Source organism: Pezoporus flaviventris, unplaced genomic scaffold, assembly GCF_033815535.1.
Source record: "Pezoporus flaviventris isolate CSIRO_AGI_PZ_B2104156 unplaced genomic scaffold, CSIRO_AGI_Pfla_v1 ptg000002l, whole genome shotgun sequence".
Lineage (NCBI taxonomy): Eukaryota > Metazoa > Chordata > Aves > Psittaciformes > Psittacidae > Pezoporus > Pezoporus flaviventris.
Genome location: NW_026892550.1, coordinates 69243135 through 69312461, shown reverse-complemented (window position 1 = coordinate 69312461; position 69327 = coordinate 69243135). Strand labels below are relative to the sequence as shown.

Sequence of the window (69327 nt, the reverse complement as noted above, 5' to 3'; positions counted from 1 at the left end):
AAGGGGAGAGCAGCTGATGCTCTTGTCCTTTTATGTTAGGAGTAACTCTGGGCTGGGCTTGCTTGGTTTGAGGGGTCAGGAGGCACTGGAAGAGTTTTGGCCCCACCAGCAGTGTCCTCCGTGGGTCACGGAGCTGTTGACAGCTGGGGGATGCTTGGAAGACGTCTGCTCAGCTCCAGGGTTTCTGAGGAAGCACTGCTGTCCTGTCCAGCCAGATAGGCTTCTTCTCCCCTTTTCTGGACAGTGACAGTGGAGGGCAGGATCTGTCCCCTGGGACTCCTGGAGAAGCCAGTGTCAAGTGCTTTCCTTCTGTGTACCTTCAGGTTACGGGCATGAACCAGATGTCTCTGTCGGAATGCCAAAATGTTTTAGACAAGCTTCCACAGAAGGAGAAGTGCTGCTTCACGGAAAACGAATGTGAGTGCCAGATTCACCTTGTTTTGGTTTTGCTTGGAAACATGGGGCCTGGCTGCTGCAGGGGTCAGGGATGAACTACCGCTCCCCTCTTCCCCTCTCAGTTAGCAGTCATGCTTTTGGCCCTCTTGTGCATCAGCTGGGGCAGTTGCTGCTGCTGCCATCTCCTTCCAGGGGACAGCTCTGCCCTAAGCACCTGCAGGTGGCAACACAAGCAAACGCAGGAGTCTCTCCCCTGTTGCCAGTGCTAGCCCCTGCTTTCCAACAGCTCGTAGTCCCATCTTCCCACAGCAACCATGTGTGTTTCCTCTCCGCAGATGCTGTCAGGCCTGCTCTTTTCTTGAACCCTGATACTGATGTGGGAGACATACTTAGTTACATCCCAAAAGCTGTTCTCAGGAAGGTACGCCTGGGCCGTTGCTGCTGGGGCTGCTTTTTTTGCAGGGCAGAAGAAGTGGTGCATTCAGAGAGGGAGTTTCCATGAGAGCAAGCCAAACAAAGAAAATGCATCCCGAGATGACAATGTGGGCAAATTAGGCCAAGGGGCACAGGTGCTGCACCACTGGATGAGTTGTCCTCAGAGAGATGGGTGGTGGGGCAGACATTTGCATCTCTTGTCTTTTCTGTGGGTATGGCTCTTCATGTTCTGTGGACGTGATGGCAGGATAGAGGGGAGAATCCACTGAAGCCCCATGAGCATCGCTCAGTGTCACCACTCATGTCCGTAACTGTCCCAAGATGGGGTGTTACCGGAGCGCCCTTCTCGCCTTTGTCATTTGTGTTCTGATTTGGTATCTGACTGCTGCAAGCTGGGCAGCCTGCCGACCATTTAAACCGAGAGGAGGATCTTCTCTTCCCCTACTAGTACCTGCTATTGCCAGGACACCAGCTCTCCCTTTGTACCTGGCGTGGGCAGCCCCTGGGAGAGCAGGCTTGTGAAGCCGTCATGCTCTTGTCTTCCAGCTTGAAGACAGAGTGCCGCAGGACTTCCTCTGTGAGCTACGGCCAGTCACCATCCTCTTCCTCCACCTGAATTTTGATACAAAGGACATAGTATCTTTCCGCAGTGTCCTCAGTGAAGTCAGCAGCCTGATGCAGGAAATCGTCTGTCCTCACAAGGGTGAAGTGAACAAAGTCTTCCTGTTTGACAAAGTGAGTGTGAGGTGGAATCATCTCCCCCCAACCCAAGAGGGTGGATACTGAGCAAGAGGGGAAGATTCCTTCTTAGGCATTGTGGCAAGATGTGCTGCATCTGTCCTTGGCAGGGCTGTACATTCCTTTGTGTGTTCGGACTCCCTGGAGTAAAGCTGGCCCATGAGAGCATTCATGCCTTGCAGAGTGCTTTTCAGATCTTCAACTCGTGCTCCAAGATCATTGCAAAAACAGGGTGAGTGTCTGGTGGGGCTGAGGGAGCGCATGCTGCCTGGGCCAGCGTAAAGCAGAGGAAGAAAGAGTGTTGCGTCTAGCTTACCCTCCCCTGTCCTCCCTTCCTTGGCAGGAAGGAAACAGTGCCCTGAGAGGTGGCAGGCAACCCCTGGGCTTATCCCTGGGCAGCCAGGCAGAGTGTCTCCAAGCACACCCTGCTAGCCACCATGCTGGAATGAGCCCTAGTGAAGGCGAGAGGCTCCTTGGTGCCAGAAGCAGCACCTTCTGGGTGACTGGCCTGTGAACAGTGATGGGGCCTAGACACCTGATCTTACATTGCTGTCATCACAGGCAGTGACGCTGTGGCACCTTCTTCCCTCCCTCTTTTCCCACTGGTCACAGGTCACAGCTCAGGGAAGGGGGTCTCAGGAGAAGTGCCCAAAAGTTCCTGCCTGTGCTCTAAGCCCTGTTCCTTGTCCTTGCCGCCTGGGTCCTTTACAGCCCTGAGCTCTCTGTACCCCGAACCCCAGGCTGGCAGGGCAGGATGGCCAGTGGCCCAGGCTAGTGCTGAGGGGAGATGCGGGAAGAGATGAAGCTGGGTGGGCAGGACTGCACCTGGAGCGCTTCTGAAGCCGTGTTGTTTCCCTGTGTGCCAGGACAGTGTCTGTGTCTGTTACCAGTGGGATGGCGTTCTGTGGCCTCATTGGCCACCCTCTGAGGCACGAGTACACAGGTACAAGCACGTGTGTGCGGTGTGGGAAACTGGCGTGAGCTGTTGGGAAGAGGAAGACAGGCTGGGGAGAGTGCCTGTCCAACAACCAGCCAGGAATGGCCCAGGCAGCACCAGTCCTGGGCTGGGGTGGGACACTGGGCTCCACAGCTGGTTGTTCCCCTGGGATCTGCTTAACCCACTGTGGGGCTGCGGGTGTCGGATGTAGGGCAGCCGTTGGTCTGGAAGGGCACTGTGGAGCTGGTGGCACAGGTACATCACTGTGTGCTCTTTCTTCATCTCTCTGGCAGTCATTGGCCAGAAGGTGAACTTGGCAGCCCGGATGATGATGAGCTACTCTGGGCTGGTGACCTGTGATACCACAACCTGTGCCAGCTCTGGGCTGCCCTCTTGCTACTTCAAGGAGCTGCCGGAGAGAAAGATGAAAGGCTTCAAACATCCTGTCACTGTCTATCAATATGTGGGGATCACCACCAACAGGTGAGTGTCCTCTTGAGAAGTCTGGATGAGGGGATGGTGGCATCAAGGGTCCAGCTTGGCCAGCATAGAGGAGTTCTGCAGAGAGAGCAGAAGCCGCTCTCCATTCACTGTGGATGAGACGGTCAGAAGCCCTGGTGTAGGAGGCTTTTTACCTCTCTTCCCTGCTGTTTCCTCTTGCTGGGAGAGTGGGAGTGAAACCACAGGAATGGGGAAGGTTTTGTTTTGGTAGACACAACCTGGCTTTCAGGCTCTGTCCAAATGGCTTTCAAACTGTGCTTTCCGTGCTGTGCTCGCTCTACCACATGCCCTGGTAATGCTGACCCAAGAAGGTTTTGTCCTAGCTGCTCTTGAGTGGGAAGCTTTGGGCCAGTCTGGTTCCCATGGATAAAGGTGGACCCTCAGGACATTCTTCATCATGTCTTCCTCCTCAAACCTGGGCTCTTCCTCTGGGCCAGGATTTGACCTTCTTTTTGGATGATGGTTTGAATGTTAGTCTCTGAAAATACAGGAAGACTTAAGCCAGAGGTGCCAGGTGCTTGGAATCCCAGCCCATTGGGTCCTTGTTTCCAAGACTCTCGGTTTTTCCTGGCCAACGCAGTAAAGATATCTGCTAACCAGCAGCTCACTCTTGCTTCTTTCACATGTCTCTGGGTCTGGCCTCTGTTGACGGACTCTCAATATATTCTCTTGTCCTGGTGTGGCTGTTGGGTTTCTTAATGCTTAAAGCTCTCTCAGCATGCCAGCTTGAACTTTGGTGGGGGGGAGCATGCAGGGGATAACATGCTGCTCGAAAGAAAAACAGGTACCCTGAGGAGCACATCCAGCCCCTCCATGCCAGGCTGCTTCTTGATGTCCCTTGGCTTCTAACCAGCTAACTGACTTGTACTTTCTTTTTCCCCTGCTCCTAGCATATTTGGCATGGCTCTTGCCATGAAGATGCCAGAGAACGCCTCCTTGCTGGGTATGTGGAGAATGCCTTGCTCTTCTGAACCCCAGTTTCTTCCCCTCAGTAACATGTATTGGGAACGGAAAAGGTTTTGCTGGGGATAATGTTGCCTGCAGAGGCCCTGAGGAAGTGCTGGCTCTCTCAGTGCCTACTTAGTTGATATCTTTGGGGTGGGAAGCAGGGTGAGGCGCTCGGTGATCCCAGGCAGGCTCCAGACCTGATAGGAAGGTTTGTTTCAAGCTGCTCACACCCTGGGGGCTAAACCAGTCCCACATCCTTGGGATCAGGAAAGAGATTTCCTTCTGCTAGACTGATGGGGAGTTTTGGTGGTTGGTTCTCCCCCTTGTACTCCTCAGAGGTGCTTTCTTGGCAGCATCTGCTTGTAAACATGGAAAAGTCAAGCATCACGGACGCCTTTAATCACTCAGTGTCTTGCTGGATGTTTTGGGCCCTGTCATGGGTTAACCCCGGTAGGGAACTCAGCCCCACACGGCTGCTCACTCCCCACAGTGGGATGGGGAAGAGAATTGGAAGGGTAAAAGTGAGCACACTGGATACGGACAGCTTAATAGGTAAAGCAGCTGCTGTGCATCCATGACAGGCAAAATCAGGCATTCTTTCACTGCCTCCTGGTGGCAGGCAGGTGTCCAGCCATTCCCAGGAAAGCAGAGCTTCAACATGTGTATCAAGGACTTGGGAAGACAAACACAGGAACTCGTAATGTGCCCCCTTCCTCCTCCTTTTCCCCAGCTTTTCTTGCGAAGCACAGCATCATATGCAATGAAATAAGCCAGCTGGGGTCTGCTGTTGCAGCTGTGCCCCATCCCAACTTCTTGTGCACCCCCAGCCTGCTTTTGCTGGCAGGGTGGCATGAGAAATAGAAAATGCCTTGATGCTGTGCAAGCCCTCTTCAGCAAGAACTAAAACACGGTTGTGTATCAACACTGATGTGCTCTGTGGCCAGTCGTACAGCCAGGAGAAGATGTTCTAAGTCTGTTTGGGACACAGCTGCCTGAAGCAACTCAGATCATCCCTTCCAGCCTTGTACTGGATCCCTGAGGGGGGATTTGCATGGGGCTGTCTGAATCTCTGTGGGACAGGGCATCCGCTACCACTCTGAGGAAGGCAGAGGTGCAAAAGCTGGGACAAGAGGGTTGGAAGGCAGCAGGGGTATCGTAGGCTGCCAGATGTGGTAGTGGGAGGGAAGCTGTGGTGGAGGGTACCAGCCAAAGGGATGGCTCTTTGCTTTCTAGCATGCCCCAGCAGCTCATTTTCTTGTTTGTCTTCACAGGTCGGAAGAAGGAGATTGACCTCTTTGTCAACTGCTTGGAAGCCTCTAACCGTTTTGGACAAAGACACATACTGGCATTTGAGGGCGCAAGGGGCGCTGGGAAGAGCCAATTACTTAATCACCTGTCCCAGTTAGGCCAGTCTGCTGGCTGCAGGTACAGGGTTTTGTCCTGTAGTTTTGGGACACTGCTTCTTTCCATCCCTGAGAGCCATGGAACGCTCCAGCCCCTTGGCCAGTGTGCCTTGGCCTTGGACTGAAGCCTCCTCAAAAAGCCTCATGGAGGCATTCCATAGTTATCTCCTGCGTGCTCTGCTCCTACCCCTGTCTCTTTGGGGTGTTGGAGGTGCTTCTTGACCTGTGGTGTTTCCTCCTTCACAAATAGAAGGAAAAAGCCCAAACTCGGTGCTTTGCATTGGATTCCAGATGCAACATATAGCAGGGTGGCCTGTCTCAGAAGCCCTGCTTGCCCCCTGACTGTTTCCCAGAAGGAATACTGGGCCAGAAAAGCCTCTCTGTGGCTGAGAGGCAGACTGCTAAGGTCTGGAGCCCAAAGGCAAACTCCACTTGCTCCATGATCACCTCTTAGCTCTGCAAGTCCCTCTGCAGTAGGGAGGTAGGGAGACATGGACCAGCGCTGCAGAAACCAGAAGGGGTCTGGACCTAGCTCTCCCAGTGGCTTGGCAGCAACTGCCTCTCTGTGCCCTTTCTCTTACAAGGAGTGAAACTCCCGGTACCACTTTGAAGTGGGAGGCTGAAGAGTTCCCCCTAAAGGCAACTCCAGCTCTTTTGTCTTAGAAGACTTGGGCCGTTGGGGATCTCAGTGCCTTTTGCTTTTGCATGGCAGGGTATTTGGCATGGAACTGCTAGAGGTCAACGTGAGGCAGTCCTTCTCTGCCATGCGTATTCTGATGGCCAGGGTGATGGGCCTCCATGAGTGTGAATCGTGCAGTGCCAGGGAGCACGTGCTACGGACAAATCTCAACGGGATAATCGAAGAGAGCAACTACTGCCTCCTCAATGACATCTTCCTTGTCAAGGTGAGAGCGAGAGGCCTCTCTGACCCTGGAGAAGGCTTTCTCCTGAGCCCTTCTGGTTCTTCAGCAGTCTTCTAAGGCTGCTGGAGTGCCTTAGCTCAGGGGGAGGGATTGCAGGGGGTCACAGCACATGTTTCCCATTCCTGGCCCCGGGGGCTGCCTGTATGTGGTGACTTAATGTCCCGCGCTGCATCTGGCAGTGCCTGGTGCCTTGTTCGGCATTCTGGAAGCAGCACTGGAATGAGGCTGGGTCTGACCTTGTGCTGAGGTCATTGCTGTGTGAGTGGTCTGCTCCAGCCAGCCCAAGATCCCACAGTCAGAGAACCAGCTCTTCAGCCCACCGCCAAGATGCAGCTCTGCCTGAGCCTCTGCTTTAGGCTCTAGTTGAAGTCCCACTGTGGCCTCTTGCACCCGTGCTGGGGAGAGGGAAGGTGCTGAGGCAGAGCAGGGAGGGTTTGCTCTGCCATCTTGCTTGGTGGGTAGGTGTAGCGAGCCCTGGAGACATGTTTCTCCCTGACTTTGCTTTTCTGTCTAGTTTCCCATTTCAGACAAGGTTCGCCAAATGCATGAAATGCAAAGGAAAGAGGAATTGCATTCAACCTGGGCAAAAGTGCTAGAGAAGGTGAGCATTTCTCCTTTTCTCCTTCTGGGTCAGAGGAGGAAAACAACCCTGCTGGCTCTGGGCTCTGCGCCACAGCAGTGTGAGTGGGTGGGAGGACCTGGTCCTTGCCCTCTAGGGCCTGAGAAACCCCCCATGTTCTCTCCATAGCCCGACAAGCATACTAGTAACTTTCCTCCCTTAAAGCGTTCCCTGGAGGAGAGAGAATTCTGCGTTCCCTTGCCCAAGCTCCCTCCTTCTGCAGGGCAGGTGATGTTAAGCATGACCTGAAAATCTCAAAGAAATTAGGCATTGGGAAGCTTCCAAGCACGGAGTTGGTTGGGGTGAGACTTGAGAGCATCCTCTCAAGAGACAGAGGCAAAATCTCCTTCCCTGTAAGACACTTGAGAATCCACTGGATTCCCCTCAGAACAACTCTTTTTTTTCCAGACCATTGACAGAAATGCCATATTTGTCATCGACAATGCCCATTTCATTGACCCCGCCTCCTGGAGTATCATGGCACCTCTGCTCTGGAACATCTCTGTCTTCATGGTCATGAGCTTATGTCCCGGCTTTGCAAGAACCGAGAGCTTTCACAAAGCCACAGCAAACAACCTGATGTCCCATAAAATCATCTGCTTTCAACTAGAGAAGCTGAAACCTTCAGCTGTGGTGCAGAAGCTCTGCCAGGACCTTGGAGTGGTCAGCATCCCTAGGGCTTTAGTGAGGTAAGTTGGAGCAGGGGAGCTCCCTGGACACGAAGCATAGGAGCTGCCAACCCTTTGCTGTTTCACAAGGAGGAAGGGAGGAAGACCCCCAAGGCCAAGCATATCTGGGGTGTGAAAAGGGCTTGGTCTAAGTGGCCAGGCTGTGTGGCAGATTCCCTGGGGCAGAGGTCTGCCCTGCTGCCAGAGAGCACCTAAGCTCCTGAGGAGAGGAAAGGCAGGGCTTGCTGCTCTGTGCTTTGGGCACTGTCTGCAAGTCTTTCCCCAGGGACTTCAGCAAAGGCTGGAGGTTCAGGGGGGCCAAAAACCACATGCCAGCAGGAGGACCTCCCTTTCAGAAGTGAGGTGTAGCTGTGACAAAGATGCTGGCTCCCCAGCTATGCCTGAGTGGCTTGCTACCCACCTCAACTGTTTTTCCTTTTAGGGTGGCGAGTCACTGGAACATGTTGTCCAAAGATGTGGTGAATGCTCCACCCCTGGGAGGGTTCAAGGTCGGGTTGGACAGAGCCTTGGGCGACATGGTCTAGTGTGAGGTGTCCTTGCCCATGGGAGGGGGTTGGAACTAGATGATCCTAAGGTCCTTTCCAAACCAACCCATTCTATGATTCTACTTCTCTTGTGCTGATCACTGCTGGATCTGTTCCTGCCCAGGTTCCTGGTCCAAAGAAGCTTGGGGATCCCGTATTACTTGGAGGAGCTGGTGCACTTCCTTCGTTGCAACGACATGCTCTTGTTCCGCACCAAGAAGTGGGGTGAAAAAGCAGAGGACAGCTGGGAGAACCTGAACAGTAAGAACCTTTGCCACTGACTAATGAGTTGCTGTGTTGCATTCCCTACAGCACAAACTTGCCCCTTCATTGCCCCATGGATTAGGGGCAGAGTAAGATCTTGCAGCAGATCATGCAGAACTTGGCCTGGCAGAGGCACGGGCTTCTGTGTGCCTTGTTGTCAGGACAGCCAAAGCAGTGGCTCACAAGTTGTGGCTTGGAGGGGCCTCAGTTCTTGGGGCTAAACCTCAGGGGAAATGGTTCTGGACCACGTAGGTTGTGGTCGTGAGACGTTCTCATGAGCACAGAACTTATGTTGGCCAAATGCTAGCTTAACTGAGAACAAACTCCAGCTTGAGGTGAGGGCCAGGAGCGGGAAACTTCCAGTGAAAACTATTTTGCTCTGCTTAGAGAGCATGTTCAGCACCCGCAGGTCAGTGCACCTGTACTGTGTGGTGTGAAGGGGCCTTGGACTATTTCAGGTGAACTTGGAAACATTTTCAGGCTGCAGGTCACTTTGCAAATTGCCTCATTCCTTCTCTCTTGCTCCACCTAGCTTTTGCAGTCTTGGAGTCATCCCTCACAGCAAGCTCAAGGTCCAGAGCAGGGGCTGCGGCCATGATCTGCATTGTAAGGCCAGGCGTGAACCTGGACAGCACCATGCTGCCCAGTAACTTGAAAGGTGAGGGGCAGAGAGCCACTCTGCTGGCTCTTGGCTGTGCCGCAGGGGCTGGAGGGAGGCTGGGCATCACTGTGCTGCAGAGTCACCCTCTCAGCTTTGGGGCTGTCCTTGGAAAAGGTGGCTCTGCTCCAACCAGCAACAGTCCTGGCATTGTGGGCAACCATTTTTCCTTCCTGTGTGTGGAGCAGCTTGAGCCTGCTGGTTGCTTTCCAGCAGCAGGTAGAAGAGGAAAAGTTGTTGATGCAACACTAAAATGACTCCCTTTTCTCACAGAAGCAAATCTTCTAATGGGACAAAAATTTGACTTGCCTCTGACTCACCTTTGAACACAGCTTCTATCTTGCTACTTTCTTTTTGAGTTCCCCAGCTAACAGTGGTTTCATGGCATGTTGTGGTGGTTTAAGCCCAGCCACGCATCTCACACTGTCACTCCCCCCCACCCCCCCACCCCCCCTCCCGGAGGGATGGGGAGGAGAATGGAAAGAATGTAACTCCAATGGGTTGAGATAAGAACAGTTCAGTAACTAAGGTATAACACAAACCACTACTGCTACCACCAATAATAATAATGATAAGGGAAATAACAAGGGAAGAGAATACAACCGCTCACCACCTGCCAACCGATACCCAGTCCGACCAAGCAGTGATCTAACCCTTCCTGGTAACTGCCCCCAGTTTACATCCTGGGCATGATGTGCTGTGGTATGGAATACCTCTTTGGCTAGTCTGGGTCAGCTGTCCTGTCTCTGCTTCCTCCTGGCTTCCCCTCCTCCCTGGCAGAGCATGAGACTCAGAAGATCCTTGGTCAGACTAAACATTACTTAGCAACAACTAAAAACATCGGTGTTACAAGCGTTGTTCCGAGGCTAAAGTCAAAAACACAGCAGTGCACCAGCTACTAAGAAGGAGAAAAATGACTGCTACTGCTGAACCCAAGACACACGTAATTAAAAAAAATAAACCACTTTCCTGTGGATTTTCATGGAAGTTCACCTGTAGCCAGGGGAACTGTCAATGACTGTTGAATGTCCCTCCTGTCTGTCAGTAGCCATTTGTATGAACCTTGAAGAAACATTCCTGCTCTTAAGTTGTTTTGCCCAAAGCAACCCAAGAAGAAAAGTCAAAGAAAAGAAGAGTAAGGTCTGGCTGAGTTGAGACAACCTTTCTCGGGAGCTCTGAGTTCACCTCTGAGGTGGTGAAAGTTGTCTGTTCCCTGCTTGCAGGGCTGGCAAAAACCTAGTCCAGGTTTGGCAGGGCACATTGTGGGACGCATGTACCTGCTGGATCCTGCCCTATCCCAGTGGGGGAGTGTGTCTGTTGAGTGTCTCACTTTTTCCCAGGCCCTGTGAACTGCAAATCCAGTAGGAGCGGAGCCATTGTGCAGACACCTGTCCTGGGCTGCAATTGCCCAGAAGTGGCCAGTGTAGGGCCAAAGCCTATCCTGTTCATGCGTCGAATCTTTGCAGTGCCTCCAGCCTCAGTGTGGGGAAGAGGTAGGACTGAGACGTGTGGCTTCTCCTTGACAGAGATTGTGCTGGCTCAGCTGGACGAGATCACCCCACTGGAGCAGACTGTTTTGAAGTTTGCAGCCATCATCGGGCCGGTGTTCACTACCCAGCTGCTGTCATACATTCTTCCGATTAGAATGAGGCACAAGATGACTACCTTGTTGGACAGTCTAGTGAGTGACAACATCCTCAAGTGGACGGAGAGCACTGAGGAGCCAGAAGACGTCCAAGATCCTAGCAAGGAGCCAGCCACCCCTCCGCAGGCAGAGATTGGTAAGTGGTAGCAGTGGGGTGGACAAGGAGCTCCCAGATGGGCTCCTAAGGGCGTGGCGTGATTCCCTTCCTGTGAGGGCTGGCATGGCTGTTGGGGATGGGTTTGTCAAAGCTGTTACAAGTCAGTCTGAAAGCACACTAGGTTTGCACTGGAGGGAAGTTCCCACCAGCTGTCCCAAATGCCTCTGCTCCCCTGAATCCAAGTGCTGCTCGTAGCGCAGGCATGGGACGAGTGGAATCCCTGACATCCTCTCCCAGCCACCTGCAGCATCCAGACAAAAGATGCCCTCCAGAATGGCCCAGGGTCTTCAGCAAGCTTTTATTGGGCTTTGATTACCCTGTGATGCAGGGTTCCTGCTCAGGAGGCTGGTGGCTGCCATGCCAAGAGCGGGGAGAAAGTGCTGGCTGGGGCTTGCTTTGGCTGGCAACAACATCCCCAGCTCCTGCCTGGACCAGTGCAGCTGAGAACTGCATCCCCAAGGCTGTGCTAGCATCAGCCCTTTCACCCCATGCTGCAGGGCTTGGCGTGCAGCAGCACTGTTGCTATTCAGGATGTGCACCGAGGCATGACTGGCTCCCCATCTGGCCACAGCTTGGGCTCATACAAAGGCCCTTTGCCTTGCAGGTGTGGAGATCTCCCCCCCAAGCAAGCAGAGTGTGGGGTGTCCATTTGGTGTGCTGATGTTCCATAAGCCGCTGCTGCGGGAGGCTGCCTACGAGCTGTGGGTCCAGAAACAGCGGGTCACCCTGCACTCCAAGTGTGCTGCCTTCCTGGAGCGGTATGCACACAAATGCCAGAGCTGCGGCCAAGGGGACTTTATTGTCTTCCACCGCTTCGCTGTCAGCAGCACCCAGGACAAAGGGAGCTGTAAGGACTTTGATGATGGGGATGACCCACACACCTGGAAGGCCTTGGTGCTGGCTGGAAAACAGCTGAAGAAGGAGAGGTTTTACATCTCTGCAGGTATGCTGTGCACCATGCTCTGTAATTTGGGCCCTCCGGGAGCCCAGGGATTGGTGCTGGGGGTCGAGTGGGAGTAGATCTGCTAGGAACGAGCCCAGCAGGAGTGGACACCCACTGCAGACTTTCCTCAGTGTGTTAGCACCTTGCAAGGATCCTTGCAGGCCTACTGGGAGAGGGAGAGCAACTCTTATCCCAGGATACATGTGGGAGGTGTCCCTGGTTTTCTTTCAAGGTATTACAGATACTCAGGAGGAGCAGGAGCAGCAGCAGCAGCAAGCTTTTGTGGAAGAGGATTTTGGGTGAGCAGACAAGGTTCTGATTCTTTTTGAAGCGAGTGAGTTCAGGGTGTGCAGAGGAGACAAAGAAAATGCTGGCTTTTGGCTGTCAGCCGTGACTCTAGCTTAGCGAAGAGGCTTTCCGTGGGGTGGGAGCTGAGAGGAGATGGCTGTGGAGATGAGTGAGTGCTTAAGGACGCCCACGGCTCAGTGTCAAAGAAGCCCTCGCTTTCCAGTTCCTGCAGAGTAGTACTGCAAAATCTACAGGGAAAAAGCCACCACAAGGGCTCAGGTGGTTTGCCTGTGGGAGGTGACAGAAAGCCTAGCTTCTTCCTTACTCCCTCCTCCCAAAGGACTTGTATGACTAGTACCTGTCTGTGGCTTCCTGCTCTGCTTTGCACAAAGGGCTTTTGATGTTGTCTCTGGGAAGGAAGACCACTCTAGATGATACCCTTGTATTCTTTGCTCTCTTCTTCCCCTGGGCACTGTCCTCTGGGTAGTGCGACTGACAGAGAGGACAACAATGCGCTCTCATGTGACTGCAAAGGCATCGTGGAGTCAGTGCTTGTGCCATTGGTTCACCACTACACAACACTGGGCAATGCTGCCAGAGCCTTTTACTATCTTCTGGAGACTGCAGCTGCCTACCTGCATGTCTCCAACTACTACATGGTGAGTCGCCCTGCTTGCAGTGTGTCCTGCCTGGCTCTGGGAAGGACAAGTTTGCGTTGCACTAGGACACGACTTTGTGGGTCCTTGGAAGGAAGATGTTGAGCTCTGAGCCTCACTTCTTCCTTTGGTTTGCCTCTTGTGTGGGAAGAGGCATTGGGTGCTGTGCCCTTAGCATGAGGGGCATTAGCAGGGAGGAGGCCTGAACGATCAGTGGTGCCTGTGCTCTGAGGCACACAGTCAAAAACATGACTGTTTGTGCAGGTATCACCAGGGGAAGAAACAGACCCTCTGAAGACAGATGCCAGAGGCAATGGGGGAGGACAAGGGTAGCCATGGGCTCTGCACTAATCTCACCTGCTCTCCGTGTGCTTTCACAAAGGCCCTCAGGAAGCTGAGCGAAGCAGATATCCTGAGGAACTCTCTAAAGAGTAAAGCGAATGTGATATCCCGCTTTGAAGATGCCACCTTCTTCAGCCTCAAAGGGGAGGTAAAGGCGCGGTCTGGAGGGATCTCCTGAGTGATGGAGCTGGATGCCTTCCCCAGATGCAGTGGACAGGAGAGCTCTGGCTTCTCTGGCCACTGGCAGATCCCTGCAGTCTCTTGGGCATCTAGTCCACATTGCGATGTTTCCCTTTTCCTGTGCAGGTCTGCTATGGTGTGGGACGCACAGAGCTGGCAAAGAAAATGATCAGAAAGGCTTTGAGCCTGCTTGGAAGGCCATTTCCCCGGAACCGCGCTGAAGACTTTGTCAGGTCGCAGGTTGAAAAATTGCAGTGTGCCGCTTATGTTGCCAGAAGAGCATCTTCCCTTCCACAGAAGGCCCAGTAAGAAACACGACCAAGAACCCGGGGGAGAAAGAGTTATTTCCTACCTGGTCACAGGCATATGGGCACAGACCTGACGAGGCTTGAGGCCACACAGAGCAATGTGAGGGTAGAACAGGGAACGATAAAGTTCCTCTCTCCCTCCCTCCCTCTGAGGCCCTTGGAACAAAGCATACCTTAGGGTATCAAAGCAGCTTGCAGCCAGGGATGTGTCTGCTGGCACGAGTTGTGGCAGTGGATTGGTGCTGGCTGGGAAGAGAGAGCTGTACTGAAAAGGGGTGGGGGGGCTGGAGGCAGGACCAGGGCATGGAGAAGGAGCAGTAAGAGGAGCTTGGCCCCCCTGGTGCTGTCAGGCCAACATCCTCTCTAGCGGCCAGCTTCCCACTGTGGTACTTGTTGTTTGCCCCTTTCCCTTCTGGCAGCTCCCCCTCCATCAGCTCTATTTCCTCCAAGGAAGTGTAACGGTCTTGTCTGGCACCCGTTTTGCCCCCTGGCCCTGTCTGACCCAGCTCATAGGCTCTAGCCTGTAGAGCTAAAGCCTCTGGGCCTAGCAGTTTCTCTTGCTTGGCAGGAAGAAGAAGCTCGCCTGGCTGCTGCGGCAGAGCCGCTGTCTTTCCTTACTGGAGCACCTCTTCAGGCTGGAGGGCACTTCTGCTGGATGGAGGCTGTCCTGCCTGGCAGCGCGCATGAGGGCCAGCACAGACAGGGCAGTGGACTTGTATCTGTCAGCAGCCTGCACGAGCTATGATGCTGGCTTGGAAATGATCATATAGTTCATTACCACCATCTATCTTACATTTGGAGAAAGACGGTACTCTCCAAATATTTGTAGTACCGTAAGAAGCAATACATACAAATTATTAAATATTCATGTGTCCCTTCGCATTCAGATTAAATCCTTTTATTGTTACAGGATCTGTAAATATCTCCCAGGACACAGAAGGGAAAGGACAGGAGAAGCAGGCAGTTACTTGGGAGTATTTGCTGGGCTTGGTTGGTTTTTGTTGCGTCCCTAATGAAGAGTCCATCCCCAGCATCCCTATAGCCCCCGTTCAGATACTGGAAGGCTGCTATGAGGTCTCCACGCAGCCTTCTCTTCTCCAGGCTGAACAGCCCCAACTTTCTCAGCCTGTCTTCATACGGGAGGTGCTCCAGTCCCCTGATCATCCTCGTGGCCCTCCTCTGGACTTGTTCCAACAGTTCCATGTCCTTTTTATGTTGAGGACAATGGAACTGCACACAATACTCCAAGTGAGGTCTCATGAGAGCAGAGTAGAGGGGCAGGATCCCCTCCTTTGACCTGCTGGTCATGTTCCTTTTGAGCATTTGGTCAATGAGAAACTGAACCTGAGCCGGCTTCAGTGTGCGCTCACAGCCCAGAAAGCAAACCATATCCTGGGCTGCATCAAAAGGAGCAGGACAGAGAAGGGAAAGGACAGGAGAAGTAGGCATTTATTTGGGAGTATTTGCTGGGCTTGGTTGGTTTTTGTTGGGTTTTTGTTGTTTTTTTTTCATTTTACTTATTGTTTAAATTGATTTTAAAATTATCTACCTCTTTTCGCAAGGATTTTCCAGCCAAGTGCAGTCATTTTAAAAGAGCTTTTAAAATCCTGTTGCATTATAGAAGTCTATTATATAAAAGCATGTATTAGTTTTCACGTAATACTATGAATACTATCTTCAGCCCAGTGGTCTCATCTAAACAAATCCAGTGGCTCCCTGGATTAAATCCTTTGCAAGCATTCAATATCATCCAAGTCTTAACAAGTTAGAAGAGCCATGAGGTGGAAGTTCACACCTGGAGGCAGGGAAATGAGCAACTTCCAGTACTTTTTACCAGCAGTGGTAGTCACCTGATGGTAAAAAGGGTCCTCAGACTGACAGGTACAGCTTCACTGACATGTCCATCTGGTGTATACACTGTACATTTCCCATCCTCAGTCCAAGTGAAGTGTCTCACCTCACCCACGTGTTACTGGTACAGCCCAGATGCCCTACGGCCTTCCTTGGAACTTCTTGAACGTGTGCATTTGTTGATCTCCTTCGCTCCAGAGTCAGTGGAGCACTGCTAGTGCTGCCGCTGTGCGGCCTCTTGCAGGGCTGGGAGAGTCCTGGGGGCCGGGGCCTTCTCTTTGGGGTCAGCAGGACCCTGCGGAGGGCGGCTGCAGCGGGATCTGCCGGTTCCAGGGCACAGGGTGCACTGACCCCCCCTTGTGACGTCGCGTGTGGCGAGGCCAGCCTGGCTCGTGCCTGGGGTCCTGCTGCGCACGCTGCGAGGTCTGCAGGGTCGAGCGAGGCTTCTCCTGTTGCTCTGGGTGCTCTGGGGCTGCTGTCAGCAGCACTCGCTGCCCATCCCAGAGCCATCACCAGTGTTTGCCTGGCCCTGCCCGGCTCAGGTAGACGCAGCGCATGACATGTGGAGAAACATTAAAAAAGCAGCAGAAAATCAAGGTGATGTAAACCTGCCCCAAAATCTGAATGCTACATATCCCGTCCGTCACGAGGCGAAGCGACGGGAAGGAAAATGGCGCTCCCGCGAGAACCGGGCGGAGGCAGCGGCGGCGGCTTTCCTCCGGCGAGGGGCTGCGCCTGGTGGCGGCGGGACAAGAAGCTGCAGAGCACGGGCGTGCCGCCTCCACCTCCGCGTTGCGGGAAGGAACAAGGATGTCAGAACTGGAAAGAGGATGTTGATAAGAAAGATCAGGTACACCTTTTGCCCGATGTCGTAAACGTAACCGCAAGGCAGACACAGAGGTGCTTGGCTAATTGCTTGGAAGCGTATAAATGTCGTGTAATCCTTGTAATAAGCAATCCAGCTTGTACTCTACCTCTGGGTCCGTGCCTTCCATCCTCACAGTCAGGAGCACAGGCAAGCTGTTTGGTGCATTTAGACTGCTGCGAGGGGCCAGCTCCACCGCCTTGAGCACTGAACCTCGCCTGGAGCCCCAGCCACTTGCGGCTTTCCGCCCCGCTGCGGATGGGCTGGGGTGCGAGGGCCATGAGACTCCAACCGAGCACTTGGCTGGCCCCAGCAGCACCTGTACAAGTTACCGGCTGAGCCAGGCCTTGGGCGATGTGGCCTTTTCCCTGGCCATGAGCTGAGGTCCTTTCTTCTGGAGAAGCTGTGGCTCCCCTATCGCTGGCAGTGCTCAAGGCCAGGCTCGTCAGGGCTTGGAGCAACCTGCTCTAGTGGAAGGTGACCCTGCCCGTGGCAGGGGGTTGGGACTGGATGAGCTTTAAGGTCGCTTGTAACCCAAACCAGTCTGGGATACTATGATTCTGTGACATGAAGAGCAAAAGCTGCGTGCTCACTGTGCTCAGGGCTGTGGTTTCAGCTCCTGGAGGAGCTTACCAGAGCCACCTTCCTTTGCCAGGTACAGTGGGAGCACGTGTCAGTGGCTGAGGGTGGGAGTCCCAGTGTGATATCCAGCCCAGCCACATCCAGTCCTCTGCAGCTGGGCAGGGATCCTGGTAAGAGAGCCACGCTCATACCAGCCTTGGGCTCTGGGGCGTCGAGAGAGCTGCCTCTCCAAAGGACGGGTAGTCTCGTTGCCGGAAGGGTGCTGGTCCATGCCGCTGGCAGCTTTATGGCCACTTACAGGTGGTTTCATTTCCAGCCGCAGCAAAACTTGAGGGTAACTTCAGGACAACAAGCCTCCTGAGCGAGATGTAAAATGGAAAAGTTGAATCTGAGATGGTATTTCCGCCCCCTGGAGTGGTCTGAGGGGATGCCCCGGGGCTGAGGTGCAGAAAGAAGGTGGAAACAACGGAAAGGCTGTCCCGGACGAGAGAGGGGTTGAGGTGATGGGGGCTCCTGAGGGAAACACTGCTCCCAGATTTCCAGGAGCCTGCAGGTCTACATTAGCTCCAAATGAGAGGGGTTTCCCGTAACGAAAATGCTGCTCCCAGCCCTGTAGGTGGCTGCAGAGGTTCAGAGCTGCGGTGTGGGGAGGGTGCCTCTCCCTGAGGAGAGTGTGTGGGGCTGTGGAAGTGGGTGGAAAGGGCTGTGTGTGAAATAAAGGTTTTGGGAACCTGTGGAACAGTGGAAGGGGAAGGTTTGAGTGGGAGACGGTGGCGTGGGGTGGTTTTGGGGGTAACTGGGGAAGGGGCTTGAAACCTGGGTTTGAGGGAAAGACAAAGCGGATGGAAGAGCTGACCTGAACAAACAGCTTCAGGGAAGCTTCAAGCACAGCATGACTGGCCTTGCCTCTTCCCTGTGCATTTTGCAGGCTGCAGTTACCTTGATTATTGATAGAGTTCCATTTTTCCCACATGAAGGGTGAATATTGCTTCCCCAGACAGCTGTTACCTCGCAGTAGCCGGTAAAACACCAAGAAAGTATGTTCAGAGGAAGGAATGGGTGGGTCTTGTGGCTCAGCAGGATCCCCTTTAGCACCCAAGCTATTTTCATACCTTTGGGGTTCCCCCCCCCCCCCCCCCCCCTCCCCCCCGCCTTGCTCTCTCCCCCTTCAACTTCCCCAGTTTGTTTCTTTATGATTTTTAAGGAAATTACTTAGGTTCGGTTTAGGGCATTCCTCCATCCCGGTTTGAGTGTTAGCCCGTTCCATCATCCTTCACTGTAATAACCGTATTTCGTGGTTTAAGCTGAGCCTGTAACCCAGAACCACACAGCCGCTCGCTCTTTCCTCTCCCTTCTTCCTCCCCCTGCTTCCCCTGAGCTCACCTGGTTTTGTCAAAGTTCATTCCTTGTTGGGATGATGGTCGGAGGGAAGTCAGGGTCAGTTGATGGTGACGTGAGGAGAGTTCTGCTGCTGCTGCTGGCTTTTCCCATGACTTTATTCTCCACTGATGATCATGACAGCACATTTCTTCTTTTCAAAGCCCAGAGTGGTGGGGATGGGCATCCAGCTGATGGGCTATAAAAGTGTTATATACCAGGCAACAGCATATAATTGAGTTCATTGGCTGTTTTCCCCCCAGACTGAATCTCCTTGAGGTACACACGGGAATTCCCCATCTTCCCCCATCACCCACCAAGTATATCCGGGTCCCTGAGCAAAAGCAGTCCCACGAGTGGGTCTGCCTTTACCTGAAGCAGGAATAACCCAGACCGTCTTCTCCAGCAAATTCTTCATGTGCACCACAGGAACTTTATCCCCTTCTACAGTATGTGAAAGTTCTGACTGGGCTGGGCCAGCCCTGTTGGCAGATCCTCTGGTGTTGACCAACCAGGTGGCCTTTGGTAAGTGTGTATCCCAATGCTTGAAAGTCCCACCACCCATTCCTCTCAGTGTAGTTTTTAACATCGTACCGTTCGATTTCCCAGAGGCTGGTGCATGGTAGGGGATGTGATATACCCACTCAATGCCATGCTCTTTGGCCCAAGCGTCTATAAGGTTATTCCAGAAATGAGTCCCATTGTCTGACTCAGTTCTCTGTGGGGTGCTGTGTCACCACAAAATCTGTTTCTCAAGGCCCAGGATAGTGTTCCGGGCAGTGGCGTGGGGCACGGCGTGTGTCTCCAGCCATCCGGTGGTTGCTTCCACCACGGTAAGCACATGGTGCTTGCCTTGGCGGGTTGGTGGGAGTGTGATACAATCAATCTGCCAGGCCTCCCCATATTTGTACTTCAGCCATCGCCCTCCATACCAAAGAGGCTTTAACCGCTTGGCTTGCTTAACTGCAGCACGTTTCACACTCATGAGTAACCTTGGCAATAGTGTCCATTGTTAAGTTCACCCCTTGATCACGAGCCCATCTGTATGTTACATCTCTGCCTTGATGGCATGAGGTGTCTTAGCAACAGCTAAAAACACCGGTGTGTTACCGCATTATTCTCAGACTAAAGTCAAAAACACAGCACTGCACCAGCTAGTAAGAAGGATGAAAATGACTGCTACTGCTGAACCCAGCACACCATACTGATGAAGAGTCTCATTTGTCGGTTTTATGTGCGTGGTCTGGCTGTTGGGTGCCACTGGGATCCTGGCAAAGTGATCTGGGAGAAGCGGGAAGGAAAATATCCATGTCTGTGTGGTCTTAATAGTAATCAATCAGTGCACTGCGTGATATGCCTGCACTTTCTTGCTTCAGCAGGCGGCTTTAACCTCATTTAGGTCAGTGTGAATGTATCCTGGAGGGGTCATTTCCCAGATTTTCCCCCTCTGAAAGCTGGAAGATTTTGTCTTAGGGGGGATTTTTAACCTGAGAAGCAGTGAGACTAAACTGGATTGATTTAAGTGCTCTGGGACAGAGCAAAACAGAAAATAGTGCAAGGCATCGCTGCAGAGTTGATTACTTCTTGTGTAAGAGCCACTGCTTGGGGTTCATCTCCTTCTCCCCTCTGCATTAAACAGCTCTGAGCCCTGATGTTTTTTCGGCACTGGACCAGCTCGACCTTGGTGGGGTTCCAGCAGTGAAGATGAGTGGCATTGGTTGGTGTTGGCTGTGGTTGGAGAGAGAAACGCCCCCAAATGGACCCCAGTAACGTCCCCCCAGGTACAAAGGGCATGTGCCAGCCACTCTGTGGCTCTCAACAAGGTCCCGGCCTGGCCTCTCACGCAGGAATGACTCTTCCTGGTCAATCCTATGAAACATGCCTAATGATTGCATTTGATCCTGGCAGCATCAGACCTGCAGCAGAACAGACCCTCAATGCAGGGAACGTGTAGCACAGGCAAGCCTGCTCCTCCACTCCTGGGGTTATCCCAGCTTTACTACGTTATTTTTCATGAGGATTCAAGAATTAACTGGGGAAATGAACTGGTGGCACCTTGTAAGCGGCGAGGAGAATCAGACAGGCCAACCCAATATGGGTGATAAGCAACTTCTACCTTATTTGTGACGCAGTTCACACATATATAGGAGTGGTATTCAGCCACTCCTTCTTGGCGCAACAGTATTGGTTAGCCCCCCCACAGCTTCCTCCACATTGTCCTCCCAGGTCCGGTCTCCGACCACCTGTGGGGGCCACCCCCTGCCTTGCTTGCACAGTCCTCCAGAACTCTATGGTCCTGCTCTTAGAGTCATTCTGCAACAATTCCCCCCTTTTTCTTTGTGCAAGCAAGGCATTATGGGTTATTCTGTTCACCTGTTTTATCACACAACTATAAACAAGTCTAATAGCTACGATGATTAACCTAATCATGATACATAAGTGCAATACTTTTAAACAGCAGTGTCTGACTCAACCTGTAATGCCCCGTGAAGACAACCATCTAGTTATTCTTAGGATATTGCTCATTTACTATTGCTGGGTAAGCTGAGCCAGGGTTCTCAGCTGTGCGTGCATCGAATTAACATAATCAGAGAGACTCATACAAGACATTCCATCAGACTCTTCACATCTATGTCCCTGTTCCAACAACAAAAGGTTCTGCAGTGTTGCATGTCTTACAGAGTCAACATTAAAACAAATCGGGAATTGCCTTCGATGTAGAATTGTCTGCTTAGCAACTCAGCAACCCAGTCTGCTTAGTTGAGCTGAAGCACTTACAGTGATTTGGCATATTATGATTGGATACATGTTTTGAAGACCCTTAGTGACTAACATATAATTGCTTAAACACAGCTGTGAGAACTCAACCTTGAAAGCTTGCCAACAGTCCACAGTTCTCATTAACTTGGTGAATTCCAGCCTCTTATCTTGCTTGCTTAAGCTTCTTCGGGCCTCCCATGGCCTTGCTGTATCTTTCAGGACTATTCAAAGTTTATGTACCACTTATGCATTCTCCTGTGAGAACACCGTCTCCACATCTTCCCCCTTTATGTTTTATATATGGTTTGGGTGGCTCTACTTGAGCAGGGGATCCGGGCTAGATTATATTTCCAACATACGCCAACTAGAGGCTGTCTGGGCCTGCCCCTTTTTTCTGCTGTATGGCTCTCTGATAACAGGCTGTATAGCTCTCTGATCCTTCTGGCATGGCATGTGTCCCCACCGCTCCACGCCTGCTGGGTTGCAGCCAACAGCGGAGCTAAAGGTTCTTCTTGGTGGCAAACACAGAAGCCAACCCAGTCTTGCCCTTGATTGTGGTAGCAGGCATTTGGTCAGCCTCAGTCCTTGCACCTTGTTGTCAATGCACAGTTTCACCTGCTTCATCCAGTAACAAGTTGCTACTACAGCAAGGCACACACACATTTACATTAGCAGAGTAACTGTTACAGGGTGCAGCAGCATGTTGAAGATGCTGATGGCAGTGAGGGACTAGCCAAAGAAATTTCTTACCAGTGGAATTCTCCCCCCCTCTTAAATTTGTTCCATCACCTGCTTTATAACACTACCATTGTATTAAAATTTTTCTAGCTTTTGCCTTAGCATTTTCTAGCAGCTACTGCAAATTTCCATACTCTAACATCTCTTTTACAAGTGACAAATCTATACAGTACAAGGTGCAGTTTCTTATTAGCAACTAGCTAGTAAATACAGGTGGTTTTATACACAAAATCACAACCTCTAATAATAGCTATTTTACAAGCACACATATTCAGGATGTTACTTTTCAGTTGCCCCCAAGTGATGTTTTGCAGTTATTTGTTCTTTCTCTTCCTCTATCTCATTCTGCTTGGGGTAATCACGGTCAGCTCCTGTAGCTGAGGCATCAGGTTTATCCATTCGTCTGTCCAGCTCATGGCAAGGCTTGACAAACTTTGCAGGCAGTCACCATGGACCTGTAGGCAGGAGGACACCAATATACCCCCTCCCCCAGGTTATCAGTTCTTCAGTTCTTGAGAAGTAGACGGGTTAAACAGGTTAAGTGCAGCATCATTACTCTCTCTCCCTCCCCCCCTCTTTTTAAGTCCCTGCAAAAGCCATCATTACTCCCACTACAGTCCCACGTACAGAACGTGGCACAAGGACCCTGTGGAGACTAACAGCAAACCAGCTCCGAGAAGCATCACTGCAGTGCGAGGTGGCAGGCTCAACCTTAGCGGGCGTCCCCGCAGAGGCTCTGCCTCCCCCACATCGTATGAGGCTTGGGCTTTTATACTGACCAAAATGCACACTCATTCCGACACAGGTGGCCAGCCTGTGCTGGAAGAAGTGGCCAGCAGTATCTACAGAGGTCTCCAAGGGTTGATAGAAACCTGGACATACTTATATTTACCAACTTCTAGTACATGAGTATCACAGAGAAACTGTATGGGCTCCCCCTGTCAGTTGCAAGAAAAAATCATAACATACACAGCTTGAGTATAAGAGGATTGTAACGCATACGTGGTCACTGTTTGTCAGGCCTCCTTAACTATTTTGAGATCAAGAGCTTCCCACTCTTTAGCCCCCTGCTGTGTAGTAAACACAGGATATGCAAAGATGCCCATTGCAGAAAATTCCCCGGTAATGTTCACCTCTTTGATTATCCATTGTTACAACTGAGCGTCTCCAGGGCCAGTAAGTCTGAGCAGACCGACCCGGGAGACGAAGAGTCAGGGTCTGGAAGCAGAGGATATAAATCTGGCTCGGATTCAGGGGATTCGGGGGCTGATCCTGCGCCGAACTCGGGGTCTCCGTTGCTCGCAGCTGTGTCTTTCTTATCAGATGTATCTCGTTCGGTATGTAGCCATCTGCAGACCTGGCTCCTCCGTGACTGAGTTAAAAATTTTTTCACTCTAGGGCATAGTGGGTTGGAGAGGCTCGCGGTTCCTTTAAATCTCCCGCTCGCGCATGATCCCTATTTTCTACTGCGTGCTTCAAAGTGGCGCCGCAATCGATCCGGCGCCGAGGCACCGCCCTCTTTCTTTCGGATTCCTCGGCATTTATCATACGTATACCTTCTAATATACTTTCTCTGTCCTTTTCAAAGTCCCTACTTTCGGAACTGGGGTGGTGGGGGAGCAGGGGGTTGCACCTCCTCCGCGGCACCTTCTGATGGAAGGGGAGAAAAGGAAGGGGGTGGGGGTGGGGGGTGGGGGGAAACCCTGTGCTCCCGCGAGTTGGGGGGGGGGAACGAGTTGTAATCTTCCCCCGGTTTCAACCGACCGGGGACGTCTGTTCCTAGTTTCTCCGTTGCTACCGCGGCAGTTTTCTTTTCTGCCTTGTATCTTTTTATACAGTTCATTACTTCCCTCCGTGGTTTACCGAGTTTCTTTGCCTTTTTATAATCATTAAGCACTGAGTCATATAGTTCATCACCAAACTTTCGCCACTCACTCTCCTCAAATATTGTATTAGGATCTGCAAAAAAAATCCCTTAGCCTTCCCTAGCCGCTAGACCTGCTAGCTGCTTTAGAGTCTCAGGCTCAATTCCCCGCTTTATAAAAAGCACTGTAAAAAGTTCAGGGCTCAGTTCCCCGCTCTTATAAAAAGCACTGTAATAAGTCCAGGGCTACCTCTCGGTCCATTTTCATGGCCAGCCTTTTCCGGATCATCTTCTTCTGGGTCGTCCTGTAACCTCGGTCTCCGGATCGGCCTCCCGACGCAGCAGTGTCTGGTTCGCCCCAGCGGCGGATTCCTTTCGGTTAGTCCGAGCACCCGGGTCCGTCACGCCACCGCAGCAGCATTGCCCGCGCTTCCCGGCCACTGCCGCCGGCGCCGCTCACTCGCCGTTCCGGGTCCCCGTCGAGCGGGGCCGTGTATCCGGGTCCCCGTTAAACCGGGGCCCTGTATCCGGGTCCCCGCTAGTCGGGGCCCTGTATCCGGGTCCCCGTCGACCGGGGCCCTGTATCTGGGTCCCTGCTAGTCGGGGCCCTGTATCCCGGGTCCCCGCTAGTCGGGGCCCTGTATCTGGGTCCCCGTCGACCGGGGCCCTGTATCCGGGTCCCCGTCGACCGGGGCCCTGTATCCCGGGTCCCTGCTAGTCGGGGCCCTGTATTCCGGGTCCCCGCTAGTCGGAGCCCTGTAATCCGGGTCCCCAGCGACCAGGGCCCTGTAGTCTGCGTCCCTGTTCGGGCGCCATTTGTAAGCGGTGAGGAAAAGCAGACACGCTAACCCAATATGGGTGATAAGCAGCTTCTGCTTTATTTGTGACGCAGTTCACATATATATAGGAGTGGTATTCAGCCACTCCTTCTTGGCACAACAGTATTGGTTAGCCCCCCCACAGCTTCCTCCACATTCTCCTCCCAGGTCCGATCTCCGGCCACCTGTGGGGGCCACCCCCTGCCTTGCTTGCACAGTCCTCCAGAACTCTATGGTCCTGCTCTTAGAGTCATTCTGCAACAGCACCTAAAGACTAGATTTTATGGGGAGGAAAAAAAATATTAACGTAGGGACAGCATCTGCAACCAATGGGATTCACCTTCTTCTACCCCATAAATATTAATTTTGGCATTTTGAGCCTGTGTCGTGGAGCCAACATCATGGAGCCCCTTGAGAGGCAGGAGGGAAGTCTGCACTGGAGATGTGTCATGGTTTCAACCCAGCCGGCAGCTAAGGACCACGGGGCCACTTGCTCACCCCTGTTCTGTTCCCCTGGGTCAGCTGTCCTGTCTCTGCTTCCTCCTGGCTTCCCCTCCTCCCTGGCAGAGCATGAGACTCAGAAAGTCCTTGGTCAGACTAAACATTACTTAGCAACAACTAAAAACATCGGTGTTATCAGCGTCGTTCCGAGGCTAAAGTCAAAAACACAGCACTGCACCAGCTACTAAGAAGGAGAAAAATGACGGCTACTGCTGGACCCAGGACAGTAAGGAAACATTTTTCCTTGCTACCTGCAAGTGTAAACTCAACATCCCCAAGCTTTCATACACATAGCCCTTTACAAAATCTTAACTACTTCCATTGCCAGATAACATGCCCACCATTTTGGAGTCTGTCCTGGACTTCTGGGTGGCCCACTGCATGCTGCCTGGTGCTCTTCAGATACAGCCCAGCAAGGGTTCCCAGTCCCTCTCCCCCTCCTGTCTCCAGACCAGAGAGCACTGTCCCTTCCCTTTGCTGCAGCAGCAAGGGAGCACTGGAAAAAGAAGCGGGCAAGACTACTGGGAAAACGGTGACAAGCTATTCCGCTGTCGGGAAGGAGCAGTGCTCTCAAACAGCTGTGTGTGCAAGGCACTGCAGCAGGTCTGCATGTGCCTCCCTTGGGTGCTGTCCCCAAGCAATGGGGTGGTGCTGGCCACCTCCAGCCAGTGGCCCAGTGTCAAGGAGGAAGCCTCGGCCACGGGGCAGCAGTTCCAAAGGTGATGACCCGCAGAGAATGTCACTGTCAGCTCATTGTGATGTGTGCGGAGAGCTGACAGGGAAGCAAAGACCTACTGAGGAGGCCACTGCCAGTGACTGTGGCCACCCTGTGGGCAGAGGGACAGTTGCCCCACATGCAGGCACCTCACATGGCGCACTGGGGTCATATTTCTTCTCCCAGCTGGGCACAGCAGATGATCCTGAGGTACCCCGGACACCACAGGGTGCAGATGGCGTCTTCTTCCTGGGAGAGGAAACGTTGCAGCTCAGAGCTGGACAAAGCAGCAGCTTTTCTCCCCAGCCTTGTTTCTAGCGACTACCTCGGGACCAGCTTTCAGGCAGTCCACGGAGTGCTGCTCTTTGCAGATATTTCAGGTAGGGTGCGCAGGGAGGAGCAACTGTGACATCGAGGAACGTGAGCCATTCTGGCACACACCAGGCCCTTTGGAGCCCTGCCCCTGCTGCTGATAGTGAGTGGCCATAATGAATGCTGAGGTCTTCTGCTGGGATTCCCAAAAAGGATGGGCTATCATGGGTGGTTAAGCACTGCTGCAACCCACACTGTGTTGGGGCATGGGAAGGTGCCGGGCTGGGCACCCCGGCTGGCCAGTGTGGAACTGGCTGCCAGGTCCTTTGGTCCCCAGGGCATTCATTTCCTGATTTCTGGGTGTCTCTGTTACAGATTTCACCTCTTTGACAGAGCACTGTATCTGGAAGGGTGGTTCACAGAGAGGCACTGATGAGTTGGCGGAAGACCTCAATCACTACCTGTGTGACGTTTTGGAGGGTAAGAGCCATGCTGCAGGACTGCCTGGCGGCAGGCCATAGGGCTGCTCATGGAATGGGGAGGCTGGTATCCTGGGCAACCTAGTCCTGCTTCCTTGGAAGGGCTGGGACTTTCTGTGGCCTGGAGGAACAGTGAGAACGGCCAGGCTCTCCTGGCAAGTCAGGACAAGTGCAGGTCCTTTCTGCTCCCCACTGTGGCCAAGGAGGCACCCACTTTCTCAGCAGCCACCTCTGTGCTTCTGATGGGAACACCCAGCTCCATGGTGCCTGGGGGCCCAGAGCAGGCTGAGAGCACCAAGCAAGTGCCAGCGCACAAGTGACCTGGACATGCTGGCACTGGCGTTGTGTGGGAAAGACAGGGAGAGACAGAGACCCTTCCAAGCCCATTTTCTCAGGGGATGTCTTGACCCTTCTGAGCTGATTATGAGCACATTCTGGACACCCCTTTGGCAGCATTTGTAAAGAAAAGCAGAAGAGGCCTCGAAGAGGATGAAGGGTCTAGAGCATCTCTCCTACAAGGAAAGGCTGGGGGAACTGGGCCTGTTTAGCCTAGGGAAGAGAAGGCTTCAGGGGATCTTACAGTAATGTGTCTAAAACTTCAAGGGAGGGAGCAGATTAGACAGAGCTAGGCTCTTTCCAGTGGTGCTCATTGTCAGGACCAGAGGCCATGCCATGGGCACGCACTGAAGCACAGCAGTTTCCCTCTGTAAGTTGGGAAACACTTTTTGGCTGTGAGGGGTGACTGACTGATTGCCAGGGAGCTTGAGAAATCTTCCTCTTTTGGCTCTTCCAAAGCCATCTAGCCAGCGTCCTGGGCAGCTGGCTCTGCCCCGCTTGAGAGCAGGGTTGGACCAGATGGACCCCAGAGGTTCCTTCCAGCCTCCACCATTCTGAAAATTAGGTGGCAGCTTGAGGCCATGCCTCTGTGCCTTCTGTGCAGGTACCAGGGCTGCAGCCCCTGGGAGCCTGGGAGGCAGGCCAGGGTGGTGCTTTTCCTAAGCTGTGCCGGATAGTGCACCATCGCCTGGGTGCTCCGCTCTGAGCACGGGGGCTTCCTTTGTGGATTATGGAAGAAGGTGTCCACATGACTCTTCCTTTCCTTCCCTCTGTCTCCAGACATGCTGACTCTTGGAGGTGACATCTTGAAGTTTGCTGGTACGTACTTAGGATGATGATGCCCATGGGTATTAATCTGCAGCACGGGACTGCTGTGGCAGCTCTGCTGTCCTCCTTCAGAGGCTCTGTGCAGCACCTTGAGCCATCTTCCTGGCCACTCTCATACGCCTTTGCAGCGCCCTTTCTCCAGGCTTCTCTTCCCACCCTGGGCCTGCAGTTTGGCTTCGGCAAGGGTGGTGGCTCCCCTCCCTCTGCCTCAGCTTGCAGGGCTCTGTGCTGGGGGTGAGGGCAGAGGCAGCACTGAGAGGAGGAGACCTACTAGAAGGTGAAGCCGAAGGCATTTATTGGAGTGCTGGTGAGGGACGGGGGGACGGGGGAATGGAGGGACGGGCTGGTGACAGCACAGCTCAGGCTGCCAGGCCGCAAGAGGAGGAGGAGTCCCAGCGAGTCCAGAGGTCCTCCAGAGGCCTATGGCCTCCCACAAGTCCATCTTTTTCAGCACGTCATCTGGTTTCTGCTGTCCCTGCCATGGAGCGTAGGTCAGGGAGAGTCAGGTCTCAGCAGAGCCTTGACGTTCCCTTGCTTTCCCCAGGGGATGCTGTGCTGCTGCTGTGGAGAGCAAGACCCAGTGAGATGGCCAAGACCATCAGCCTTGTGGTGCACTGTAGCTGGCAGATCCAGAAGAAGTACCGGAGGCATGACATGCTCGTGGGTCAGAAATTCCGACTTAAGATAGGTACAAGTGCTGTGCCAGGTGCAGATCTGTGGCACTCTCCTGTGCTTCACACTGGCAGGGAATGCGGGGATCCCCGCCTGGGGCTAGCGCCAAAGGAAAGCATCTCCTGCAAGCATTCAAGGGGCCACCTGTAGTTGGACACCAGACCACTGGGTTTGTGTGCGTTCACAGTTAGAATTAAACCTGGCAAGGGATCTGAAAGATAACAGGAAGAGCTTCTATAGGTATGTAGCAAATAAAAAGACAGACTAGGGCAACATGGGCCCTCTCCAGAAGCTATCAGGAGAACTGGCTACCCTGGATTTGGAGAAGGCTGAGGTTCTTAATGACTTCTTTGCCTCAGCCGTCACTGGCAAATGCTCTGAGCACACCACCCAAGTCCTGGAAGGCAGATGCAGGGACTGTGAGAATGAAGACCTTCGGCCCACTGTAGGAGGGCATCTGGTTCAAGATCATCCTAAGAACCTGAATGTGCACAAACCCATGGGAACTGATGCAGTCCGTCTGCGGTTCCTGAAGGAGCTGGTGAATGAAGTTGCAACTGTCCATCATATTTGAAAAATCATGGCAGTCATGTCAAGTTCCTGACGACTGGAAAAAGGGAAATATAACCCCCATTTTCAAGAAGGGGAAAATGGATGACCCAGGGAACTACAGACCAGTCAGTCTCACCTCTGTGCCTGGCAAAATCTTGGAGCAGATTCTCCTGGAAGGCATGCTAAGGCACATGAAAAACAACAAGGTGCTTGGTGACAGCCAGCATGGCTTCACTAAGGGGAAATCCTGCCTGACCAATTTGGCGGCCTTTTGGGTGACATGGTCTAGTGCGAGATGGCAGTGGGGTTGGATCTAGGTGATCTTAAGGTCCTTTCCAGCCCTCACTGTTCTATGGTTTTATGATTCTGTGAAGCTCAAAGGAAGAGCAGGTGTCAGGTTGAATACTGGGGTCTTTGAGCATCTGCTGTCGGCCAGATGCCTGCAGGAGGAACTTATCCCTTCATTTTTCAGGTGGAGGCAGCTTTGCATCCTTTTCCGTGTTGGATTCTCCCCTGCCTTTCACAAAGAGCAAAGGAGAGCTGCATTGCTTAAGGCTGTGAGAAGGGTTTTGCAGGCTGTAGTTTTTCTTGAGCAGACAGCTACAACCCGCCTGCATGTAAAGGGGGTGGGCGGTGATCAGGGGCTTGGTTTGCTGGGTTTCTGGGGCAGGTTAAGACAGCCAGCACTCTCAACACAGTGTCACTGTCCACTTGGTTTGTCTATTTCTTAACACCCATTTAAGGGTCCTGTGTCAGTAGCCCCTCGAGAAGGATGGAGGATGCCCTCCCCCTCCATAATGACCATCTCCCCACTGGGGTTCAGATTGGCTTCTGAACAGCTGAAATGCTGGAGGCTGTAGAGCTCTGCTTCTCCCTCTCTCTCTCCCAGGGATCTCTGCAGGGAATATGCACCACCTGAGGTTTGGAGACGAGAGGCAGCAGTACTTCTGTGTCATTGGCAAGGCCCTGGAGGATGTCTGTGAGGCCGAAAAGCTTGCGGAAGCAGGTGAAATTGTCCTCTCAGCCTCCTGCTGGGAGCTATGTGAGAAGCACAGGCTCAGAACCAGCCATATTGCGGGCAAAACAGCTGTGAAGGTAGGTGGATGGGACAGCATCTAGAGCCATTCTGAGGACCTGGACCTGAAGGAGGGAGGCCTCAGAAAGCTGAAGAGCTGAATGTGGAGAGAGTTGTAGCTCTGAAAGGGGAGAGCAGCTGATGCTCTTGTCCTTTTATGTTAGGAGTAACTCTGGGCTGGGCTTGCTTGGTTTGAGGGGTCAGGAGGCACTGGAAGAGTTTTGGCCCCACCAGCAGTGTCCTCCGTGGGTCACGGAGCTGTTGACAGCTGGGGGATGCTTGGAAGACGTCTGCTCAGCTCCAGGGTTTCTGAGGAAGCACTGCTGTCCTGTCCAGCCAGATAGGCTTCTTCTCCCCTTTTCTGGACAGTGACAGTGGAGGGCAGGATCTGTCCCCTGGGACTCCTGGAGAAGCCAGTGTCAAGTGCTTTCCTTCTGTGTACCTTCAGGTTACGGGCATGAACCAGATGTCTCTGTCGGAATGCCAAAATGTTTTAGACAAGCTTCCACAGAAGGAGAAGTGCTGCTTCACGGAAAACGAATGTGAGTGCCAGATTCACCTTGTTTTGGTTTTGCTTGGAAACATGGGGCCTGGCTGCTGCAGGGGTCAGGGATGAACTACCGCTCCCCTCTTCCCCTCTCAGTTAGCAGTCATGCTTTTGGCCCTCTTGTGCATCAGCTGGGGCAGTTGCTGCTGCTGCCATCTCCTTCCAGGGGACAGCTCTGCCCTAAGCACCTGCAGGTGGCAACACAAGCAAACGCAGGAGTCTCTCCCCTGTTGCCAGTGCTAGCCCCTGCTTTCCAACAGCTCGTAGTCCCATCTTCCCACAGCAACCATGTGTGTTTCCTCTCCGCAGATGCTGTCAGGCCTGCTCTTTTCTTGAACCCTGATACTGATGTGGGAGACATACTTAGTTACATCCCAAAAGCTGTTCTCAGGAAGGTACGCCTGGGCCGTTGCTGCTGGGGCTGCTTTTTTTGCAGGGCAGAAGAAGTGGTGCATTCAGAGAGGGAGTTTCCATGAGAGCAAGCCAAACAAAGAAAATGCATCCCGAGATGACAATGTGGGCAAATTAGGCCAAGGGGCACAGGTGCTGCACCACTGGATGAGTTGTCCTCAGAGAGATGGGTGGTGGGGCAGACATTTGCATCTCTTGTCTTTTCTGTGGGTATGGCTCTTCATGTTCTGTGGACGTGATGGCAGGATAGAGGGGAGAATCCACTGAAGCCCCATGAGCATCGCTCAGTGTCACCACTCATGTCCGTAACTGTCCCAAGATGGGGTGTTACCGGAGCGCCCTTCTCGCCTTTGTCATTTGTGTTCTGATTTGGTATCTGACTGCTGCAAGCTGGGCAGCCTGCCGACCATTTAAACCGAGAGGAGGATCTTCTCTTCCCCTACTAGTACCTGCTATTGCCAGGACACCAGCTCTCCCTTTGTACCTGGCGTGGGCAGCCCCTGGGAGAGCAGGCTTGTGAAGCCGTCATGCTCTTGTCTTCCAGCTTGAAGACAGAGTGCCGCAGGACTTCCTCTGTGAGCTACGGCCAGTCACCATCCTCTTCCTCCACCTGAATTTTGATACAAAGGACATAGTATCTTTCCGCAGTGTCCTCAGTGAAGTCAGCAGCCTGATGCAGGAAATCGTCTGTCCTCACAAGGGTGAAGTGAACAAAGTCTTCCTGTTTGACAAAGTGAGTGTGAGGTGGAATCATCTCCCCCCAACCCAAGAGGGTGGATACTGAGCAAGAGGGGAAGATTCCTTCTTAGGCATTGTGGCAAGATGTGCTGCATCTGTCCTTGGCAGGGCTGTACATTCCTTTGTGTGTTCGGACTCCCTGGAGTAAAGCTGGCCCATGAGAGCATTCATGCCTTGCAGAGTGCTTTTCAGATCTTCAACTCGTGCTCCAAGATCATTGCAAAAACAGGGTGAGTGTCTGGTGGGGCTGAGGGAGCGCATGCTGCCTGGGCCAGCGTAAAGCAGAGGAAGAAAGAGTGTTGCGTCTAGCTTACCCTCCCCTGTCCTCCCTTCCTTGGCAGGAAGGAAACAGTGCCCTGAGAGGTGGCAGGCAACCCCTGGGCTTATCCCTGGGCAGCCAGGCAGAGTGTCTCCAAGCACACCCTGCTAGCCACCATGCTGGAATGAGCCCTAGTGAAGGCGAGAGGCTCCTTGGTGCCAGAAGCAGCACCTTCTGGGTGACTGGCCTGTGAACAGTGATGGGGCCTAGACACCTGATCTTACATTGCTGTCATCACAGGCAGTGACGCTGTGGCACCTTCTTCCCTCCCTCTTTTCCCACTGGTCACAGGTCACAGCTCAGGGAAGGGGGTCTCAGGAGAAGTGCCCAAAAGTTCCTGCCTGTGCTCTAAGCCCTGTTCCTTGTCCTTGCCGCCTGGGTCCTTTACAGCCCTGAGCTCTCTGTACCCCGAACCCCAGGCTGGCAGGGCAGGATGGCCAGTGGCCCAGGCTAGTGCTGAGGGGAGATGCGGGAAGAGATGAAGCTGGGTGGGCAGGACTGCACCTGGAGCGCTTCTGAAGCCGTGTTGTTTCCCTGTGTGCCAGGACAGTGTCTGTGTCTGTTACCAGTGGGATGGCGTTCTGTGGCCTCATTGGCCACCCTCTGAGGCACGAGTACACAGGTACAAGCACGTGTGTGCGGTGTGGGAAACTGGCGTGAGCTGTTGGGAAGAGGAAGACAGGCTGGGGAGAGTGCCTGTCCAACAACCAGCCAGGAATGGCCCAGGCAGCACCAGTCCTGGGCTGGGGTGGGACACTGGGCTCCACAGCTGGTTGTTCCCCTGGGATCTGCTTAACCCACTGTGGGGCTGCGGGTGTCGGATGTAGGGCAGCCGTTGGTCTGGAAGGGCACTGTGGAGCTGGTGGCACAGGTACATCACTGTGTGCTCTTTCTTCATCTCTCTGGCAGTCATTGGCCAGAAGGTGAACTTGGCAGCCCGGATGATGATGAGCTACTCTGGGCTGGTGACCTGTGATACCACAACCTGTGCCAGCTCTGGGCTGCCCTCTTGCTACTTCAAGGAGCTGCCGGAGAGAAAGATGAAAGGCTTCAAACATCCTGTCACTGTCTATCAATATGTGGGGATCACCACCAACAGGTGAGTGTCCTCTTGAGAAGTCTGGATGAGGGGATGGTGGCATCAAGGGTCCAGCTTGGCCAGCATAGAGGAGTTCTGCAGAGAGAGCAGAAGCCGCTCTCCATTCACTGTGGATGAGACGGTCAGAAGCCCTGGTGTAGGAGGCTTTTTACCTCTCTTCCCTGCTGTTTCCTCTTGCTGGGAGAGTGGGAGTGAAACCACAGGAATGGGGAAGGTTTTGTTTTGGTAGACACAACCTGGCTTTCAGGCTCTGTCCAAATGGCTTTCAAACTGTGCTTTCCGTGCTGTGCTCGCTCTACCACATGCCCTGGTAATGCTGACCCAAGAAGGTTTTGTCCTAGCTGCTCTTGAGTGGGAAGCTTTGGGCCAGTCTGGTTCCCATGGATAAAGGTGGACCCTCAGGACATTCTTCATCATGTCTTCCTCCTCAAACCTGGGCTCTTCCTCTGGGCCAGGATTTGACCTTCTTTTTGGATGATGGTTTGAATGTTAGTCTCTGAAAATACAGGAAGACTTAAGCCAGAGGTGCCAGGTGCTTGGAATCCCAGCCCATTGGGTCCTTGTTTCCAAGACTCTCGGTTTTTCCTGGCCAACGCAGTAAAGATATCTGCTAACCAGCAGCTCACTCTTGCTTCTTTCACATGTCTCTGGGTCTGGCCTCTGTTGACGGACTCTCAATATATTCTCTTGTCCTGGTGTGGCTGTTGGGTTTCTTAATGCTTAAAGCTCTCTCAGCATGCCAGCTTGAACTTTGGTGGGGGGGAGCATGCAGGGGATAACATGCTGCTCGAAAGAAAAACAGGTACCCTGAGGAGCACATCCAGCCCCTCCATGCCAGGCTGCTTCTTGATGTCCCTTGGCTTCTAACCAGCTAACTGACTTGTACTTTCTTTTTCCCCTGCTCCTAGCATATTTGGCATGGCTCTTGCCATGAAGATGCCAGAGAACGCCTCCTTGCTGGGTATGTGGAGAATGCCTTGCTCTTCTGAACCCCAGTTTCTTCCCCTCAGTAACATGTATTGGGAACGGAAAAGGTTTTGCTGGGGATAATGTTGCCTGCAGAGGCCCTGAGGAAGTGCTGGCTCTCTCAGTGCCTACTTAGTTGATATCTTTGGGGTGGGAAGCAGGGTGAGGCGCTCGGTGATCCCAGGCAGGCTCCAGACCTGATAGGAAGGTTTGTTTCAAGCTGCTCACACCCTGGGGGCTAAACCAGTCCCACATCCTTGGGATCAGGAAAGAGATTTCCTTCTGCTAGACTGATGGGGAGTTTTGGTGGTTGGTTCTCCCCCTTGTACTCCTCAGAGGTGCTTTCTTGGCAGCATCTGCTTGTAAACATGGAAAAGTCAAGCATCACGGACGCCTTTAATCACTCAGTGTCTTGCTGGATGTTTTGGGCCCTGTCATGGGTTAACCCCGGTAGGGAACTCAGCCCCACACGGCTGCTCACTCCCCACAGTGGGATGGGGAAGAGAATTGGAAGGGTAAAAGTGAGCACACTGGATACGGACAGCTTAATAGGTAAAGCAGCTGCTGTGCATCCATGACAGGCAAAATCAGGCATTCTTTCACTGCCTCCTGGTGGCAGGCAGGTGTCCAGCCATTCCCAGGAAAGCAGAGCTTCAACATGTGTATCAAGGACTTGGGAAGACAAACACAGGAACTCGTAATGTGCCCCCTTCCTCCTCCTTTTCCCCAGCTTTTCTTGCGAAGCACAGCATCATATGCAATGAAATAAGCCAGCTGGGGTCTGCTGTTGCAGCTGTGCCCCATCCCAACTTCTTGTGCACCCCCAGCCTGCTTTTGCTGGCAGGGTGGCATGAGAAATAGAAAATGCCTTGATGCTGTGCAAGCCCTCTTCAGCAAGAACTAAAACACGGTTGTGTATCAACACTGATGTGCTCTGTGGCCAGTCGTACAGCCAGGAGAAGATGTTCTAAGTCTGTTTGGGACACAGCTGCCTGAAGCAACTCAGATCATCCCTTCCAGCCTTGTACTGGATCCCTGAGGGGGGATTTGCATGGGGCTGTCTGAATCTCTGTGGGACAGGGCATCCGCTACCACTCTGAGGAAGGCAGAGGTGCAAAAGCTGGGACAAGAGGGTTGGAAGGCAGCAGGGGTATCGTAGGCTGCCAGATGTGGTAGTGGGAGGGAAGCTGTGGTGGAGGGTACCAGCCAAAGGGATGGCTCTTTGCTTTCTAGCATGCCCCAGCAGCTCATTTTCTTGTTTGTCTTCACAGGTCGGAAGAAGGAGATTGACCTCTTTGTCAACTGCTTGGAAGCCTCTAACCGTTTTGGACAAAGACACATACTGGCATTTGAGGGCGCAAGGGGCGCTGGGAAGAGCCAATTACTTAATCACCTGTCCCAGTTAGGCCAGTCTGCTGGCTGCAGGTACAGGGTTTTGTCCTGTAGTTTTGGGACACTGCTTCTTTCCATCCCTGAGAGCCATGGAACGCTCCAGCCCCTTGGCCAGTGTGCCTTGGCCTTGGACTGAAGCCTCCTCAAAAAGCCTCATGGAGGCATTCCATAGTTATCTCCTGCGTGCTCTGCTCCTACCCCTGTCTCTTTGGGGTGTTGGAGGTGCTTCTTGACCTGTGGTGTTTCCTCCTTCACAAATAGAAGGAAAAAGCCCAAACTCGGTGCTTTGCATTGGATTCCAGATGCAACATATAGCAGGGTGGCCTGTCTCAGAAGCCCTGCTTGCCCCCTGACTGTTTCCCAGAAGGAATACTGGGCCAGAAAAGCCTCTCTGTGGCTGAGAGGCAGACTGCTAAGGTCTGGAGCCCAAAGGCAAACTCCACTTGCTCCATGATCACCTCTTAGCTCTGCAAGTCCCTCTGCAGTAGGGAGGTAGGGAGACATGGACCAGCGCTGCAGAAACCAGAAGGGGTCTGGACCTAGCTCTCCCAGTGGCTTGGCAGCAACTGCCTCTCTGTGCCCTTTCTCTTACAAGGAGTGAAACTCCCGGTACCACTTTGAAGTGGGAGGCTGAAGAGTTCCCCCTAAAGGCAACTCCAGCTCTTTTGTCTTAGAAGACTTGGGCCGTTGGGGATCTCAGTGCCTTTTGCTTTTGCATGGCAGGGTATTTGGCATGGAACTGCTAGAGGTCAACGTGAGGCAGTCCTTCTCTGCCATGCGTATTCTGATGGCCAGGGTGATGGGCCTCCATGAGTGTGAATCGTGCAGTGCCAGGGAGCACGTGCTACGGACAAATCTCAACGGGATAATCGAAGAGAGCAACTACTGCCTCCTCAATGACATCTTCCTTGTCAAGGTGAGAGCGAGAGGCCTCTCTGACCCTGGAGAAGGCTTTCTCCTGAGCCCTTCTGGTTCTTCAGCAGTCTTCTAAGGCTGCTGGAGTGCCTTAGCTCAGGGGGAGGGATTGCAGGGGGTCACAGCACATGTTTTCCATTCCTGGCCCCGGGGGCTGCCTGTATGTGGTGACTTAATGTCCCGCGCTGCATCTGGCAGTGCCTGGTGCCTTGTTCGGCATTCTGGAAGCAGCACTGGAATGAGGCTGGGTCTGACCTTGTGCTGAGGTCATTGCTGTGTGAGTGGTCTGCTCCAGCCAGCCCAAGATCCCACAGTCAGAGAACCAGCTCTTCAGCCCACCGCCAAGATGCAGCTCTGCCTGAGCCTCTGCTTTAGGCTCTAGTTGAAGTCCCACTGTGGCCTCTTGCACCCGTGCTGGGGAGAGGGAAGGTGCTGAGGCAGAGCAGGGAGGGTTTGCTCTGCCATCTTGCTTGGTGGGTAGGTGTAGCGAGCCCTGGAGACATGTTTCTCCCTGACTTTGCTTTTCTGTCTAGTTTCCCATTTCAGACAAGGTTCGCCAAATGCATGAAATGCAAAGGAAAGAGGAATTGCATTCAACCTGGGCAAAAGTGCTAGAGAAGGTGAGCATTTCTCCTTTTCTCCTTCTGGGTCAGAGGAGGAAAACAACCCTGCTGGCTCTGGGCTCTGCGCCACAGCAGTGTGAGTGGGTGGGAGGACCTGGTCCTTGCCCTCTAGGGCCTGAGAAACCCCCCATGTTCTCTCCATAGCCCGACAAGCATACTAGTAACTTTCCTCCCTTAAAGCGTTCCCTGGAGGAGAGAGAATTCTGCGTTCCCTTGCCCAAGCTCCCTCCTTCTGCAGGGCAGGTGATGTTAAGCATGACCTGAAAATCTCAAAGAAATTAGGCATTGGGAAGCTTCCAAGCACGGAGTTGGTTGGGGTGAGACTTGAGAGCATCCTCTCAAGAGACAGAGGCAAAATCTCCTTCCCTGTAAGACACTTGAGAATCCACTGGATTCCCCTCAGAACAACTCTTTTTTTTCCAGACCATTGACAGAAATGCCATATTTGTCATCGACAATGCCCATTTCATTGACCCCGCCTCCTGGAGTATCATGGCACCTCTGCTCTGGAACATCTCTGTCTTCATGGTCATGAGCTTATGTCCCGGCTTTGCAAGAACCGAGAGCTTTCACAAAGCCACAGCAAACAACCTGATGTCCCATAAAATCATCTGCTTTCAACTAGAGAAGCTGAAACCTTCAGCTGTGGTGCAGAAGCTCTGCCAGGACCTTGGAGTGGTCAGCATCCCTAGGGCTTTAGTGAGGTAAGTTGGAGCAGGGGAGCTCCCTGGACACGAAGCATAGGAGCTGCCAACCCTTTGCTGTTTCACAAGGAGGAAGGGAGGAAGACCCCCAAGGCCAAGCATATCTGGGGTGTGAAAAGGGCTTGGTCTAAGTGGCCAGGCTGTGTGGCAGATTCCCTGGGGCAGAGGTCTGCCCTGCTGCCAGAGAGCACCTAAGCTCCTGAGGAGAGGAAAGGCAGGGCTTGCTGCTCTGTGCTTTGGGCACTGTCTGCAAGTCTTTCCCCAGGGACTTCAGCAAAGGCTGGAGGTTCAGGGGGGCCAAAAACCACATGCCAGCAGGAGGACCTCCCTTTCAGAAGTGAGGTGTAGCTGTGACAAAGATGCTGGCTCCCCAGCTATGCCTGAGTGGCTTGCAACCCACCTCAACTGTTTTTCCTTTTAGGGTGGCGAGTCACTGGAACATGTTGTCCAAAGATGTGGTGAATGCTCCACCCCTGGGAGGGTTCAAGGTCGGGTTGGACAGAGCCTTGGGCGACATGGTCTAGTGTGAGGTGTCCTTGCCCATGGGAGGGGGTTGGAACTAGATGATCCTAAGGTCCTTTCCAAACCAACCCATTCTATGATTCTACTTCTCTTGTGCTGATCACTGCTGGATCTGTTCCTGCCCAGGTTCCTGGTCCAAAGAAGCTTGGGGATCCCGTATTACTTGGAGGAGCTGGTGCACTTCCTTCGTTGCAACGACATGCTCTTGTTCCGCACCAAGAAGTGGGGTGAAAAAGCAGAGGACAGCTGGGAGAACCTGAACAGTAAGAACCTTTGCCACTGACTAATGAGTTGCTGTGTTGCATTCCCTACAGCACAAACTTGCCCCTTCATTGCCCCATGGATTAGGGGCAGAGTAAGATCTTGCAGCAGATCATGCAGAACTTGGCCTGGCAGAGGCACGGGCTTCTGTGTGCCTTGTTGTCAGGACAGCCAAAGCAGTGGCTCACAAGTTGTGGCTTGGAGGGGCCTCAGTTCTTGGGGCTAAACCTCAGGGGAAATGGTTCTGGACCACGTAGGTTGTGGTCGTGAGACGTTCTCATGAGCACAGAACTTATGTTGGCCAAATGCTAGCTTAACTGAGAACAAACTCCAGCTTGAGGTGAGGGCCAGGAGCGGGAAACTTCCAGTGAAAACTATTTTGCTCTGCTTAGAGAGCATGTTCAGCACCCGCAGGTCAGTGCACCTGTACTGTGTGGTGTGAAGGGGCCTTGGACTATTTCAGGTGAACTTGGAAACATTTTCAGGCTGCAGGTCACTTTGCAAATTGCCTCATTCCTTCTCTCTTGCTCCACCTAGCTTTTGCAGTCTTGGAGTCATCCCTCACAGCAAGCTCAAGGTCCAGAGCAGGGGCTGCGGCCATGATCTGCATTGTAAGGCCAGTCGTGAACCTGGACAGCACCATGCTGCCCAGTAACTTGAAAGGTGAGGGGCAGAGAGCCACTCTGCTGGCTCTTGGCTGTGCCGCAGGGGCTGGAGGGAGGCTGGGCATCACTGTGCTGCAGAGTCACCCTCTCAGCTTTGGGGCTGTCCTTGGAAAAGGTGGCTCTGCTCCAACCAGCAACAGTCCTGGCATTGTGGGCAACCATTTTTCCTTCCTGTGTGTGGAGCAGCTTGAGCCTGCTGGTTGCTTTCCAGCAGCAGGTAGAAGAGGAAAAGTTGTTGATGCAACACTAAAATGACTCCCTTTTCTCACAGAAGCAAATCTTCTACTGGGACAAAAATTTGACTTGCCTCTGACTCACCTTTGAACACAGCTTCTATCTTGCTACTTTCTTTTTGAGTTCCCCAGCTAACAGTGGTTTCATGGCATGTTGTGGTGGTTTAAGCCCAGCCACGCATCTCACACTGTCACTCCCCCCCACCCCCCCACCCCCCCTCCCGGAGGGATGGGGAGGAGAATGGAAAGAATGTAACTCCAATGGGTTGAGATAAGAACAGTTCAGTAACTAAGGTATAACACAAACCACTACTGCTACCACCAATAATAATAATGATAAGGGAAATAACAAGGGAAGAGAATACAACCGCTCACCACCTGCCAACCGATACCCAGTCCGACCAAGCAGTGATCTAACCCTTCCTGGTAACTGCCCCCAGTTTACATCCTGGGCATGATGTGCTGTGGTATGGAATACCTCTTTGGCTAGTCTGGGTCAGCTGTCCTGTCTCTGCTTCCTCCTGGCTTCCCCTCCTCCCTGGCAGAGCATGAGACTCAGAAGATCCTTGGTCAGACTAAACATTACTTAGCAACAACTAAAAACGTCGGTGTTACAAGCGTTGTTCCGAGGCTAAAGTCAAAAACACAGCAGTGCACCAGCTACTAAGAAGGAGAAAAATGACTGCTACTGCTGAACCCAAGACACACGTAATTAAAAAAAATAAACCACTTTCCTGTGGATTTTCATGGAAGTTCACCTGTAGCCAGGGGAACTGTCAATGACTGTTGAATGTCCCTCCTGTCTGTCAGTAGCCATTTGTATGAACCTTGAAGAAACATTCCTGCTCTTAAGTTGTTTTGCCCAAAGCAACCCAAGAAGAAAAGTCAAAGAAAAGAAGAGTAAGGTCTGGCTGAGTTGAGACAACCTTTCTCGGGAGCTCTGAGTTCACCTCTGAGGTGGTGAAAGTTGTCTGTTCCCTGCTTGCAGGGCTGGCAAAAACCTAGTCCAGGTTTGGCAGGGCACATTGTGGGACGCATGTACCTGCTGGATCCTGCCCTATCCCAGTGGGGGAGTGTGTCTGTTGAGTGTCTCACTTTTTCCCAGGCCCTGTGAACTGCAAATCCAGTAGGAGCGGAGCCATTGTGCAGACACCTGTCCTGGGCTGCAATTGCCCAGAAGTGGCCAGTGTAGGGCCAAAGCCTATCCTGTTCATGCGTCGAATCTTTGCAGTGCCTCCAGCCTCAGTGTGGGGAAGAGGTAGGACTGAGACGTGTGGCTTCTCCTTGACAGAGATTGTGCTGGCTCAGCTGGACGAGATCACCCCACTGGAGCAGACTGTTTTGAAGTTTGCAGCCATCATCGGGCCGGTGTTCACTACCCAGCTGCTGTCATACATTCTTCCGATTAGAATGAGGCACAAGATGACTACCTTGTTGGACAGTCTAGTGAGTGACAACATCCTCAAGTGGACGGAGAGCACTGAGGAGCCAGAAGACGTCCAAGATCCTAGCAAGGAGCCAGCCACCCCTCCGCAGGCAGAGATTGGTAAGTGGTAGCAGTGGGGTGGACAAGGAGCTCCCAGATGGGCTCCTAAGGGCGTGGCGTGATTCCCTTCCTGTGAGGGCTGGCATGGCTGTTGGGGATGGGTTTGTCAAAGCTGTTACAAGTCAGTCTGAAAGCACACTAGGTTTGCACTGGAGGGAAGTTCCCACCAGCTGTCCCAAATGCCTCTGCTCCCCTGAATCCAAGTGCTGCTCGTAGCGCAGGCATGGGACGAGTGGAATCCCTGACATCCTCTCCCAGCCACCTGCAGCATCCAGACAAAAGATGCCCTCCAGAATGGCCCAGGGTCTTCAGCAAGCTTTTATTGGGCTTTGATTACCCTGTGATGCAGGGTTCCTGCTCAGGAGGCTGGTGGCTGCCATGCCAAGAGCGGGGAGAAAGTGCTGGCTGGGGCTTGCTTTGGCTGGCAACAACATCCCCAGCTCCTGCCTGGACCAGTGCAGCTGAGAACTGCATCCCCAAGGCTGTGCTAGCATCAGCCCTTTCACCCCATGCTGCAGGGCTTGGCGTGCAGCAGCACTGTTGCTATTCAGGATGTGCACCGAGGCATGACTGGCTCCCCATCTGGCCACAGCTTGGGCTCATACAAAGGCCCTTTGCCTTGCAGGTGTGGAGACCTCCCCCCCAAGCAAGCAGAGTGTGGGGTGTCCATTTGGTGTGCTGATGTTCCATAAGCCGCTGCTGCGGGAGGCTGCCTACGAGCTGTGGGTCCAGAAACAGCGGGTCACCCTGCACTCCAAGTGTGCTGCCTTCCTGGAGCGGTATGCACACAAATGCCAGAGCTGCGGCCAAGGGGACTTTATTGTCTTCCACCGCTTCGCTGTCAGCAGCACCCAGGACAAAGGGAGCTGTAAGGACTTTGATGATGGGGATGACCCACACAGCTGGAAGGCCTTGGTGCTGGCTGGAAAACAGCTGAAGAAGGAGAGGTTTTACATCTCTGCAGGTATGCTGTGCACCATGCTCTGTAATTTGGGCCCTCCGGGAGCCCAGGGATTGGTGCTGGGGGTCGAGTGGGAGTAGATCTGCTAGGAACGAGCCCAGCAGGAGTGGACACCCACTGCAGACTTTCCTCAGTGTGTTAGCACCTTGCAAGGATCCTTGCAGGCCTACTGGGAGAGGGAGAGCAACTCTTATCCCAGGATACATGTGGGAGGTGTCCCTGGTTTTCTTTCAAGGTATTACAGATACTCAGGAGGAGCAGGAGCAGCAGCAGCAGCAAGCTTTTGTGGAAGAGGATTTTGGGTGAGCAGACAAGGTTCTGATTCTTTTTGAAGCGAGTGAGTTCAGGGTGTGCAGAGGAGACAAAGAAAATGCTGGCTTTTGGCTGTCAGCTGTGACTCTAGCTTAGCGAAGAGCCTTTCCGTGGGGTGGGAGCTGAGAGGAGATGGCTGTGGAGATGAGTGAGTGCTTAAGGACGCCCACGGCTCAGTGTCAAAGAAGCCCTCGCTTTCCAGTTCCTGCAGAGTAGTACTGCAAAATCTACAGGGAAAAAGCCACCACAAGGGCTCAGGTGGTTTGCCTGTGGGAGGTGACAGAAAGCCTAGCTTCTTCCTTACTCCCTCCTCCCAAAGGACTTGTATGACTAGTACCTGTCTGTGGCTTCCTGCTCTGCTTTGCACAAAGGGCTTTTGATGTTGTCTCTGGGAAGGAAGACCACTCTAGATGATACCCTTGTATTCTTTGCTCTCTTCTTCCCCTGGGCACTGTCCTCTGGGTAGTGCGACTGACAGAGAGGACAACAATGCGCTCTCATGTGACTGCAAAGGCATCGTGGAGTCAGTGCTTGTGCCATTGGTTCACCACTACACAACACTGGGCAATGCTGCCAGAGCCTTTTACTATCTTCTGGAGACTGCAGCTGCCTACCTGCATGTCTCCAACTACTACATGGTGAGTCGCCCTGCTTGCAGTGTGTCCTGCCTGGCTCTGGGAAGGACAAGTTTGCGTTGCACTAGGACACGACTTTGTGGGTCCTTGGAAGGAAGATGTTGAGCTCTGAGCCTCACTTCTTCCTTTGGTTTGCCTCTTGTGTGGGAAGAGGCATTGGGTGCTGTGCCCTTAGCATGAGGGGCATTAGCAGGGAGGAGGCCTGAACGATCAGTGGTGCCTGTGCTCTGAGGCACACAGTCAAAAACATGACTGTTTGTGCAGGTATCACCAGGGGAAGAAACAGACCCTCTGAAGACAGATGCCAGAGGCAATGGGGGAGGACAAGGGTAGCCATGGGCTCTGCACTAATCTCACCTGCTCTCCGTGTGCTTTCACAAAGGCCCTCAGGAAGCTGAGCGAAGCAGATATCCTGAGGAACTCTCTAAAGAGTAAAGCGAATGTGATATCCCGCTTTGAAGATGCCACCTTCTTCAGCCTCAAAGGGGAGGTAAAGGCGCGGTCTGGAGGGATCTCCTGAGTGATGGAGCTGGATGCCTTCCCCAGATGCAGTGGACAGGAGAGCTCTGGCTTCTCTGGCCACTGGCAGATCCCTGCAGTCTCTTGGGCATCTAGTCCACATTGCGATGTTTCCCTTTTCCTGTGCAGGTCTGCTATGGTGTGGGACGCACAGAGCTGGCAAAGAAAATGATCAGAAAGGCTTTGAGCCTGCTTGGAAGGCCATTTCCCCGGAACCGCGCTGAAGACTTTGTCAGGTCGCAGGTTGAAAAATTGCAGTGTGCCGCTTATGTTGCCAGAAGAGCATCTTCCCTTCCACAGAAGGCCCAGTAAGAAACACGACCAAGAACCCGGGGGAGAAAGAGTTATTTCCTACCTGGTCACAGGCATATGGGCACAGACCTGACGAGGCTTGAGGCCACACAGAGCAATGTGAGGGTAGAACAGGGAACGATAAAGTTCCTCTCTCCCTCCCTCCCTCTGAGGCCCTTGGAACAAAGCATACCTTAGGGTATCAAAGCAGCTTGCAGCCAGGGATGTGTCTGCTGGCACGAGTTGTGGCAGTGGATTGGTGCTGGCTGGGAAGAGAGAGCTGTACTGAAAAGGGGTGGGGGGGCTGGAGGCAGGACCAGGGCATGGAGAAGGAGCAGTAAGAGGAGCTTGGCCCCCCTGGTGCTGTCAGGCCAACATCCTCTCTAGCGGCCAGCTTCCCACTGTGGTACTTGTTGTTTGCCCCTTTCCCTTCTGGCAGCTCCCCCTCCATCAGCTCTATTTCCTCCAAGGAAGTGTAACGGTCTTGTCTGGCACCCGTTTTGCCCCCTGGCCCTGTCTGACCCAGCTCATAGGCTCTAGCCGGTAGAGCTAAAGCCTCTGGGCCTAGCAGTTTCTCTTGCTTGGCAGGAAGAAGAAGCTCGCCTGGCTGCTGCGGCAGAGCCGCTGTCTTTCCTTACTGGAGCACCTCTTCAGGCTGGAGGGCACTTCTGCTGGATGGAGGCTGTCCTGCCTGGCAGCGCGCATGAGGGCCAGCACAGACAGGGCAGTGGACTTCTATCTGTCAGCAGCCTGCACGAGCTATGATGCTGGCTTGGAAATGATCATATAGTTCATTACCACCATCTATCTTACATTTGGAGAAAGACGATACTCTCCAAATATTTGTAGTACCGTAAGAAGCAATACATACAAATTATTAAATATTCATGTGTCCCTTCGCATTCAGATTAAATCCTTTTATTGTTACAGGATCTGTAAATATCTCCCAGGACACAGAAGGGAAAGGACAGGAGAAGCAGGCAGTTACTTGGGAGTATTTGCTGGGCTTGGTTGGTTTTTGTTGCGTCCCTAATGAAGAGTCCATCCCCAGCATCCCTATAGCCCCCGTTCAGATACTGGAAGGCTGCTATGAGGTCTCCACGCAGCCTTCTCTTCTCCAGGCTGAACAGCCCCAACTTTCTCAGCCTGTCTTCATACGGGAGGTGCTCCAGTCCCCTGATCATCCTCGTGGCCCTCCTCTGGACTTGTTCCAACAGTTCCATGTCCTTTTTATGTTGAGGACACCGGAACTGCACACAATACTCCAAGTGAGGTCTCATGAGAGCAGAGTAGAGGGGCAGGATCCCCTCCTTTGACCTGCTGGTCATGTTCCTTTTGAGCATTTGGTCAATGAGAAACTGAACCTGAGCCGGCTTCAGTGTGCGCTCACAGCCCAGAAAGCAAACCATATCCTGGGCTGCATCAAAAGGAGCAGGACAGAGAAGGGAAAGGACAGGAGAAGTAGGCATTTATTTGGGAGTATTTGCTGGGCTTGGTTGGTTTTTGTTGGGTTTTTGTTGTTTTTTTTTCCATTTTACTTATTGTTTAAATTGATTTTAAAATTATCTACCTCTTTTCGCAAGGATTTTCCAGCCAAGTGCAGTCATTTTAAAAGAGCTTTTAAAATCCTGTTGCATTATAGAAGTCTATTATATAAAAGCATGTATTAGTTTTCACGTAATACTATGAATACTATCTTCAGCCCAGTGGTCTCATTTAAACAAATCCAGTGGCTCCCTGGATTAAATCCTTTGCAAGCATTCAATATCATCCAAGTCTTAACAAGTTAGAAGAGCCATGAGGTGGAAGTTCACACCTGGAGGCAGGGAAATGAGCAACTTCCAGTACTTTTTACCAGCAGTGGTAGTCACCTGATGGTAAAAAGGGTCCTCAGACTGACAGGTACAGCTTCACTGACATGTCCATCTGGTGTATACACTGTACATTTCCCATCCTCAGTCCAAGTGAAGTGTCTCACCTCACCCACGTGTTACTGGTACAGCCCAGATGCCCTACGGCCTTCCTTGGAACTTCTTGAACGTGTGCATTTGTTGATCTCCTTCGCTCCAGAGTCAGTGGAGCACTGCTAGTGCTGCCGCTGTGCGGCCTCTTGCAGGGCTGGGAGAGTCCTGGGGGCCGGGGCCTTCTCTTTGGGGTCAGCAGGACCCTGCGGAGGGCGGCTGCAGCGGGATCTGCCGGTTCCAGGGCACAGGGTGCACTGACCCCCCCTTGTGACGTCGCGTGTGGCGAGGCCAGCCTGGCTCGTGCCTGGGGTCCTGCTGCGCACGCTGCGAGGTCTGCAGGGTCGAGCGAGGCTTCTCCTGTTGCTCTGGGTGCTCTGGGGCTGCTGTCAGCAGCACTCGCTGCCCATCCCAGAGCCATCACCAGTGTTTGCCTGGCCCTGCCCGGCTCAGGTAGACGCAGCGCATGACATGTGGAGAAACATTAAAAAAGCAGCAGAAAATCAAGGTGATGTAAACCTGCCCCAAAATCTGAATGCTACATATCCCGTCCGTCACGAGGCGAAGCGACGGGAAGGAAAATGGCGCTCCCGCGAGAACCGGGCGGAGGCAGCGGCGGCGGCTTTCCTCCGGCGAGGGGCTGCGCCTGGTGGCGGCGGGACAAGAAGCTGCAGAGCACGGGCGTGCCGCCTCCACCTCCGCGTTGCCACCGCCTCACTCACTCGCACGGCGGCGGCAGGAGCAGCAAGAGCCGGCGGGCTGCCCCCATTGTCTGCCCACGGGCAGAGGCCTGCGCTGCTCGCCCACCTCTCGCCTGTGTGTGTTCCGACAGGCGCGCGTGCGCGCAGCGCTCGGCAAGATGGCGCGCTGCGCCCGCCAAGATGCGCGCTGCAGGGCGGCGGGGAGTCCACTCCTCCCAGTGAGAGGCGGGGGGAAACCCAGCCTCTGCCCCGGAGGTTCTTCACCCACAGCAGTGGTCTGTTAGCGTAACGATTCAGTCAGTCATGCTACGCTTCAAAATAGAGCTGCCATAGATTTTTTGCTATTAGCTCAAGGACATGGTTGTAAAGACTTTGACAGAATGTACTACATGAACCTGTCTAATCATTCCGAGTCTGGCCATGAGGCAATGCAGAACGTAAAGGCCGGAGTTCAGAAGCTGCGAGTGGACAGTAGCTGGAATTGGCTAGAAAGTTTACTGTCAGAATAGGGCATCAGTGTATGCTTGAAAAACATTATTAAAATCGCATTAACCTGTGTAAAAATCTCTCTGTATTTTAGTCACACTTCCTTGGTTAACTGCTTCTGTAAATCGTTTCATCACTAAATCTGTCAACAATGTTTTGTTAGTTTATAAAGAAGGGGGAGATGTAGGGAAATCTGCCCAAGAAGCTGTGCCAGGAGACCTGTATGACAGCCTGGACATCTGGACTCTTATCAGCCACGAACCTTGGAAGAAGTGAACGGGGCAAGTCGGGAGGAACCGGAGAAAGAACATCGGGTGGAACCGAAGAGAGAGCAGCAAGAGAATTTCGGAGGACCGTAAATTTGAAAACAGGAGGATGCTTAAGACAAGGTAATGTGTAGTCAAGGGGAAGTGGGATTGTAATGAGTAGTGATAGCAAAGAACTATGTTTAGAAATAAGTACTCAAGCAAAGGTGTGTGGACAGTAATGTGATTGGCTGAAAGAGTGCATGATCAATAAGATTGTTTTGTGATGGAAAAGTACCAAAGGAACTAACTGCTACTCACCGCTAGGCATAATACTATAAAAACCCGTAAGCTCACTCAATAAGGGATTTTGTTTGTAGCCAGAAACCGAGTCCATGCCTCAGTTGCCACAAGATTGGGCCTGGCAAGGGGTGCCATCCCATATAAAGGACGGCCCGTGTGCAGTGGGGACCTTAGGCATGTTTATCCCTAATAACACTATGATAATAAATAAGCCAGGATTGTGTTCTGGAAGGTCAACGCATGCTTTTCAACGGAGCTGTGATGACAAAGTGAATGTTTGGAACCCAGGTGAAATAATAGCTACTTCCTTTTTAGTGCCCGGAGTAGCTAGTGCTCGAGCTTTAACAACACTGAATAAGTTAGGATGTTGGCTTGCTAAACAAACTAGTGCTACAGCATCTGCTCTCTCTGCTTTGCTCACTAATATCGACCCTATCAGGCATGCGACTTTGCAAAATAGGGCAGCAGTCGATTTTCTCCTCTTGGTGCATGGACATGGGTGTGAAATTTTGGAAGGGATGTGTTGCCTGAATTTATCAGACCATTCAGAATCCATACACGAAAGTATCTGCAAGTTGAAAGACAGTGTGATGAAGTTAAGGGAAGATGATGCCGACTGGTTATCATCACTTTTTTTCCGGCTGGGGTATAACTGGGTGGCTATTGACTTTGGTTAAAGGAGGATTGATCTTTTTGCTTGTCCTCTTTGCCATCATATGTGTTATACCTTGTTTGTTACAATGCATGCAGCAAATGTTATCCCAAGCTTTTGAGAGACACGTATGTACTGCATTGCTAAAACAAGAAGGGGGAACTGTGGGGGTTGGAATGTATCGAAACTGTCAGATACCACGGGAAGGAGGAACCTCTGGGTCCGTGCCTTCCATCCTCACAGTCAGGAGCACAGGCAAGCTGTTTGGTGCATTTAGACTGCTGCGAGGGGCCAGCTCCACCGCCTTGAGCACTGAACCTCGCCTGGAGCCCCAGCCACTTGCGGCTTTCCGCCCCGCTGCGGATGGGCTGGGGTGCGAGGGCCATGAGACTCCAACCGAGCACTTGGCTGGCCCCAGCAGCACCTGTACAAGTTACCGGCTGAGCCAGGCCTTGGGCGATGTGGCCTTTTCCCTGGCCATGAGCTGAGGTCCTTTCTTCTGGAGAAGCTGTGGCTCCCCTATCGCTGGCAGTGCTCAAGGCCAGGCTCGTCAGGGCTTGGAGCAACCTGCTCTAGTGGAAGGTGACCCTGCCCGTGGCAGGGGGTTGGGACTGGATGAGCTTTAAGGTCGCTTGTAACCCAAACCAGTCTGGGATACTATGATTCTGTGACATGAAGAGCAAAAGCTGCGTGCTCACTGTGCTCAGGGCTGTGGTTTCAGCTCCTGGAGGAGCTTACCAGAGCCACCTTCCTTTGCCAGGTACAGTGGGAGCACGTGTCAGTGGCTGAGGGTGGGAGTCCCAATGTGATATCCAGCCCAGCCACATCCAGTCCTCTGCAGCTGGGCAGGGATCCTGGTAAGAGAGCCACGCTCATACCAGCCTTGGGCTCTGGGGCGTCGAGAGAGCTGTCTCTCCAAAGGACGGGTTGTCTCGTTGCCGGAAGGGTGCTGGTCCATGCCGCTGGCAGCTTTATGGCCACTTACAGGTGGTTTCATTTCCAGCCGCAGCAAAACTTGAGGGTAACTTCAGGACAACAAGCCTCCTGAGCGAGATGTAAAATGGAAAAGTTGAATCTGAGATGGTATTTCCGCCCCCTGGAGTGGTCTGAGGGGATGCCCCGGGGCTGAGGTGCAGAAAGAAGGTGGAAACAACGGAAAGGCTGTCCCGGACGAGAGAGGGGTTGAGGTGATGGGGGCTCCTGAGGGAAACACTGCTCCCAGATTTCCAGGAGCCTGCAGGTCTACATTAGCTCCAAATGAGAGGGGTTTCCCGTAACGAAAATGCTGCTCCCAGCCCTGTAGGTGGCTGCAGAGGTTCAGAGCTGCGGTGTGGGGAGGGTGCCTCTCCCTGAGGAGAGTGTGTGGGGCTGCGGAAGTGGGTGGAAAGGGCTGTGTGTGAAATAAAGGTTTTGGGAACCTGTGGAACAGTGGAAGGGGAAGGTTTGAGTGGGAGACGGTGGCGTGGGGTGGTTTTGGGGGTAACTGGGGAAGGGGCTTGAAACCTGGGTTTGAGGGAAAGACAAAGCGGATGGAAGAGCTGACCTGAACAAACAGCTTCAGGGAAGCTTCAAGCACAGCATGACTGGCCTTGCCTCTTCCCTGTGCATTTTGCAGGCTGCAGTTACCTTGATTATTGATAGAGTTCCATTTTTCCCACATGAAGGGTGAATATTGCTTCCCCAGACAGCTGTTACCTCGCAGTAGCCGGTAAAACACCAAGAAAGTATGTTCAGAGGGAGGAATGGGTGGGTCTTGTGGCTCAGCAGGATCCCCTTTAGCACCCAAGCTATTTTCATACCTTTGGGGTTCCCCCCCCCCCCCCTCCCCCCCGCCTTGCTCTCTCCCCCTTCAACTTCCCCAGTTTGTTTCTTTATGATTTTTAAGGAAATTATTTAGGTTCAGTTTAGGGCATTCCTCCATCCCGGTTTGAGTGTTAGCCCGTTCCATCATCCTTCACTGTAATAACCGTATTTCGTGGTTTAAGCTGAGCCTGTAACCCAGAACCACACAGCCGCTCGCTCTTTCCCCTCCCTTCTTCCTCCCCCTGCTTCCCCTGAGCTCACCTGGTTTTGTCAAAGTTCATTCCTTGTTGGGATGATGGTCGGAGGGAAGTCAGGGTCAGTTGATGGTGACGTGAGGAGAGTTCTGCTGCTGCTGCTGGCTTTTCCCATGACTTTATTCTCCACTGATGATCATGACAGCACATTTCTTCTTTTCAAAGCCCAGAGTGGTGGGGATGGGCATCCAGCTGATGGGCTATAAAAGTGTTATATACCAGGCAACAGCATATAATTGAGTTCATTGGCTGTTTTCCCCCCAGACTGAATCTCCTTGAGGTACACACGGGAATTCCCCATTTTCCTCCATCACCCACCAAGTATATCCAGGTCCCTGAGCAAAAGCAGTCCCACGAGTGGGTCTGCCTTTACCTGAAGCAGGAATAACCCAGACCGTCTTCTCCAGCAAATTCTTCATGTGCACCACAGGAACTTTATCCCCTTCTACAGTATGTGAAAGTTCTGACTGGGCTGGGCCAGCCCTGTTGGCAGATCCTCTGGTGTTGACCAACCAGGTGGCCTTTGGTAAGTGTGTATCCCAATGCTTGAAAGTCCCACCACCCATTCCTCTCAGTGTAGTTTTTAACATCGTACCGTTCGATTTCCCAGAGGCTGGTGCATGGTAGGGGATGTGATATACCCACTCAATGCCATGCTCTTTGGCCCAAGCGTCTATAAGGTTATTCCAGAAATGAGTCCCATTGTCTGACTCAATTCTCTGTGGGGTGCTGTGTCACCACAAAATCTGTTTCTCAAGGCCCAGGATAGTGTTCCGGGCAGTGGCGTGGGGCACGGCGTGTGTCTCCAGCCATCCGGTGGTTGCTTCCACCACGGTAAGCACATGGTGCTTGCCTTGGCGGGTTGGTGGGAGTGTGATACAATCAATCTGCCAGGCCTCCCCATATTTGTACTTCAGCCATCGTCCTCCATACCAAAGAGGCTTTAACCGCTTGGCTTGCTTAACTGCAGCACGTTTCACACTCATGAATAACCTTGGCAATAGTGTCCATTGTTAAGTTCACCCCTTGATCACGAGCCCATCTGTATGTTACATCTCTGCCTTGATGGCATGAGGTGTCTTAGCAACAGCTAAAAACACCGGTGTGTTACCGCATTATTCTCAGACTAAAGTCAAAAACACAGCACTGCACCAGCTAGTAAGAAGGATGAAAATGACTGCTACTGCTGAACCCAGCACACCATACTGATGAAGAGTCTCATTTGTCGGTTTTATGTGCGTGGTCTGGCTGTTGGGTGCCACTGGGATCCTGGCAAAGTGATCTGGGAGAAGCGGGAAGGAAAATATCCATGTCTGTGTGGTCTTAATAGTAATCAATCAGTGCACTGCGTGATATGCCTGCACTTTCTTGCTTCAGCAGGCGGCTTTAACCTCATTTAGGTCAGTGTGAATGTATCCTGGAGGGGTCATTTCCCAGATTTTCCCCCTCTGAAAGCTGGAAGATTTTGTCTTAGGGGGGATTTTTAACCTGAGAAGCAGTGAGACTAAACTGGATTGATTTAAGTGCTCTGGGACAGAGCAAAACAGAAAATAGTGCAAGGCATCGCTGCAGAGTTGATTACTTCTTGTGTAAGAGCCACTGCTTGGGGTTCATCTCCTTCTCCCCTCTGCATTAAACAGCTCTGAGCCCTGATGTTTTTTCGGCACTGGATCAGCTCGACCTTGGTGGGGTTCCAGCAGTGAAGATGAGTGGCATTGGTTGGTGTTGGCTGTGGTTGGAGAGAGAAACGCCCCCAAATGGACCCCAGTAACGTCCCCCCAGGTACAAAGGGCATGTGCCAGCCACTCTGTGGCTCTCAACAAGGTCCCGGCCTGGCCTCTCACGCAGGAATGACTCTTCCTGGTCAATCCTATGAAACATGCCTAATGATTGCATTTGATCCTGGCAGCATCAGACCTGCAGCAGAACAGACCCTCAATGCAGGGAACGTGTAGCACAGGCAAGCCTGCTCCTCCACTCCTGGGGTTATCCCAGCTTTACTACGTTATTTTTCATGAGGATTCAAGAATTAACTGGGGAAATGAACTGGTGGCACCTTGTAAGCGGCGAGGAGAATCAGACAGGCCAACCCAATATGGGTGATAAGCAACTTCTACCTTATTTGTGACGCAGTTCACACATATATAGGAGTGGTATTCAGCCACTCCTTCTTGGCGCAACAGTATTGGTTAGCCCCCCCACAGCTTCCTCCACATTGTCCTCCCAGGTCCGGTCTCCGACCACCTGTGGGGGCCACCCCCTGCCTTGCTTGCACAGTCCTCCAGAACTCTATGGTCCTGCTCTTAGAGTCATTCTGCAACAATTCCCCCCTTTTTCTTTGTGCAAGCAAGGCATTATGGGTTATTCTGTTCACCTGTTTTATCACACAACTATAAACAAGTCTAATAGCTACGATGATTAACCTAATCATGATACATAAGTGCAATACTTTTAAACAGCAGTGTCTGACTCAACCTGTAATGCCCCGTGAAGACAACCATCTAGTTATTCTTAGGATATTGCTCATTTACTATTGCTGGGTAAGCTGAGCCAGGGTTCTCAGCTGTGCGTGCATCGAATTAACATAATCAGAGAGACTCATACAAGACATTCCATCAGACTCTTCACATCCATGTCCCTGTTCCAACAACAAAAGGTTCTGCAGTGTTGCATGTCTTACAGAGTCAACATTAAAACAAATCGGGAATTGCCTACGATGTAGAATTGTCTGCTTAGCAACTCAGCAACCCAGTCTGCTCAGTTGAGCTGAAGCACTTACAGTGATTTGGCATATTATGATTGGATACATGTTTTGAAGACCCTTAGTGACTAACATATAATTGCTTAAACACAGCTGTGAGAACTCAACCTTGAAAGCTTGCCAACAGTCCACAGTTCTCATTAACTTGGTGAATTCCAGCCTCTTATCTTGCTTGCTTAAGCTTCTTCGGGCCTCCCATGGCCTTGCTGTATCTTTCAGGACTATTCAAAGTTTATGTACCACTTATGCATTCTCCTGTGAGAACACCATCTCCACATCTTCCCCCTTTATGTTTTATATATGGTTTGGGTGGCCCTACTTGAGCAGGGGATCCGGGCTAGATTATATTTCCAACATATGCCAACTAGAGGCTGCCTGGGCCTGCCCCTTTTTTCTGCTGTATGGCTCTCTGATCCTTCACATCAAGGTCTGGCATGGCATGTGTCCCCACCGCTCCACGCCTGCTGGGTTGCAGCCAACAGCGGAGCTAAAGGTTCTTCTTGGTGGCAAACACAGAAGCCAACCCAGTCTTGCCCTTGATTGTGGTAGCAGGCATTTGGTCAGCCTCAGTCCTTGCACCTTGTTGTCAATGCACAGTTTCACCTGCTTCATCCAGTAACAAGTTGCTACTACAGCAAGGCACACACACATTTACATTAGCAGAGTAACTGTTACAGGGTGCAGCAGCATGTTGAAGATGCTGATGGCAGTGAGGGACTAGCCAAAGAAATTTCTTACCAGTGGAATTCTCCCCCCCTCTTAAATTTGTTCCATCACCTGCTTTATAACACTACCATTGTATTAAAATTTTTCTAGCTTTTGCCTTAGCATTTTCTAGCAGCTACTGCAAATTTCCATACTCTAACATCTCTTTTACAAGTGACAAATCTATACAATACAAGGTGCAGTTTCTTATTAGCAACTAGCTAGTAAATACAGGTGGTTTTATACACAAAATCACAACCTCTAATAATAGCTATTTTACAAGCACACATATTCAGGATGTTACTTTTCAGTTGCCCCCAAGTGATGTTTTGCAGTTATTTGTTCTTTCTCTTCCTCTATCTCATTCTGCTTGGGGTAATCACGGTCAGCTCCTGTAGCTGAGGCATCAGGTTTATCCATTCGTCTGTCCAGCTCATGGCAAGGCTTGACAAACTTTGCAGGCAGTCACCATGGACCTGTAGGCAGGAGGACACCAATATACCCCCTCCCCCAGGTTATCAGTTCTTCAGTTCTTGAGAAGTAGACGGGTTAAACAGGTTAAGTGCAGCATCATTACTCTCTCTCCCTCCCCCCCTCTTTTTAAGTCCCTGCAAAAGCCATCATTACTCCCACTACAGTCCCACGTACAGAACGTGGCACAAGGACCCTGTGGAGACTAACAGCAAACCAGCTCCGAGAAGCATCACTGCAGTGCGAGGTGGCAGGCTCAACCTTAGCGGGCGTCCCCGCAGAGGCTCTGCCTCCCCCACATCGTATGAGGCTTGGGCTTTTATACTGACCAAAATGCACACTCATTCCGACACAGGTGGCCAGCCTGTGCTGGAAGAAGTGGCCAGCAGTATCTACAGAGGTCTCCAAGGGTTGATAGAAACCTGGACATACTTATATTTACCAACTTCTAGTACATGAGTATCACAGAGAAACTGTATGGGCTCCCCCTGTCAGTTGCAAGAAAAAATCATAACATATATAGCTTGAGTATAAGAGGATTGTAACGCATACGTGGTCACTGTTTGTCAGGCCTCCTTAACTATTTTGAGATCAAGAGCTTCCCACTCTTTAGCCCCCTGCTGTGTAGTAAACACAGGATATGCAAAGATGCCCATTGCAGAAAATTCCCCAGTAATGTTCACCTCTTTGATTATCCATTGTTACAACTGAGCGTCTCCAGGGCCAGTAAGTCTGAGCAGACCCACCCGGGAGACGAAGAGTCAGGGTCTGGAAGCAGAGGATATAAATCTGGCTCGGATTCAGGGGATTCGGGGGCTGATCCTGCGCCGAACTCGGGGTCTCCGTTGCTCGCAGCTGTGTCTTTCTTATCAGATGTATCTCGTTCGGTATGTAGCCATCTGCAGACCTGGCTCCTCCGTGACTGAGTTAAAAATTTTTTCACTCTAGGGCATAGTGGGTTGGAGAGGCTCGCGGTTCCTTTAAATCTCCCGCTCGCGCATGATCCCTATTTTCTACTGCGTGCTTCAAAGTGGCGCCGCAATCGATCCGGCGCCGAGGCACCGCCCTCTTTCTTTCGGATTCCTCGGCATTTATCATACGTATACCTTCTAATATACTTTCTCTGTCCTTTTCAAAGTCCCTACTTTCGGAACTGGGGTGGTGGGGGAGCAGGGGGTTGCACCTCCTCCGCGGCACCTTCTGATGGAAGGGGAGAAAAGGAAGGGGGTGGGGGTGGGGGGTGGGGGGAAACCCTGTGCTCCCGCGAGTTGGGGGGGGGGAACGAGTTGTAATCTTCCCCCGGTTTCAACCGACCGGGGACGTCTGTTCCTAGTTTCTCCGTTGCTACCGCGGCAGTTTTCTTTTCTGCCTTGTATCTTTTTATACAGTTCATTACTTCCCTCCGTGGTTTACCGAGTTTCTTTGCCTTTTTATAATCATTAAGCACTGAGTCATATAGTTCATCACCAAACTTTCGCCACTCACTCTCCTCAAATATTGTATTAGGATCTGCAAAAAAAATCCCTTAGCCTTCCCTAGCCGCTAGACCTGCTAGCTGCTTTAGAGTCTCAGGCTCAATTCCCCGCTTTATAAAAAGCACTGTAAAAAGTTCAGGGCTCAGTTCCCCGCTCTTATAAAAAGCACTGTAATAAGTCCAGGGCTACCTCTCGGTCCATTTTCATGGCCAGCCTTTTCCGGATCATCTTCTTCTGGGTCGTCCTGTAACCTCGGTCTCCGGATCGGCCTCCCGACGCAGCAGTGTCTGGTTCGCCCCAGCGGCGGATTCCTTTCGGTTAGTCCGAGCACCCGGGTCCGTCACGCCACCGCAGCAGCATTGCCCGCGCTTCCCGGCCACTGCCGCCGGCGCCGCTCACTCGCCGTTCCGGGTCCCCGTCGAGCGGGGCCGTGTATCCGGGTCCCCGTTAAACCGGGGCCCTGTATCCGGGTCCCCGCTAGTCGGGGCCCTGTATCCGGGTCCCCGCTAGTCGGGGCCCTGTATCCGGGTCCCCGTCGACCGGGGCCCTGTATCTGGGTCCCCGCTAGTCGGGGCCCTGTATCCCGGGTCCCCGCTAGTCGGGGCCCTGTATCTGGGTCCCCGTCGACCGGGGCCCTGTATCCGGGTCCCCGTATCCGGGTCCCCGTCGACCGGGGCCCTGTATCCCGGGTCCCTGCTAGTCGGGGCCCTGTATTCCGGGTCCCCGCTAGTCGGAGCCCTGTAATCCGGGTCCCCAGCGACCAGGGCCCTGTAGTCTGCGTCCCTGTTCGGGCGCCATTTGTAAGCGGCGAGGAAAAGCAGACACGCTAACCCAATATGGGTGATAAGCAGCTTCTGCTTTATTTGTGACGCAGTTCACATATATATAGGAGTGGTATTCAGCCAGTCCTTCTTGGCACAACAGTATTGGTTAGCCCCCCCACAGCTTCCTCCACATTCTCCTCCCAGGTCCGATCTCCGGCCACCTGTGGGGGCCACCCCCTGCCTTGCTTGCACAGTCCTCCAGAACTCTATGGTCCTGCTCTTAGAGTCATTCTGCAACAGCACCTAAAGACTAGATTTTATGGGGAGGAAAAAAAATATTAACGTAGGGACAGCATCTGCAACCAATGGGATTCACCTTCTTCTACCCCATAAATATTAATTTTGGCATTTTGAGCCTGTGTCGTGGAGCCAACATCATGGAGCCCCTTGAGAGGCAGGAGGGAAGTCTGCACTGGAGATGTGTCATGGTTTCAACCCAGCCGGCAGCTAAGGACCACGGGGCCACTTGCTCACCCCTGTTCTGTTCCCCTGGGTCAGCTGTCCTGTCTCTGCTTCCTCCTGGCTTCCCCTCCTCCCTGGCAGAGCATGAGACTCAGAAAGTCCTTGGTCAGACTAAACATTACTTAGCAACAACTAAAAACATCGGTGTTATCAGCGTCGTTCCGAGGCTAAAGTCAAAAACACAGCACTGCACCAGCTACTAAGAAGGAGAAAAATGACGGCTGCTGCTGGACCCAGGACAGTAAGGAAACATTTTTCCTTGCTACCTGCAAGTGTAAACTCAACATCCCCAAGCTTTCATACACATAGCCCTTTACAAAATCTTAACTACTTCCATTGCCAGATAACATGCCCACCATTTTGGAGTCTGTCCTGGACTTCTGGGTGGCCCACTGCATGCTGCCTGGTGCTCTTCAGATACAGCCCAGCAAGGGTTCCCAGTCCCTCTCCCCCTCCTGTCTCCAGACCAGAGAGCACTGTCCCTTCCCTTTGCTGCAGCAGCAAGGGAGCACTGGAAAAAGAAGCGGGCAAGACTACTGGGAAAACGGTGACAAGCTATTCCGCTGTCGGGAAGGAGCAGTGCTCTCAAACAGCTGTGTGTGCAAGGCACTGCAGCAGGTCTGCATGTGCCTCCCTTGGGTGCTGTCCCCAAGCAATGGGGTGGTGCTGGCCACCTCCAGCCAGTGGCCCAGTGTCAAGGAGGAAGCCTCGGCCACGGGGCAGCAGTTCCAAAGGTGATGACCCGCAGAGAATGTCACTGTCAGCTCATTGTGATGTGTGCGGAGAGCTGACAGGGAAGCAAAGACCTACTGAGGAGGCCACTGCCAGTGACTGTGGCCACCCTGTGGGCAGAGGGACAGTTGCCCCACATGCAGGCACCTCACATGGCGCACTGGGGTCATATTTCTTCTCCCAGCTGGGCACAGCAGATGATCCTGAGGTACCCCGGACACCACAGGGTGCAGATGGCGTCTTCTTCCTGGGAGAGGAAACGTTGCAGCTCAGAGCTGGACAAAGCAGCAGCTTTTCTCCCCAGCCTTGTTTCTAGCGACTACCTCGGGACCAGCTTTCAGGCAGTCCACGGAGTGCTGCTCTTTGCAGATATTTCAGGTAGGGTGCGCAGGGAGGAGCAACTGTGACATCGAGGAACGTGAGCCATTCTGGCACACACCAGGCCCTTTGGAGCCCTGCCCCTGCTGCTGATAGTGAGTGGCCATAATGAATGCTGAGGTCTTCTGCTGGGATTCCCAAAAAGGATGGGCTATCATGGGTGGTTAAGCACTGCTGCAACCCACACTGTGTTGGGGCATGGGAAGGTGCCGGGCTGGGCACCCCGGCTGGCCAGTGTGGAACTGGCTGCCAGGTCCTTTGGTCCCCAGGGCATTCATTTCCTGATTTCTGGGTGTCTCTGTTACAGATTTCACCTCTTTGACAGAGCACTGTATCTGGAAGGGTGGTTCACAGAGAGGCACTGATGAGTTGGCGGAAGACCTCAATCACTACCTGTGTGACGTTTTGGAGGGTAAGAGCCATGCTGCAGGACTGCCTGGCGGCAGGCCATAGGGCTGCTCATGGAATGGGGAGGCTGGTATCCTGGGCAACCTAGTCCTGCTTCCTTGGAAGGGCTGGGACTTTCTGTGGCCTGGAGGAACAGTGAGAACGGCCAGGCTCTCCTGGCAAGTCAGGACAAGTGCAGGTCCTTTCTGCTCCCCACTGTGGCCAAGGAGGCACCCACTTTCTCAGCAGCCACCTCTGTGCTTCTGATGGGAACACCCAGCTCCATGGTGCCTGGGGGCCCAGAGCAGGCTGAGAGCACCAAGCAAGTGCCAGCGCACAAGTGACCTGGACATGCTGGCACTGGCGTTGTGTGGGAAAGACAGGGAGAGACAGAGACCCTTCCAAGCCCATTTTCTCAGGGGATGTCTTGACCCTTCTGAGCTGATTATGAGCACATTCTGGACACCCCTTTGGCAGCATTTGTAAAGAAAAGCAGAAGAGGCCTCGAAGAGGATGAAGGGTCTAGAGCATCTCTCCTACAAGGAAAGGCTGGGGGAACTGGGCCTGTTTAGCCTAGGGAAGAGAAGGCTTCAGGGGATCTTACAGTAATGTGTCTAAAACTTCAAGGGAGGGAGCAGATTAGACAGAGCTAGGCTCTTTCCAGTGGTGCTCATTGTCAGGACCAGAGGCCATGCCATGGGCACGCACTGAAGCACAGCAGTTTCCCTCTGTAAGTTGGGAAACACTTTTTGGCTGTGAGGGGTGACTGACTGATTGCCAGGGAGCTTGAGAAATCTTCCTCTTTTGGCTCTTCCAAAGCCACCTGTGGGGGGCCACCCCCTGCCTTGCTTGCACAGTCGTCCAGAACTCTATGGTCCTGCTCTTAGAGTCATTCTGCAACACCTGATCATCTTTGTGGCCCTCCTCCAGACTTTGTTACCTATGAATACTCTTGCCTTGAAAAAGTCCCAGGCAATTAATGGACTAATGAGGAGATATCTTGTATCTAACTATCATTTGGTAAGCTCATTTCATGCCAGCATTAAAATATACTATCAGACTGAATGTCTGAGAGATTTGTCTGGCAGCCAGAATACAAATCTAAGCATTAAGTAACTGCACCAATGGGTAGTTCTGACTATCCAAGACTTAACTGTTAGAAGCTGGCAGACGTGAGTGGGACATGTATTGCAGAGGTACAGATAGCCAAATGGGTGCTATAGAGTGCAAACCTGGACCATACAGGTTGACCACTGGGAGCTTTATGCACCAATGCTGTATTAAGATTAAGGTCATTTGGCACAAGTTTACTAGACTTGTGACACTTCCTACTTGACTGCTAAGCTAGGTAGAAAGTTTTCTAGAAGGAGTTTTAACTGTGAGACTTACTATGCAAACTAACTATTTAGCGGAACTAAAAAAGTATTTCTGGGTTAATAACTGGCCGATGAGCAATGTATACTGGCTGCTCCTTTCTTAGGGACTGAGCAAGCAAATTGAAAGGTCAGCTGCTCTAGGTAGTAGGGTTAGAATGCATGACACTTCAAGGGTGGGCATTCAGGTTAGTTGTACAGTTATTTGCTTAATGCATTTCTTTAAAACAGTACTGTAGTTATCTGATACTACATACAAATCTAGGAACTACAGGTAATGATACAGAATAATGAATATATTTCTTCTGGATAACTGATGCATCCTTGAGAGGGTAAATCATCCACTGTGTGGAGCTTTTTTACCTGCTGATAATGAGACCTCAAAAAAAATCAGTATGTTGGGGAGAATCAATACCTGGGGAGAAAGAATTTAGTTTTTGCAGTAAAGTACAGCAGACTGTATTTCTTACCTGCTCAGAAGGGCAGTGTAGTCTTGGTTGTTGTAACCATGATGTTGGTGATGGTCATTCTGTGTAAGAAGGATTTGATAATGCTTTTATTTATCTCTTGGACTTGAAAAATAGTATTTCTCTTTACAGAAGGATACTGTTGTATGTGCTGTGTGTACATGTATATGTGTGCACATACTGATGTGATTTGGAGCTGCATGTAGTCAGATTTGAAGTGCATTAATTTACATTTGGCTTATGAAAGTGTGAAATTAGTATTATCTTTTTCTGACAAAACCTAAGCTCATTCCAGTCTGGTACACTATCCTTGATAAAAATTCTGCTACTGTTCAGACCGTTACAGAATGTATTTTCTTAGAGTCTACAGCAGATGATCAGTGAAATGAAGCTGTCGTTGTTTAAGCCCAGCCAGTAACTCAACACCACACGTACACTTGTTCAATCCCCCCCTCTTCTTTCTCCTGGTGGCTGCTCCCTGAGAGATGGGGAGGAGAATCGAAGCAATGTAACTCCCACATGTTGAGGTTGAGATAAGAACAGTCCAGTAATTAAGGTATAATACAAAACCACTACTGCTATCACCAAAAATGATAATGATAAGAGAAATAACAAGGGGAGAGAATATAAAATTAAAAAGGGGAAAAAAAAAACACAACAACAACAATAAACACAAGTGACACACAATACTATTGCTCACCACTTGTCGACCGATACCCACCCTCACCCCTGAAGATCAGCCATTGCAACGTTTCTAGAAATTCAAGTAAAACCATGTATGGTACTGTGAGAGACTGATTTGAAATCAGACTCCACTGTCCATTGTCTCAAAGACTGGTCTGAGAAGCTGAGATGGAAATTCACCTATCTTTTGTCTCGGAGATGGATGGGAGAAGTTGAGATAAGACTCCAATATCCATTGCCTGGGAGAAGGGTGTGAGGAGCTGAACTGGGACTCCACCACTCGTTGCCTGAGAGATGAGTGGGAAAGAGCTAAGACTCTTCAGTCCATTACCTCGAGATGTGCAGTCGAAGAGCTGGCTGCAAGACCAGGGAAACTGGTCCACCAGGAACATGTAATACGTGACATGAAGAGCAGAGGTACTCCTCCCCAACTCTTTACAAAAGGGGAAAAGGTAATCATCAAGAGATGTATCACCAAGAGGAACAGCTCCAGGCAGCCAATGCCATGAGGATGACTGCAGAAGGACACCTCCATGAGGACACTCTCCACCAATGACTACTATGGACCCTGAGGGACACCCTCCATGAGACATCACCATGAGGCCAACTCCACAAGACTCAACCCATGAGGTACCTTCAAGGGAACTCCAGAAGAATGCTTCCATGGGGACACCCACTTCTGATGGACTCTTGGGGGACACTCTGTTCCAATACCAACTCTGAACCCTGAAGAACTCCCACCACCAACGATGATGACAATGGATCCCCGGGACACTGATGGATTCATGGTGGTGATGAGCGCTCTCTCTGTCTCTGCACCCTGAATCCTTGCTTCATTTGCTACCTTTTTTCCAATCTGTCACTGTCCCCTTTATTGCAATAATTTCCCTTTTTTATAATAATTGTCCCTTCATAATAAGCCAACTGATCACTTCTGGTGCTTGACCTCGTTTGCGTCTTAATTTCACTCTTGGGATCATGAACTGAAACAGGGTCTGGAACTGAGGTTTTCTCCAGTCAGACCCTGACAGGCATGACTGACTGGAATTATTAAGCTAAGAGGAAGTTGGTTCTGCCATGCCAAAGATTTTCATTCTTTGGTTTCAGGAACCTGACAGAGCCATAGTGACTTCGATAAACCATATGCTCATGGTCCCTGGTGCTAATGGTCTGTGATCAGGAAACTGTTCTGTGCCATGAGAGGCTACCTGGCTGTCTCTAGGCTGCACACAGCTCTGCACCTCCACTGGGAAAAGGGTGGGGAGGAAGCACTGAAACAAGCTGGCACTTGCTTGCAACATTTTTCATTTCTCCACTGTCTGTGGGGGTTTTTATACATCCAACTGCAGTGTACTTTCCGTCCTGCTACTTTGTAAAATCTGCCTTTGAGAAGTGTGTTTTCCGGTTGGAGCTCTCAACACAGAAGAAGAGCATGAGACTCTGCAAGGAGAGTCATTGTGAGTTAGCACCCGCAATACTTTCAATGTTAGTTCAGTGAAATAACTACTTTAAGAGGAGAAACCAGTTATTAATGAACTACATTAAAAATGTCAGTATAGTACTGGATAAATACATTGTAATGTTCTTATCTTTTTTATTTTCAGTTATGTGTACAATTTTCTGTTAGACCAGAAATATATGAGGAGTTTAATGGTGAAGGGAGTCTTGATTGCATGACAGTATGAGCCACTGTTTTTAGTAATTTAAAGTCATTAAATGTAACTGATTAAATTTTTCAGTAGATTTGATATATAAAGTAGCCTATTCTAATCTGAAATTTAATTGAATGTGTATCACTTGTCCTTTATATACTGTATATAAGAACTTAATGTTATTTGTTACCTTTTTTCCAAGTAAAATGAGCATAATTAAGAAGTTCTCAATTAGCTGAAGGAAATTTTTTGTTACATTTTGCTTTAATTCCTCATGCAATTGTCATTATTTAAGGGAATTGCTCCCAAACTGTTAGCATTTATCATATTAAAAAAAATGTTAATTGTGCAGACTCTTAAGGTAGACATACACAAGGAGGATGTCTGCTGAGCTGTATGTACAAACTCTGGCTTGTCCTAGTAACTGCAGAAGGTATTGAGTCAGTGGTGGTGTCCTTTATGGACATGGTGTTGAAGTTTAAACCCAGCCAGACAGCTCATTCACTCACTTCCCCCCTTCTTTCCCTTCCCCTGCTCCCGGAGGGACAGAGAGGAGAATCGAAAAGAATGCAACTCCCACAGGTTGAGATAAGAACAGTTCAGTAACTAAGGTATAACACAAATCACTACTGCTACCACCAATGATAATAATGATAAAGGAAATAACAAGGGAAGAGAATACAACACCTCAGCATCAGCCGACCCTTAACTCACACACACCCCCCCCCCCAGCCCAAACAAGCACTGACCGATACCTCCTCCAACCCTGCAGTCCTAGCCCTTCCAGGTAACTCTCCAGTTACACCCTGGGCATGACGTGCTGTGGTACGGAATACCCCTTTGGTCAGCTTAGGTCAGGTGTCCTGTCTCTGCTTCCTCCCAGCTTCCCCTCCTCCTTGGCAGAGCATGAGCCTCACAAAGTCCTTGGTCAGAGTAAACATTACTTAGCAACAACTGAAAACATCAGTGTTATCAGCACTGTTCCCAGGCTGAAAGTCAAAACACAGCACTGCACCAGCTACCAAGAAGGAGAAAAATGACTGCTACTGTTAAACCCAGGACACATGGGTTTTAACAAATGTCAGACAATGAAAGGGTAGTAACTGAAAGTAGCTTGAAACCGGAAGTGCTTTTGAAAGTAAGTTCTACTGTGATCCAGCACTGTGCTGGGTTCAGCTGTAGCAGTTATTTTTCTCTTTAGTAGCTGGTGCAGTGCTCTGGTTTCAACTTTAGTCTGAGAACAGTGCTGATAATACACCAATGTTTTTGGTTGTTGCTAAGTAATGTTTACTCCAATCAAGGACTTTTTCAGTCTCATGCTCTGCCAGTGAGGGAGGGCAGGGGAAGCAGGGAGGAAGCAGAGACAGGACACCTGACCCAAATGAGCCAAAGAGGTATTCCCCATCACACCACATCATGCCCAGTATATAAATTGGGGGAGTTACCTGGAAAGCCCAGATCACTGCTCGGGTTGGGCTGGGTTTCGGTCAGGAGGTGATGAGCAACTGTATTCTTTCCCTTGTTATTTCCCTTATCATTATTATCATTGGTGGTAGCAGCAGTGATTTGTGTTATACCTTAGTTACTGGACTGTTCTTATCTCAACCTGTGAGAGTTGCATTCTTTTGATTCTCTTCTCTCCCCCTCCAGGAGCTGGGGGGGGGGGGGGGGGGGGGGGGGAGGGAGTGGGCAGAGCAGGGAAAGGGGAGAAGTAAGTAATAGGCTGCCTGGTTCTGAATTACTGGATGGGCTTAAACCATGACACAGATACAGGTCTTCAGATAAAAAAAACAAACAAACAAACCAGCTTTGTAGCTGGTTCTGTTATTTGAGATACTTGGCATTGTCTGCTGTCATTCATGTATCACCTCCACAAAGTTAATTCAAAGTTATAATATTTATTGTCTTTAATCCTCCAACTGCCTCAGACCAGAAATCTCCCTCCAGCAGTTGGCAGTACTTCAGTCAAACATGCATGGCTCAGCTTGAATGCTTATCAAGGGCAAAGCTCAAATCTCTGTTTTCACCTGGGTCAGTCCTGTCCTTATCTATTATCACAGGAATCCTGGTCAGAGGACTCACTGGATGGTTCCCTGGGAGGGTCTCCCTTTAACAAACTTGTCCCAGCACAGTGCAGGAGGATGAAGGTGTAATTCAGCACCTGAAGGCCCACAGTATTTTAAAAACTCCAGTGCCACTAAGCAGCATGGCTTGACCACTTACAGACCCAACTAAGTGAGGGTCAGAGGAGCTTACAGTCAAGGGCCTGGAAGTCTAGTGGTTTAGTTATGAAAACTGGCCTTGAGGGGAGACTGGTTTGAAAGATGTCTAATAGTACCATTTCACAGCTGAACTTAAGAGTCTCAGGGAATCTGACATCATTGTCTGCATTTGAACAAATTTGAACAGTTTTATCATAGCTGTAAGCTCTGATTTGAACTTATTTTTCAAGTGACTGGTGGTCAGCTTGTATTTTTAATACTCTTATAAATGCTAATGCTTGAATACTAGCAAGTATCCAAAGAAGTCTTAGGTGGCAAAAATCCAATAGTTTTTAAGTTTTTTCAATGGTTTTTAGATAGGGAATGTTTTTCTGAAACAAAAACATGAAAATTTTATGAGTTGAAATACTCTAGCATGAAAGCTTCTATATGTAATGAAAAGTAAAGAAAAATATATCTATCTCCCCTTGGATTATATGAAACATTATTAATTATTTTAATTAGTCAGTTAACTGCTTCCAACTGGAAGGTGGTGTAGAAATATAAAATCTTATTACTAGTTGTTTTGGTGCATGAGTACCTGTGAGTATTTCCTACAGTCAAGGCTAAATGCTTACAAAAGTATATTTAATTAAAAGAGACAATCCTGGAATTTGTCACTGCTAATAGTTAACAAAGAGGTGCATTCCACAATGAGGAATGGCCAGGTTTAGGTCAAAAACAGTAATCTGTGCTTTAAGGTTTGTGATATTTTCATTTCACCTGTGAATTTTTAGTCACTGTTTGGCCAGTGTTACAAATTATCTAAATAGCATGGAACATTTGCTATTCTTCTTCCAGAGCAGTAATATTATATATATATACATACACACATATATATGAAGTGTGTAGCTATTGTTGCTTATTGTAAGTGGGTGAAGTACCCAAAGGGGAAGCTGTAGACAATAGACCAGGACAAACTAATAGTTGAATGGGGATACAAAGAAGCTCAGGTATTTGAAGATTAATTTCCTCCAGTGGAAGGTAATAAAGAAAGAAAATTAGTGAAGGATACCCAGCCTTGTCTTCAATACAAAATTAGAGCAAATATAAGGATTCTTTTTAGGATGTTTGTAGCAGTATTTCTTCAGGAGAAAGCTTGAATGGGGAGAAAGGAACTATTAAACCCTGAATTCATGACTCAGTTTCCATATTTATTGTAAATCAAATGAAATTGTCAGATGTAATTACCTTTAAATTTTGAACATAAGAATGATTTTGCATGAAAGAAAGCATTTTAATGTCTTTATGTATAATTAATGCAGTTAGAAGAATTAGGGAGGCAGACGTACATAAAGTTTAATAGATGAAGATAGTAGAGAAAAATACAAAATAAGATCTATGAGAGACTCATGGAAAAAAGATACGCATCTCAGAGCAACTGGTTTGGATATTGTGAAAATCAGGGAATTTCTCATGTGGGTTTACAGGAAGGTACATATCAGTGGTAGCATTTCAGGAAGGCATAAATCATCATTTCCAAAGGTTTGCTGTCCTTTGAAATGCTGCTAGAACGTTTTTGAGGACAAATTTTCAAATGATGCTGCTGATCTTAGAATACATTTCAAGGAGCTTTCTGGCCTCTAATGCACTTATAATCCTTTCATGAAACTGAAAGGAAGCTAGCCCATAGAAAACAGTGATTACTGTAAGGGTCAGAAATTATTATTTCTATTCTCACAGGGGATTATCATCAAAGACTTTTTAAAGTCTCAGTTATTCTTGGAGTTCTGTTTAATAATGGTAGCCCAAACTCTGAGCAAAGGAATAAAGAATCAGTAAGTAATTGAAGATAAATTCCTTGCCTCAAGCTAGGTTGTGGGTTTGTTTTTTTTCCCTGAAAGAATCCTACACTTTACTGTGAACCTTAACTTTTCCTTCTGCGCCTCTGTCGTGGTTTAAACTCAGACAGACAGCTCGTTCACTCACTCCCCCCCCTTTCCTCCCTTTTTCTTTTGTTTCCCCCTTTCCCCTCTCCCGGAGGGATGGGGAGGATAATCGAAAGAATGTAATTCCCATGGGTTGAGGTAAGAATAGTCCAGTAACTACTGTATAACACAAATCACTATTGCTACCACTAATGATAATAATGGTAAGAGAAAATATCAGGAGAATACGATACCACCCACTGAAACAAGTTCGACCCAGAAGACCCCATGTCCTTCCTGGTAACTCCCAGTTACCTCCCCGGGCATGACGTGCTGTGGTATGGAATACCTCTTTGGCTAGCTTGGGTCAGGTGTCCTGTCTCTGCTTCCTCCCGGCTCTGGCAGAGCATGAGGCTCACAAAGTCCTTGGTCAGGGTAAACATTACTTAGGAACAACTAAAAGCATTGGTGTTATCAGCACTGTTCCCAGGCTGAAACTCAAAATACAATGCTGCACCAGCTACCAAGAAGAAAAATTGACTGCCACTGCTAAACCCAGAACAGCCTCAGAAATCTCATTTAATATTAAAACTACCCAATTGGACTAGCATGAGAACAGTTGCTTATCCAGGCCAGCCACTTTTTCACATTTAAATTTTTTATTGTGTTTTTTTTTTTCTTTATCTGGTATTCAGACCTCCAGTCACACATGAAAGATTCATTTTGATTTCTCTGTTAAAAACAAAAAGACACGCAGTGGTAGAATAAAATAAGTGATATAGAGGAGAATTTGTGGTCTTCTTTCATGTGTTTTTATTGTATATAAGCTCAAATGGACACAAACCAAACTACACTTGCATCTAGATTCTTGCCCTGAGCAAAGTCACTTCATATTTCTAGAGAGGTAGCATAAGGGTTCTTGAACTTTGTATGCAGTTCTGGTCCCTTTATTTCATGGAAGTAATGTTAATTTGTAAGGTAATCAGAGGTGGATCGCAGAGATACCAGCTTTTAACCCACAGGAAGAAGTATACCATTACTCTTCAGCCTGGAAGAAGAGATCAGGGGAAGACCATGAGTAGCATAGAGAGGAGGGTAAAAAGGCTATGAGCATTCGTTGGTTCTTTCACTGCAAGAATTTCAAGGGTGACAAATAAGACTAGTAGGTAAAGTGGCTCCTCACAGGCAAAATAGTGAAGGCTTATTTTCAAAAACTGATGAATTTGTGGAAGTGTATGCAAGGCTATCAAGTACAAATGCAGATTCAGTTTGTGATGTAATTTGCTCAAGTCTAGAAAAAAATCAAAGAGGTATCACTGCATGTCAGCCACCATCTTCAAATTCTATACCAAATGTTCATTGTTAGTACTGCCAGAGACCTTGGATCTAGTTGTTCTTTCCCTTTTTCAACTAAAAGCACTAAAGAACACATTGAAGTACAAGAACAAAAGGAAGTAGATTTATCTAGATGCATGTGTGGTTACCACGTATTTATCTAAACCTGCTTAAATGGAAAAAGACCTGAGTCCCCAGCTGCTTGTTGTCCTTTACAACTTAAAGATTTGTAAGTAAAATTTCTCAGAATTTTGAGAGGTCAGTAGTGTAAGAGTTTCAGTGGTCAGAGAACATTGGGTTTCCTTCTCCTATCTAATAAGATGCATGACCTGTTTCTTAATCTGTCATTTTTAACTTCACCTGGTAAACCAGAATGAATTCTCCCAGTTTCAATTTGTAGGCACTTTGCAGTATGCATCTTGAATGTTTCCATCAGTCTTTTATCCATCCTTGCTACTATATTTTGACATATATCTGTTTGCATCTAACTATGTGTTTGTTAAAAGGTGACCTTTCGATTTGATTGTATGGCTGACTTCAGTGCTAAAAGCTGAAGGATGAGATGTCTAATGAATCCTGTGTCTAGAAGTAAAGATAAACTACTTATTTGGAATTCTACAGACACAGCATGGCTAAGCATGCTGAGGAGTCCCTGGAACTGAACCAATCTTACAGTGGCAAGCTTTATTGATCACACAGAGACAGAGCACATTTTAATCATTTTTATAACACTGTACCACCTAAGGTACTAAAATCCATTAAATGAGGATTATAAACTTTTTTTTTAAACCTGATCCTAATTTTTTTTTGGATGTACAGTCAACAGCAACTCTGTGAGATCAATCACAATTACTAAGGCATATTAAAATTAACTTGTTTAATTTTAATTGCTCACACACATGACCCTCTGAGGCATCTGTTCATAAAGCTAAATTGCTTTTCTCACAGACAGGAGTTTCATTTCACCATTGTATGGTAGAGTTTTGTCTTGTACACTAACCAGCATTTTGCTTTCCTTTCTCCCTCCTTCCTCCTAGCTCATGATTCTATTTCTCTTCAGATAATTTTCTCTCCTTTTTGCCTTCTGTCCTCATTAGCAGAAGCCAATGAGTCAACTTTAATAAAGTAGGTGGATCGTTTGAATTATTAGTTGATGTAAAGATTCAGACCTGGAGCTCTTTTCAGGAGTCTCTGTTAACCTATGCTACATGAGTGATTATGCTTGCAGACTCCTAATCAGATCATAAAAACTACAGGCTGTATTGATGAGTTTATTGTGAACAGGTACATTTACTTTAAACTTGTATTATATTTTCTGTTTAGCTGCACATGTTTTAGCATCTTATGCTCTGTTTTTTCTATCATGCTATAGAATTATAGCAGAAATCTATGAAGCTATTTAGTAATTTCTCTCCTGCTTCTTCATCTTCTGTCATCCTGTGTTTTGATGGTGAAATATCCCTATTCAATTTCTATCAGTTTTCTTCCTTCCTCCAGTATCTGAAGTTAATCAGAGACTTTAGTATCACAAAAGGAGTAACATGCCTGA

At 50.7% G+C, this 69327-nt stretch overlaps 2 protein-coding genes across 2 annotated transcripts in view; both read left to right on the top strand.

The window, feature by feature from the left end:
- LOC133274722 (adenylate cyclase type 10-like) overlaps positions 1-14324 on the top strand; it is a 19085-nt gene extending 4761 nt beyond the window's left edge. Inside the window, exons 7-26 of the mRNA XM_061464262.1 lie at positions 324-417; positions 732-817; positions 1378-1566; positions 1680-1801; positions 2436-2512; positions 2800-2989; positions 3898-3950; positions 5227-5380; positions 6071-6263; positions 6796-6882; positions 7309-7589; positions 8238-8374; positions 8910-9035; positions 10562-10816; positions 11442-11780; positions 12013-12079; positions 12556-12727; positions 13107-13214; positions 13373-13551; positions 14123-14324. Of these exons, the coding sequence (XP_061320246.1) occupies positions 324-417; positions 732-817; positions 1378-1566; positions 1680-1801; positions 2436-2512; positions 2800-2989; positions 3898-3950; positions 5227-5380; positions 6071-6263; positions 6796-6882; positions 7309-7589; positions 8238-8374; positions 8910-9035; positions 10562-10816; positions 11442-11780; positions 12013-12079; positions 12556-12727; positions 13107-13214; positions 13373-13551; positions 14123-14324 (3111 nt within the window). The remainder of the gene's footprint in view (positions 1-323; positions 418-731; positions 818-1377; positions 1567-1679; positions 1802-2435; positions 2513-2799; positions 2990-3897; positions 3951-5226; positions 5381-6070; positions 6264-6795; positions 6883-7308; positions 7590-8237; positions 8375-8909; positions 9036-10561; positions 10817-11441; positions 11781-12012; positions 12080-12555; positions 12728-13106; positions 13215-13372; positions 13552-14122) is intronic.
- A 20003-nt stretch (positions 14325-34327) lies between these two features.
- LOC133274713 (adenylate cyclase type 10-like) lies at positions 34328-44328 on the top strand. The gene is made up of 14 exons (XM_061464253.1): positions 34328-34511; positions 35231-35384; positions 36075-36267; positions 36800-36886; positions 37313-37593; positions 38242-38378; positions 38914-39039; positions 40566-40820; positions 41446-41784; positions 42017-42083; positions 42560-42731; positions 43111-43218; positions 43377-43555; positions 44127-44328. Exons 1-14 carry the CDS (start codon positions 34328-34330, stop codon positions 44326-44328), a joined length of 2484 nt encoding a protein of 827 aa, XP_061320237.1.
- The last annotated feature ends 24999 nt before the right edge of the window (positions 44329-69327 follow it).

Bases quoted from the DNA above. Each gene is read 5' to 3' on its own strand.
- LOC133274713 (XM_061464253.1), top strand. From the start codon at position 34,328: ATGGAAAAGTCAAGCATCACGGACGCCTTTAATCACTCAGTGTCTTGC. The intron at 36,268-36,799 runs GTGAGAGCGAGA...TTTTCTGTCTAG, and splicing joins ATGACATCTTCCTTGTCAAG to TTTCCCATTTCAGACAAGGT. The intron at 40,821-41,445 runs GTAAGTGGTAGC...TTTGCCTTGCAG, and splicing joins CCCTCCGCAGGCAGAGATTG to GTGTGGAGACCTCCCCCCCA.